The following is a 72,089-nucleotide window of genomic DNA, read 5'->3' as shown; positions in this document are numbered from 1 at the left end:
GACCAATTGCTACTGACACGCTTTGTATCAGCAAATATTTCAGAACCATATGTACAAGAAAGTGTCTTTAGAAAGTAGCAAATATACTCATTACAGAAATCCAAAAAAAGTTCCTCCAGTCGCGTTGTACGTATTTTCCAGGACAAAAAATATTCAGTGCCGACCTGAGAGCAGTTTCTTGTTTCCGGTCGGGCCTATCGAAGACGGAAAAAAAGCTTATTTTGAATTAAACGTGTTCAGCAGACAAGCTTTGTCGAACTTTTACAGAGACATGCATGACATTTGTAACAACGTCTAAGCATTCCTTCACTATGGCCCCCGCTCAGCTTTTCGTTCCTTGCATTTTGCGAAATCTGTACGTCACACATGCGCTCAGCAACGTGAGTTGTTAGGTTCGATCTCAAGGTATGAATAATTTCACAGGAAACATTTAGCTTCGAGAACGTATTGGCTGTTTTTAAGTATCGCTGGTTCCCAACTGTTAAAACGCACTCGCAGTATGTAATTAATGAGTCGTCAGTGCTGAAGCGGTAGAAGAGACGCACCAATCATAATGACGTCTATCTGGCGGATCTACGATATACCTGCCCTTTTAGTAGATAGTAGCAGCTCAACATGGTTTGGGGCCGCTGTCTGCAAAGAAATGACGGAGCTGCTGCGCTCTGCCGAGTCCTATATGCTTACCGCGACATTCGATGTGTTCTACGTGGAAACGTTTCGCGCATATAAAGCTTTTCATGAAGGTTATTTTGTTATAAAATTCATGAATATTGCCCTTTATTTGTACTTGTGCTGCATCTACGTCAGCATCCGTGGCGTAGGCGCTAGCGCTAACGTAGGCGTATAGCACTAATGTTCCCAGACTCACAGCAAAACGGTTTATATATGTTTTGTATGTATATACCTTATATTTGAATGCATATAGAATTCTATGATCTTTTCTGTGTGAAATTAGGGCTATGAGTACTTACATCTGCTGAAGCAATCGCAGTTTTAAGCACTTTCAGTGCAGTCCTGAGGTATCGTGGCAAAGCTACTACAAGAAAGCAAGAATTGCCATCTTGCACAATCATCTTGCAACGTTGTACCAATGTTTCATAAAACGTGCAGGCACAGTTTTACGCTGACTGCCGTTGCTGTCGGCTTTGTGCTCGGATATTACTTCTGTGCGAGTAGAAAATTGCCGTGCCTTAAACTGTCGCGTGAAATTGCTGTAGCCTATTGTTATTGTTCCTCGAAAATGCATTTATCGTCCTGAGAGGCAACGCAGCCATTTAGCCTTGCTTGGAGCGCGGCGCACAACGGGCGTAAAGTGCTGAAATTTTCAGTGGCGGCATGGGTCATAACAATGGACGCAGTGCGTGGACTACGGCATCATCAGCGCATTTGTGTGTGCTACACTCGTGTTGCCTACGAATGCTTAAAATGAACTAGCTATGTGCTATAAAACTTCAGCACAAAAACATGTGCGACCACAACCATATTTGGAAAAATAGCCGAGCGGCAGCATCTAGTAATCGAACCAATTGTGGCGAGCTACTGCAGTGGCCAATGGCCGGCGTGCAAAAGCACCGGACGTCCGCCAGTCATCTTGGTGGCAGCCAGTGTTCAGCGGTTCAGCTGGCAGCAGATACTGTTTGCTGCACGTTCGCTGCATTGAGATATATTGGGTTGCGTCCAACTTCGAGATTCTTCGACATGAGCCATCTGCTCACATCGCATTGTAGGCTACAAAAAAAAGCGTTCATTATAACGAGCAATTTTCCGGATATGCGCCTGGCGATTACGAATGCGTAATGGTGGTCACGTTGATTCCTAGATATCTCACAGATCTTGCGCGCCAGCTAGATATTTGGGTGGGTGTTTTCCCCGGCAGGAAATAGTGTGCGAGCTTTGGAGAGGCGGATGTTAATGGGGTCTTGGGTTGTGGCATGGGCTCGGTTGGTACCCTGAGTCGACGCGGCTTTTCAAGGCAGTTTAGGCGCTCGTTTATGACACTAATACCAACCCCCCCAACCACTTGAAGAAAGTTGTAATATAAAATTGCCCCGCCACGGTGGTCTAGTGGTTATGGCGCTCGACTGCTGACCCGAAGGTCGCGGGATCGAATCCCGGCCGCGGCTGCGTTTTCGATGGAGGCGAAAATGTTTGAGGCCCGTGTACTTAGATTTAGGTGCACGTTAAAGAACCCCAGGTGGTCGAAATTTCCGGAGACCTCCACTACGGCGTCTCTCATAATCATATGGTGGTCTTGGGACGTTAAACCCCAGGTATTATTATTATTAATATAAAATTCACCCTACACAGATGAGCGTGCCTAAAGGATTCCACGGATATGAATCAGTAACTTGGTCCATCACAGATTGCACGTAAGTTCGCACTCATAATACAATTTATTTTATAATACGTGAAAGGTAAACACAGTTCATCTAAGTACAGTGTTCAATCCCACATTTCGTACATAACAGTGTGTACACACAAAGCTGCGTACTTACAGGAATTACACAAAAATAACAATACCATGATTTACAAAATCTCACGCGAACATACACGTGTGATCACTAGGCATGCACATTTGACACAAGACGGAATGATCGAATACATTTATCCTCAACACCGCGAAACAAATTCAAAGTCTGATATGGCACATATAATTCGTCGGTAGTGTCACCCATCTCACGCTTTCGCGCCTGCTTGCAGTATTCGCTCGCTCTATTTTTGCTCCTTTCTTTTCATGCGACGGTGAGCATCTTGCGCGCCGTCCGCTGACACACTGTTGACGCTCTCGAATTATCGCCGCGTTTCTGAGCTTGTCTGTGTTTCGTCTGCTGCGCGCAATCAAAGTCAAGGAGGTGATCATGAGATCACCCAGATGTAGGGGGCTAATTAGATAGATAGATAGATAGATAGATAGATAGATAGATAGATAGATAGATAGATAGATAGATAGATAGATAGATAGATAGATAGGAACGTTTAAAGTGCCAAACGTTCGCTAAGAAAGGCTTCGCATTTAAAACGGAGAATATGAAATAACAATGTTTCTCGAGTACCTTTGCTAACATAGTCAAGATGGCTCCCAGTTAATTGGGGTATTATAGTGGAAAGTCAATTTCGCTATTTTACTTAGTAGTTAGCAGAATTTTCGTTACTGTATACTCCAGGCGCGGCCAGATTATTACATGTTTGTTCTCCACGTCGCCTTAACATAACAGGAAGTTCAAGTGGAATAGGAGTATCTAGCAGTAGCAGAAATGAAGGAGACAGTTAAAAGTAAAAATAAAGCAAAGAACTTTGGCAGAACGGTAAAGACGTATTATTACTGTGAGCAGTCCGAAAAAAATAGAATATACTCGTAGACGCATAGGTAATGTAATGGAAAAGGAGACCTAAGAAAACTTTTGCTATCAATCAAATTATGATTTTACAAATATTCGAATAAAAGAAAAGTGACGTACGCCAAGATCGAGTATGTTAGATGAAGCTTGCTCTCTTAAGCCCAGCATCAATACTGGTGGTGCTACAGCTGTTAGAATCTTCATATGAGTCAATCTAATGACGTGTAAGGCAAACTTACATCCAAGAAATCCTTGAAATTGCGGACTTGTAAAAGGCACGAGACGCAAAGTGACCCCCCCCCCGTATTTTTGCATTCTTCAGCATTCGTAACGAAGCACCAGGCTAGAGAAGCTTCGATCATGACAATAGAGCGGCATCAGAATGTGTGCGAATGACGCCGCACGCACTGGAGTACACGACACAGGACAGTGGCTAAGTGCGAAGTGTAATGGCACTCGCACAACTAAAAAGGAAACAATGAGAAAGCAAAAGTGCCAGTGCACTTGGCGCGCTTGTTTGTCGACACGACGCGACTGCCACCACGTGACTTCGATCTACCAATAGGGGCGCTCAGAGCTCATCGCTTACCCTTGCTGGAATGCTCTGGCGGAAGGATAAAATAATGACACTGCCTTTAGTTTAATTCTGGTGGCAGCAGTATCAGCTTGAGAAGCGGACTTCGCCGAACATTTATTGTTTCCCACGGTAGTTGTGCAAGCGCACTATCTTGTATCTTAAGATACACGATACAATCTTCAATGTATCGGAAATACAGATATTGATACACGTTTTGGGAGACGTATCTCGATACAGATACTAGGTACCCAAATAGTATCTAAGATACAAGTATCTTCGATACTGCTCAGCACTGGCTACACCAACTGTTGCAGGCTTATATTAATTTAATATACTCGCGCTGATGGCGTTGTTAGGCATAAATCGTACCGCTATCAATTTTAGCATGTGAATGGCTGTGGTTTGGATGCCTTCCAAGCAGGATGCGTGTCATCTGGAGCAAAAGGAAGAGTTACATGTGTCCCCATTGAATCGAGTGACCCTTCCAGTATTGCTTCGCAACTCTGCCTTCTTTAATGTCGACTTTCGTGTCCTAATATTAGTTCGGTAAGCTGCCGCGGTGGCTCGGTGGTCATGGTGTTTCGATGCTCGTCCGTATTCTAGTGGCCAGTGTACCCCAAGAAATGGGTGCACGTTACAAGATTCCAAATGGTGGAAATTAACCGGAGCTCACCGCTACAGCATTTTTCGTAGCCGCAGTCGATTTGGGACGTTTAACCCCTTAAAGAAATGATAGTAGTGTGGCTTAGACTTGTCAAAGTATTAAGCTCATAAACATCATACAAAATTATACCTGAAATCACCGTCCTCTTTGCGGCTGGTTGAAGTTACGCACAACGTGCATATGTACCGGCTGTTGAATGTTATATTTATGGTTTTGTTAAAATTCAGCACTGGGAAGAACGTGAAAGCCACTTTTGCAAATATGTTATGTATCTAGGTAGACACAAAGTGAGACAATAGTTGTCACTGCCAGCCGCCCAAATAACTAACATTGAATAATGAACTTTTAATGCGCGCAGCAAGCGGGCATGTTTATATTGAAAAGTGGAAGGCAGCCGCGTTTCTGCGTAGTTCCACTTGTTAAAATTCTTCTAGCATGACTGTGCGCCGAGCTATCCTGTTGCAATGTTTAATTGCGCTTTGCATGATTACGCGTGCAGGACGGTGGGAATCGGCGCAATGTTCCGCCGTGATGTGACGAGCAGTCACTACTTGCTATCGCCAGCCGGTAGCAAAAGGGCAACCGTTATCATTTTTGCCTATGCCTTTGACCCGTTGTCAGATTAAACGCCGCACGCAACTGCAGCGGCACATCGGGGAGGAGCTTTGCACCAGTGCTCGCTGTCTTGCATGCGTAATCATGCAAACCGCAATTAAACTTCCATGTGGAACTGCGTAGAAACGCGACTTCCTCCAACTTTCCGTAGAAACATGCCCGCCTCCTGCACTCCTTGAAAAGTTCATTATTCAATCTTAGTTAATTGGGTGGCTGACAGCGATCATTATTGTATCACACTGTGTCCCCCTGGATACATAACTTATCTGCAAAGGTGGTTTTCACATACGTCCCAGTGTTAAATTTTAAGAAAACCATAACGCATAATTAGGAACACCCAGTATTTCGTGCGTGCGATGCTATTTCAGTTGGCTGAGCCCCGAGTCGTCCCTGGAGGAGGAAAAGAAAGCTCTCATTAAATGGATTAAGCTGCCATCCAGATTATCACTGTTGTTGATTATGGCACTAATGTGATCCTATTTACAAACTGATTCCCACTCAATGTACTGCATTGTCAGCAAAATTGACAATTCGCTCTTTGAAAATTGTGCCACTGGCAAGATGTCACAGCATATTCGAGAAAATTTAGCAAGTACTACGGTGGAGTTTTATGAAACTAAAACGACGATTCGTTATTCATTTGCTACGAGTGCAATACCATAAGTATATTGCCAATATCAGGGCATTGAAACAATACACTGCGACATAAGGCGCCATTGCACATTGTTTTGTCGCCGTGTCTTCTGTAGAGCCGCGTGGTTTCTTTGTGCTCAGCCTGAACATATGCTGTACCAATTAATACTTCAGTCTGTTCATTCGTATGATTGGAACCACATTTGCAAAACGACTTGCCGTTATCGAAAATAAGTATTTGGCTTCTTTCAAATCACTCGCAGTTTCAATTTTCGCGTAAAGAAAATACGGTGAACTTCAACTTCAGTCAGCAGACTTATCATCAAGCCCTCCTGTTTGCCATGTCTCGACGTTTCAGTAGTGGTTGAAGAGCCATAAGAATTCACCACTCTTCAGGTACTCTTCCACGTCAAGGGAACGTTCCTCATTATGAAGTGGCTCTTTTATTGGCAAATGAGCCGCATCATTATTGACAGTGTTTTGGTGCTCGCCACATGCTAAAGTAAAGTAACACCCATTGAATCAACGGACCTGAGCCAACTTATGGTGTCTTGTGGTGTGGCTTCTGTTCGTGGCTTTGAACCACCGCTTTTTTTTATTTTACAGCGCAAGCACTTATGAGATCACAACGGCAGTAGGGTCGTTATCTGCCGCCGTAGCCGCTCCCGCATGCGTCCTTAACCAATATCGCACAAAATGAGAAAATGAACTTAGAAAAAAAAATACCCATGATTGCATGAGACTCAAACCCGGGCCCCCTTGCGTGGCAGTCGAGTATTCTACCACAGAGTCACGCTGGTGCTCGAAAGACATTTGCAAATAGACCCTATACATGCGTCATCTCAGGCAAGGAATTCCCTTAATATGTGTAGTATAGTGCGGCAGAAGATTAAAATAACAACAAGGTGTCACACAATACTGATTGCGCAACAAGGGTATGGTTTAAAACTTCCCACTACAAAATGCTCAACTATAATTCTTTATCATCACCAACCACATGCAGCATCAACAAGGTGCACACAATGCCTTAGAGATGTGTAACGCATTTTAAGACGAAGAATGGAATAGTGAGTGCTTCCCTACTTCACAAAAACAATGATTCACGGCGTAGTTACCTTGCACTTGTACTTGTATTGGCTTCCCCAAGAGAGTTTCGAGCGGGCTCTAGAAAGGCCGCTCTTTCAGCTTTCGCTGTAACTATGCTGCGCCCTCCGCTCAGCTATGGCGTTATTTTGCTTCCAGTACATGAAAAATATTTGTTAGGCTGCGTGTCCTGTTTTTTATCTGTTGTCGCTGCTATACACACGTTCATCGAATACATATGTCTACGTTATAAAGGTACACGATACATATTTCACAGCTTCTTGGGCGTTTGTGCCGACGAGAGTGATGACGACTGTTTCTTGAAGATTTTATTTCTTTGAAGGGCGTTGCGCCGAGATGCTTGGTACGTCTTCAGGACGCTAACAATGGCATCGAGTAACTATTGATCTAAATGCGAGCGTAGAAAAGTACTTTATAGCGGCTATGTTGCACTTTTCATAGTAATTATTGAATTACTGCACCATCAGAACTTATTCTCTGAGGAATCGACTGCCAAAATTTCTGGCCGAATTCATTAACTACGAGTGAATTTACTGGAATCTGTTGCACGATTTCAGTTGTTCACGCACACGAAAGCACGCTGAAAGCTACGCAAGGCGGAAGGACAAAGGGGCAAAAAGGCACCTTAGCGCCTGCTATCATCTTCAGTACTACATTAAATGTAATTCGAGCCCACTACAGCCTGGGGCGGCTGCGGTAACTTTGCAGCATAAGAATGCTAAAATCAACCAATGACCATATCCTTCCCTTTCTTGACGTTGTAGGGCCGTCGATTATATTACTTACCTAGAGCAGAGGTAAGTAACTAATCCCTCTATCTTTGAAACGTCACTGGAAATTTCCTGTCGCTTGCAGTGCGATAAGCACTGGTCCACATATTCACAGGAGCCACGACTACCGATCGATGCATTTTCTGACCGTGTACAATATGTGTGGCGGGGCAACATTGGGAAACGGTTCACGAACGACCAGTTTTGAGTGTCATGCGATTTCTCCTAATTAATGTAATGTTTACACGTTGATTTTCGTCAAGCTTCAACAGATGGTTTGCGATGTAACCATTTCACATTTGTAACTTCATGTTCTTGAGCTACCTGATGCATTTGCATGTCTTTAAATAAAAGACCTTCCAACATTGGGCACGAACCAATGCTTTATGACACAGCGCTTTAACATCTATACGGCAAGTCTTGTAACTTTTTATTACAAATTAGGGTAATGTGATGAGTTTTGCCCAGATTGCTTTCGCTGAAACGTGTTAGCTTCTTTGGAAAATTTGGGTAAATATTGAAGATCACAAATTTTCAAAAATGTATTTTACGAAATGGGGTGGTTCAGCAAGACTTCTGAGGCGAGCATCTTACGCAGACTAGGCGTGCTAGCAAGGGAAAACATATTTTCTACTTTCCACTGCATTCATACCTATACGTGGCTAAAGTATGAACCTATTTGAAATCCATATTTTATAAAGGTGGATAAAAATATAAATACAAGCAGGTTACTTTCTGTTTTAGATTACATTTCCGTAGGTTTCATACAGCATTGAGACGGTTGGTGTTCTTTGAATAATTGCTACTGACCTGCGCTCTATCAGCAAATGTTTCAGAGCCATATTATACAAAAGTGTCTTTACAAAGCAGCAAGTATACTACATAAAAATTTTTTTAAAAATCCTCCAGTCGCGTTGTATATATTTTTCAGGACAAACATTTATTAGAGCCGATCCTGAGAGTAGTTCTGTTTTGGTCAAGCCTATGGAAGACAACAAAATGTTTTTTTTTATTAAATAACGTGTTCAGACAAGCTTCTTCCCGATCTTATATGAAAACATATATGACATTTTTAAAGACATCTAAGAATTCCTTCACTATGGGCCGCGCTCGAGCTTTACGATCCTTATGTTTTGTGAAATCTGTACGTCACACATATGCTCAGCAAGGTCAGATGTTGGGTTAGATCTCAAAGTATGAGTAATTTCCCAGGAAACATTTGGCATCGAGAGAGTATTTTCTCATTTCAAATATCGATGGTTCCAACTGTTAAAACACTCTCGCGGTATGTAATTTATGTGTCGTCAGTGCTGAAGCGGTACAAGTGACGCACCAATCTTAGTGTCGCCTATCTGCCTGATCTACGATATAGCTCTTGTTTTAGTAGATTGTAGCAGCTCGAGACGGTTTAGGGTTGCTGTCTCTAATTAAATGTCGAAGTTGCTGCACTCCGACGAATCCTATATGTTTACTGCAGCTTTCGATGCGTTCTACGTGCACAATGTTTGCGCATATAAAGCTTATTATGAAGGTTATTTTGTTATAAAGTTCTTGACTATTGCCATTTATTCTTACTTGTGTTGAAGATACGTTTCAAGCCCTGGCGTAAGCGCTAACGCTAACGTAGGCCCTAGCGTAGCCTTATAGAACTGATATTTTTCCACTCGCAACAAAATGGTTTTATATACCTTATATTTCAATGCATATAAAATTCTGTCGTCTTGGTAGCGGCGAGTGTTCAGCGGTTCAGCTGGCAGCAGATGCAATTTGCTGCGCGTTTGTTGCATTGGGATATATTGCGTTGGACCCTGCTTCGAGGTTTTTTGACATGAGCCATCTGCTCGAAGCGCGGTGGGGTCTTGCCCGCAATTTCCCGGATAGGCGTCTGGTGACAACCAATGCGTGGTCATGGTCATGCGGATTCCTAGATGTCTGTCAGATCTAGTACGCGAGCAAGATGTGTCGGCGCGCGTTTTCCCCGGCAGGAGATGGTGTACGAGATTTGGAAAGGCAGCCGTTTTTGTGGTATCCGGTAGTGGCACGCGCTCGGTTGGCACCCTGAGTCGACGGGGCTTTTGAAGGCAGTTTAGGCACTTGTTTATGACTAGAGTGCTTTTTGGGCCGGTTGGTACATGGCTAACGAAACGAGAAACAGTGCGAAACAAAGGACTGAGAAAGAGACGCAACAAGCGCTGCTCCGACTATTTCACTCTCCTGTGCTTCGCGCTGTTTCTCGTTTCGTTTTTGACGCTGACCCCCCGACTTGAAGAACGTTGTATGATAAATTCACCTTACACAAATGAGCGTGCTTAAAGGGTTCCACGGATATCAATCTATAAGTCGGTCCACCACACAGAGCACATAACTAGGCCTTCATATTATAATATAATTTTCGCAATACATGAAAGATAAACACAAGTCAACCAAGTACAGTGTTCAATCTCACATTTCATACATCACAGTGTGAACACACAAAGCTGTGTACTTACAGGAATCATACATAAAACAGCAATGCCATGGCTTACAAAATGTCACGGGGACATGCACTAGGGGTCACTAACCATGCACATTTGACACAAGACGCAATTATCAAACACACTTAATCTCAACGCCGCCAAACACATTCCAAGTTGAATTCGACACACATAATTCGTCGGTCGGGTCACTCATCTCATTCTTTCGCGCCTGCTTGCAGTCCTCGCTCGCTCTCTTCTTGCTCTTTTATTTTTCTTCTTGCGAGCCATAAGCGACGGTGGGCATCTTACGCACCATCCGTCGACACACTGTTAATAATCGAGAACTACGGCGTATTCGTGAGGTTGTCTGTGTTTGGTCTGCTGCACCCAATCCATCCGCACGCAATGCAGGTTATAGGTGATGGTACAGAAATATCGCGTAAGTCAGTCCGACAGTTATGCGCGCGAAGGTCTAGCCGGTTACGCAACACCTAGTAACAGTTTCCTGTGTAAGCCTGTTTCCTTCGGATGCTAATTTCTACAATTATTCGACCACGTATTTCTGACCTCGCCGAGACTCGTGTCGCGTTGTGCTTCAAAAAGACTGATCATTAGGTTTCCGCATGTTTTAAAGCGATTGAGCTGTCTGTCTTTCAGATAGAGAGACATGCTTGGGTAGCAGTTGATGAGAATGTGTTCCCTAGGGACAAGCTTTCTAAGCCCATCGAAATCCTGTGCGGTCTCTGAAAGTTGAATCCATCTTTCAAAATAGCGGCACACTGCGTAGCCGTCTGGCCATCAGCTGGCTTTCCTGTCCAAAACTAGTCTCAGCTTTAAGGAATATGTTTCAGCTTCAGGGCATTTGGACATCCGCACATGTTTGTGGACTTAAGCATGTTTAATGCAAGAGTATTTACAGAGTACAATGCAAGATTATTTAATCAATAGTATAAAGTTGTTTGCTTTGTTTCACACACGTCTCTGATCTCTTCACTGTCTCTACTTACGTACGGAACAACCTAACCTGCTGTCATTCCCGTCGCTGACTTCGCGCTGGTGAGGCTAGAGTGGCAGCTTGTAACAGTCGTCATCCCACCGCGGTCAAGCGCACTTGTGGCTGTGACATGTGACGTGCCAAACAACTCTGCCAACATCGCCGAGCAAATTCCGACGCTGCTATTCAGTCATGGATTGTCTCTTGCAAGAGACGCCGTGAACATAAACTTCGGATGCACGCAAGTGCTTGTAATCGCAGACATCTTACGACAGGTATGGTAGTCAAGTACGTGGAAAAGCTCGCTGAGGTGACAGCCTGCTTGACTGTTCAGCAAGATGATTCAACTGACCAGCCGCTAGGACCTCTGACAGTTGATGGTGGCCCGAGTTTGCTGCTTGTGCAGAAGCAAAGCCTCCTGGAGCTAATTATTTAGTTTCAGAATTGTTTCCCTTCGACTTCCAGAGTTTGTCAGGCACCGTTGACGAAACATCGAATTATAACGGACGATACGACGAGACCAATACGCCAAAACCTGTACCGGGTAGCTCCGTGGGAACGAGAAGCCATTGAAATTCAGGTGCGACATATGCTTCAAGATGACGTTATTCAGGTGTCGAAGAGCCCTTAGGCATCGCGGTAGTGTTAGTAAACAAAAAAGACGGCACCTTACTATTCTGTGTAAATTACCGCAAGCTCAATCAGGCCATAAAAAGACGTTTACCCGATACCACGTATTGACGATTCACTCGATCGACTACACCATGAGCGTTAATCTTCTTTTCCATGCACGTCAATTACACGTTCTGCTGGACAAACGCATTAGCCGTAAAATGCACTATGGCTTCGAAGAGCTTCTGTTCTTGGGTCATCTTGTCAGCAGTGAAGGTATGCGGCCTGACCCGGAAATAATAGCTGCCGTTGCTAATTTTCCTGCACCAACAAAACAAAATGCAGTCAGACGGTTTTTATGACTGCGCGCCTACTAGCGACGCCTCATTGCGATCTTCTCACGCATTGCCTCGCCATTGACATGCCTCAATAGAGAAGATGTCGCTTTCGTATGTGATGTTGAGCCGCAAGAAGTGTTCAACGAGCTGCGGCAACGCCTCCAAAAGCTATCGATCCTCGGGAACTTTGGCAAGGACGCCCCGACAACAGTTCACACCGACGCCACCAGTGTTGGCTTAGGAGCTGTACACGTGCAGTGGCAAGTTGGGGCTGAACGAGAAATCGCTTACGCGAGTAGCACCCTTTCCCGCACGGAAGAAATTTATTCCACCACACAAAAAAGAGTACTTTGTGGTGCTGTGGGCGGTTATTAAATTCCGCCCATATTTGTATACTCGTCGTTTTGTTGTCAGTGACCGTCACCCCCTTTGTTTCCCGGCAAATCTAGGGACCCATCAGGACGATTAGCACGTTAGAGCCTTCAGCTTCAAGAATTTGACATGGCTATTGCCATCGCGAAAGCCAGATTCGGATGTCGATTGCCTTTCTCGTACCCCATACGAACCTGCGAATGAAGATGATGACGCAGCCTTTCTCGGAGTTGCAAGCACGACTACAGTCGCAGAGCTGCAACGAGAAGACCCGGAACTGAATCACATCACTACTTTTTTGTGGGGTCGCACTTCAGCTGTGCCGAAACCGTCTGCGAGAGGACTATCATCATTTTGCTTGCCCAACGACGTCCTGTATAACGTGTGGAGATAGGTTTAGCACAAAGCTTACCCTACGAGGCGACCGTGAAGGGATGCGACGTTCTCCACTGCCGCAGCGAACGAAGACGCTATGGCCGGGTTCGTCGACTCCGGCACGGCGCAGAAAAGGCACTCGAGGCAGGATGTCAACAAACAACACGGGTTTATTAACCCAAGATGCAGCACAGTACGACAGTCACGGGCTTGCAGGCCGTAAAGGGAACTCCGCAAGACCGATCGAGCACGCTTGCCAGCGGTGCTACGACTATCACACAAAGGGCAGCAGTCGAGCACGCGAACGAAAAGCCGCTTGCCAGAGCAGCGCGTCAACCTCTCATGCTAGCCTGAGAGCATCTGCCGCGGGCAAGCCCGCGCCAGACAAGGCGAGCTCAAGGGGAAGGGGGTTGTCACTGGCGGCCAATGAGAACAGGCGTTGCGCAGTGACGTAAGCTAGCTTGGCGGCGTGAGAATGTGAGCATGACGAGCCATGCCCGGACGCGTGCCCGCGCGCCGGGAAGCTGACGCATGGCTTGCACCAGACAAAGAGGCCTGGCGCTGCCGCCGCGGTCGCCATACCGCCGATTAACGGCGGTTCCCGGCGCTCGAGCCGCGCGGGGCCCACACACGCGCTAGCTGGGGAACGAGGCGCCAAAGGGGAGGGCGCCCTCGATTCCCACATTCCCCCCTCCTAAAGACCGAGGCCAGCTTGTGAAAGAGGCTGTCCGAGGCCAAGTGGCAAGGTCAGCTCAGCCGCAATGGGGGCTGGCCGACGGGGCAAAGTCCAACAGGGGGGTGTCGTCTTCCCGAAGGTACAAGTCCAAAAGTCGGCCATGGTCGCACCAAACGTCCCACGAAAAGCACCAAAAGTTCCACCACCGGGGAAAGCCCACTGCCGGGAGAAGGTCCGCAGCCCAGGAGGAACGGGGAAGACTGCACAAGGGCGGGCAGGTGGCCCGCTTGAAGTTCACCGGTCAGGAGACGTTGGCAGGCGGGAACGTGGCGTGGCTGCCAGTTGCGTGCGGCAGCCAACCGCCGAAAGTCGCTGGGACGGGGGCCTCACGGGAACGGCAGGCCGGGACAGCAGGCAGCCAGGAAACGGGAGCCGGAGCGACCACGCTCGCGCCTGGGCCAAAGCTTGAGTGGGCGGACGAGCCGCCGAGGGCGGCTGCCGAAGCTGCCAGGTAGGTTAGGCAGGGTGGTGTCTGCAGGCCAGAAGGCAGGAGCCAGGCTTCCGCAGGAAGGACCAGAGGACAGCGGGCCACAGGTTCAGCAACAGGTTGGCGGCACAGTTGAGCCAGGCGCAGGGAGACGACTGGGCGACGCAGGAGTGGACAGTAGTGCCCCCGGCATAGCCGGCTTGCCAAAAAGGGGTACCTGCCTGACAGTGCTGCCCAACCAAGGGGGCGCTTGCCAGGTTATGGCTTGGACAACACGTCAGAGGGTTTGTTCGGCCAAGAGGGCCTTCTACCACTTCCAGACGTGTGCCGCCGCACCTTAGCGGTTATTCTCCGTTCACTGTCATGGTATGGAATAAAGTCCAGCTACCTGTCAGTGGGAAAAGTTTGCTTAAGTGCGTTTCCGCAGATTGTACCGATGGCGTGGCTTGGAGCCCGCCTTCTCACGGTTTTCCTGCGGTTCGGTGACCGCCTCCCCCCCTCCAAAGTCGTTGCTGCGGGCAACGAAAGGTTTGAGGTCAGAGACGTTAACTGGACCGCCGACTTGCCTCCCTTGGGAGTCAGCCAGCTTGTACACCAGAGGCGACACTTTGGTCTGCACTCGGTATGGGCCCAACCACTTGGCCGACAGGGAGGCAGAGATGCCTTTGGCGGCGTAACGCAAGACGTGATTGCGCCTGAGGACGAGATCGCCGACATCGTAGTGCACTTCCCGATGCGACCGGTCGTATTGAGCCTTCTGTCCAGCTCGCGCTTTTGCCAGGTTGGAACGCGCCAGGTCGAGGGCTGCGTCCATCCGTGAGCGCAGTTCCGCCGCGTAGCCAGACGGGCCGGCTTTCGTGGCGGACGCCCCGCTGCCGCCCCGCAGAACACGGTCCATGGGGTTAGGCAGCTCTCTCCCGAAGTTGAGGAAAGCGGGCGTGTACCCGGTTGAACGGTTCACCGTGGACCGCAAGGAGAAGCCTATCTCGTTAAGACAGGCGTCCCAATCCCTGTGTTGCTGCGCAAAGGCTGTCAGCAAGGGCTTGAGGTTTCGGTTTATCCGCTCAGTCGGGTTGGCCTGTGGTTGATACGTGGTTGTTTTGCGGTGCTTAATGCTAAAGGCAGCACACGCATCCACAAACACCTTGGCCGTGAAGTAGGACGCATTGTCCGTGATCAACTCCGCCGGAAAGCCAAAGCGGGTAAAGACCTCGGTCAACTTGTCCCAGATTGCGCGTGCCGTTAGCTTCCGAAGGGGAGACAGCTCGACCCACTTCGTGAAGTGATCAGTGACAGCCAGGAGAAAGACATGGCCTCTCCGGCTTCTTGGGAAAGGTCCCATAATGTCACAGGCCGCGACTTGCCAGGGTTGTTGGCTGTCGGTCGGCTGCATGAGCCCGGGAGGCTTGCCCCCACGAGGCTTCACGCATTGGCACATGCGGCATGAGCGGGCGTAGTGAAGGGCCTCACGCTTCATGCCAGGCCAGGTAGCAGAACGGCACAACTTTTGAAAAGTCTTAAGGCCACTCGCATGTCCGGCCAACCGCGAGTCGTGGAAATAGCCGAGGGTGGCTTTCCTTAAACTGCGGGGTATCACCACCTTGAAAGACTCCTGGGGAGCTTCTTCAGATGGGACATAGAGCAGAAGAACGCCATCAGCATCAAGCAGATAGGAGTCCAACGTGCCCACAGCAATACCAGTCTGCGTCCGGCACTCGGCGACGACAGCAATACCAGCTGTCCGTTTCCGGCCGGCGACTTGACCGCCCCGCTCCTCTTGGGAGCTCAGCTCTTTGAGCCCGTCAACAACTTGCTGAAAAAACGGATAGTCGTGCTGTGCCTTAAGTAGGTCCTCTCTGCTGAAGACGATACCGGCGGACGTTACAGGGTCTACCAGGTATGCGTCCTCACCCGAGGCGGTCGACCCGAAAGCCACTGCGTCGTGGGGGTACGCGCCTTTCGACCCATTGGAGCTAGGGGCCCCCGAGTCTACTTGGTGCGACTTCTCTTGGGAGTGGCGGACACAAGTGTCAGACGCCAGAACGGGGGCACGCGACAAGGCGTCGGCCACGACGTTCGAACTCCCTTTCCGGTAGCGCACAACAAAGTTGTACCGCTGCAAGGTCAACGCCCAGCGCGCGAGGCGGCCCGAGGGCTCACGCAAGCGCTTAAGCCAGAGGAGCGCCATGGGGTCTGTTTCCTCTACCAATGGCACTCCATTGACATAGCAGACAAGCTTCCGGCGAGCGAAATCTCGTGTGGCGTGCCGTACTTAAAGGCAACGTTAGCCACTACGAGGGTTGCAAATGGTTGTAGGGCGCCGAAAGGGACGACCCTGTAGCCACCGCTTGGGAAGTCATTCACGATACCCGTGCCCGCGAGCAAGACGCGACCGAGCATCACGGGCAGCGAAAGACCAGGAAGATGCACAAAGCGCTGCCGGCGCGCGCGATTCTCCCAGCGCACAACCAACCGCGAAGCGCCGCACGAAACAACGGTGCTCCTCGCGAGATGGAAGGCAATGTTTTGCCTGGAGCTGTGCCGCAATTGTGTGCAGCGGCTCCGAGGCAGGCGCCGCCGTTCGAGGGTCGCGCGCCTGTTCTCCGCCATGCACGCCAGACCCAAAGGGGCCAATAAACGGCACGGAGAAGAGTAGGGTTTCCGCACCGACAGACGCATGATGCCTCATGCGACAGGCAAACGAATCGACGACGGAGGGCGGTTACTCACATTTGACGAAAACGTCGCCCAAGCGCGCATGAGGAAAATGATCATCGGAAAGCGCGGCGACGATGTCGCCTAAGCGAGCTGGCTCGCGGACGACACTGTCAACCCTTTACGCTCGTGACAACGATGGGCCAGTGAGCGTAACCATGTGGCCTAGGAAGGGACGCTCTAGTGCGGCGGTTTGGTCACTCAGCTGCGCTGCTAACAAAGGAAGGCCAGCGAGCGGAGACGACGCATTGGAGGGGCCCGAAAGCACGTGCTCCGCGTGTGTCTCGACCAGCTGAGAAAACCCGAAACTGGCTAGGCTAGGACTGTAGTCCACATTCGAGAGGTCATCACCAAAGGAGGCCCCAAAGACGGGATCTCTCCCGGTGGCCGAGAGCCGAGGGCCGCTAAGGCAAGCTTACCTCGTGCTGCCGGCGTCGTCCGTATCGAACGAGAAGTCCGTCGCCACAGGATCGAGCAGGAACGAGCGCCTCGAGGGGGACTGCTCTGATGCCATGCCGAAACCAAGTTGGGCGCCAGTTATGTGGAGATAGGTTTAGCACAAAGCTTACCCTACGAGGCGACCGTGAAGGGACGCGACGTTCTCCACTGCCGCAGCGAACGAAGACGCTACGGCCGGGTTCGTCTACTCCGGCACGGCGCAGAAAAGGCACTCGAGGCAGGATGTCAACAAACAACACGGGTTTATTAACCCAAGATGCAGCACAGTACGACAGTCACGGGCTTGCAGGCCGTAAAGGGAACTCCGCAAGACCGATCGAGTACGTTTGCCAGCGGTGCTACGACTATGACACAAAGGGCAGCAGTCGAGCACGCGAACGAGAAGCCGCCTGCCAGAGCAGCGCGTCAACCTCTCATGCTAGCCTGAGAGCATCTGCCGCGGGCAAGCCCGCGCCAGACAGAAGCGAGCTCAAGGGGGAAGGGGGTTGTCACTGGCGGCTAATGAGAACAGGCGTTGCGCAGTGACGTAAGCTAGCTTGGCGGCGTGAGCATGTGAGCATGGCGGGGCATGCCCGGACGCGTGCCCGCGCGCCGGGAAGCTGACGCATGTCTTGCACCAGACAAAGAGGCCTGGCGCTGCCGCCGCGGTCGCCATACTTCCAATTAACGGCGGTTCCCGGCGCTCGAGCCGCGCGGGGCCCACACACGCGCTAGCTCGGGAACGAGGCGCCAAAGGGGAGGGCGCCCTCGATTCCCACAAACAGAAACTTTACGCCGAACAGAAACGACTGCTTACTCGTCGTTCCAACATCCCTAAGTATAGCAGACATGGCATGATGGACCAACATCCGGCCACGGTTACACGCGAACGCTGTGCAGAGTGAGGCGGAAGTACTACTGGCCAATACTGACGGCAACCGTTCAAAACTACGTTCAGACATGCCTTGATTACCAACGCAGGAAAGTCCACCCGTCAAACCAGCAGGCCTATTATATCCTGTTGATGCCCCTGGTACTTCATTCGCTTAAGTCGGAATGGATCTCCTAGGCCCATTTCCAACCGCGTCGGCGCGTCGCAGATAGATTATAGTTGCCACAAGCTACGCCGAAACCAAGGCTCTGGAGAGGGGCACTGCAAGTGAAGCAGCTCGATTTTTTGTAGAGAATGTGATTCTGAGGCATAGCGCTCCATCAGTCGTAATGACTGGCAGGGGAACTGCTTTTATAGCCGAGCTATTAGAGACAGTTTTAGGACTTAGTAGCACGTCTCACCAGTGAAAAACGGCGTATCATTCGCAAACGAATGGTCTGATGAAGCCCCTGAATAAGACACCTGGGGATATGCTTTGGATGTACGTCGATGTGGAGCATAAAACTGGGACGAGATATTGCCGTTATTTCACGTTCGCATATAACACAGCTCCACAAGAAACAACACGAATGACACCATTCCGTCTTCACCATGGTCGTGAAGTCCCAACAATGCTAGCTGCTATGCTGCCACATAAGTGCGAAGGAGCCGAAACGGATGCTAATTACATCATCCAGCGTGCCGAAGAAGCCTGACAACTTGTGCGCATACGTATTCCTCGACAGCAGGACTACGATTCAAGGCGATATAATCTTCGTCCCCGACCAGTCTCATACGCGCCGGGAGAGAAACTTTGGTCCTTGACTCCAATTCGCCGTCGTGGCCTCTCAGAAAAGCTGTCAAGACAATACTTAGGGCCGTATAAAGTTACCCGTCGTCTCCTGACGTCAACTATGAGGTTGTTCCCGATACTGCTCCTTGCTCAAGGCATCAAATGCCTCCATCAGAAGTCGTGCACGTGGTTCGAATGAAGCCCGATTTGTCCGAATGAGCTCATGCGCTGTCAGTGGGTACAAACACCCCTGTGGTTATAAAGCGGAAGGTTTCCTGCAAGGGAGGCTGATGTCACGACTAAAAGCCGGCACGTTGACAGAGAACAATGAAGTGAGGAGCACAAAGAGCAAGGACCGTTTTCTCTGAGGAAGACAACCTTGAACCGTGTGCTCTTTTGATCTGTCAAGTCAGACTTTGTTTTTCCTTGTCGGACCGTGGTTCTGTGTCCTGTTATTTCCGCGTTACGACAATATGCAGGAGACTCAAGTCGTAACATTACCTGCTGCACGATTTGTGCAAATCGATGACAGACAGGCGGCGTGACACCTGTGAATGCTTTAAATATTCCAACGCTAACATGTGACCAGAACGATTCAAGCACGATTCAAGATGGCGCCAGGAGGAGGGACAACCTGTTTGTTAGCATAGGAACTATAGGAACTACAGATAGGACGTGCGAACGCACGGCCCGTGCCACTTTCACCGGATGGGGTCATGAACTGCATTGAAATGGATATGAGACCAAATTACTTGCCCAAATAATGGAAAGTGCGAAATGCTCGCTACCTCATTATTTTCGGCGGTGTTAGAGGTTATATTTTCACTCTGTTACCGTGCATCAATGATGCTCTACGAAATCCCGTACGCGCTACAGAAAACGTATGAACTGAACGGCACTCCAAGTATACGTACCGTGCCTGCCTGTCGGATTTGCCGTAGTAATAGGCCACCAGCGTGTAACGCCATCGTTGCTGCACAGAACCGCATGTTTAGCGTGACCATTGTTTAAACATGTTGCTCCGTCATCATTACTCATGTGATGAGGAACGCGGAGTGCACAGTTCACTTCTCTCAGATGTTGCACGTTGGACGAGCACCTCGAAACGAATGCACACGTAAGCTTTTCGCAACGTCGAAGGATTTCTGAACAACGAAGGCATTCAGGCGGTAATGGGCAAGTTCATTTGACGACTCAGCGGCGCGGCTTGGGGACGCGATTGCACGTTTTGCTTCCGCTCGTCAAGCTTGTTGGCAGCATGCTGCCACAAAAGTTCTGCTACGTACACCGTATCACAAAAACTATGCTTTTATTTTGATCTCAACACTATCGTACATCAAGCACAGACAAAGTGACTTACGATTGTGAAAAGCTTGCCGTACAGATGGTTAACCAGCAAATCACGTTAAAGAGAATCGCTGCTGCAGCATCTCCATCGACGCTGTCGCTATCGGTGATTTCACAGCCCTCAATGTCCAGTGAAAAATCCTCGTCGTCAAGGTGCACGGTCTCTTTGAACATCACTGTCAAAATCAATCTAAACAATTTCCTCTGATGAGAGGTGCCTTGGCTTGCAGTGTGCTGCCACCTGTCAACAAAGTTACAAACGTGCAGTGCAGCGCTGATTGTGAAAGCAACTCACGGGTAAATTGGGCGACGTTGAGAGCGGGGCTGCCGATCAAATGTCGCCAGCTCTGGTCCACTAACATAGATATATGTGACGTATAAAGGCAGTGATGTCTGGTAGAAGCCGAGAAGGAAGAAGTGCGCGGGCTATGGAATAAAAGTATGGCGTCTGATTCACAGCATGTCTCCCATTCATAGCGTCACACAAGTTGACAGGATGAAGATCTGGCAGCCACTTCATCAGCCGCACATCATCGACGAGCAGTAATACGACGTCCTGACCACACATGGACTGGCGAAGCAGGTCCTAGCTGCACAAAATGACCACCACCATGGCAGCATCATTGACAGACCTTGCCATCCCACAGTACGCCGGATCAGCGGACGATGGAGCCGTAGAGGACTGGTTCAACCTCTTCGAACGCCACGCTACGGCTGCATCATGGACAGAACGGGACATGGTCGCCACTTTCAACAACTACGTCACGGGTGAGGCTTTCAAGTTTTACCTCACACACATATTTGAAAACGACGAGTCATGGAAAAAATCAAAGAGGATATGATCATCCTTAAGAAATACGATGAAGACTTGTCCATAATCCACCACCTAGAGAACTTTCCACTCAGCCATCACAGTCCACATGCTTTTCCGACGAAAAGACGTAACCGTCCATCAGGTTTCCCTTCTGCACGAAAATTGGCATCTTGTACCTTTTCACTGCACCAAAGGACACGATGCACAATTGCACAACCCGATGCAGCCGATTCGTCATTTCGCAAACATGACGCACCACCTGGCTTTTCATCAAGTAGCTCTTCTGTTATTCGTAAGGACTGCCACATACATCAGGTCACTACGTACACGACAGATGAGCTGACGCGCCGGGAATGTAATCGACCAAGCCATGACCTTTCTCTTCACTTGAAAGCATCAGAAGTGTTTATCTCTGTTATTCTGCATAGGGACGAAGATTCGGATTTGGGTCAAGCCATGTCTGTTGCGGTAACTTCCAGCACTCAACTACCGGAATGTTGAAGCTATGAGGATTCACCATAGAGCGCCAGTTCCAACAATGAAAACAAAAGCGCAGGTGTGACTTCAGATGACACAAGCTCCTTTCAGACAACTACCTTCGGTGAACGGTTTAATATTACTGAAGCCCAAGATCCACTTGACATCTCGTGTCGCATGCATGGCCGACAATCGGGTTTGGCATCACCTCACATCAATATTACCGATAAACCTGACGACACACGTCAAAAGATGCCTACACTCACTCTCAACAAGCTGGTAAACCTGCACAAAGCCGGACCACACCACGACTTTTCAGAGCAGGGTTTTTGCGTCGGATGTTCTCACATCCATAGCTCCGCAAAGTGACACGCATTCAGAATTGACCAAGCCTTCCATACTTGACAAGCAACACAACAGCCCACCGTGCGCCAGCTACCCAGTGGACATCACATCAACTTGCGAAGAAAATCAGAGTCGTGTTCCTCAAGGACTGCCTCATCAGCTAGACGAGCACAAGAAATTCGACGAAATCAAGCGACTACAACGCACACTTCAACATGTGCAATGACGAAAGATAACGTCATCGAAACCTCGCTCACAGCTTGAAGAAGATAGTCTGAAAAGAAGCCCGAAGAGAAGACACCGCCGAAAGCACCATCGTCATGGACCCCTTCTGCACCAAAGATCAAGATTGCGCCTTCGATCAAAACAACTGGGACATCACCACATAAAACGCCAAAAAAAGACACGAAAGTACCCCTTGCACTCTGCAGGAAGAGAGGCAGCGCCCAGTCAGCCTCAATCAACAGGCCCGCAAACTGCATGCACGGGTTCTGTCCACTCACAACGAAGAATACGACGCCTACAAAATCCGAGCTGTCGATCCTGCAGAGACTTCGAAACTCGTCCATTGCTCACTCAAATACCAGCTATGTCATCACTAGTGTCCATGGTCAAGGTATGCCTATGTTGTCCCAAACGCAACAGCCAGCCTCGCCCACCAGAGCTCTACTTGATGTACCGGACGGCTGGCCTCCCCTGTGAAGCTTTTTGTGCTAGTTTCACGGAACTCCCTTGTGACATGGAACTACTCCGCGTTTTGACATTTTAGCTTTAACACTCTGCTAGCTCATGTTTTGTTGTTAAACTCGCGCATTTTTTCAGGGGAAGGGGGAATCCTGTGACGTGTAAAGGCAGTGATGTCTGGTAGAAGCCGAGAAGGAAGAAGTGCGCGGGCTATGGAATAAAAGTATGGCGTCTGAGCCACATCATGTCTCCCATTCATAGCGTCACATATACACATAGTCCATCAATCAATCACGTTTATTCTCCGCCGGATTGCGTCAGCTGAGGGCAAGACTGAGCCCGCAACGCGGCCGGTGCTTGGTCGTAGTTCACGATAGCCGTGGAGCGAGCGTAGCCTCGAATGACTGAATGGTCGCTCGCAAGATCCGTACACTTCTTTTCTGACAATATCTAAGGCGCTTGACTTCAGTGTATCACCTATTCATTACGAAGGCCCTGATATTATTCAGTTACAGAAGAGGACATCGCGAGCTCATGCGACACTCCGCGTAAAATGTTATGTCATCGACAGGCCGCGTCTACAAAAACACCGACGGATATTCTATACAAGCGAAATAGCGCGAGTTTCAACATAAAGAAACATACACTAACATTTAACTAGCCTGCGTGGCCATAGAAAACTTTGCGGAGCTCAAATGTGTACGCTGTGTGCCAACATTGGCAGCACGACTTGCCCAGGTTGCTTCACCACGCATTTTCACGAAAGCTTCGCGTCTGGCATAAAAGAATCAAACTTATCTTGTTACGGACGGCCCGGTTTGTTCACGGATTGGCGAAACTTGTAAAGTCGTAGTGTTTCGTTCCAACCAACGCGTTGGCAATCGGGCTAGCACAGCTGAACTAGGGAGCGGCTGCCAGTTTATTGTCTGCTAACCCTCGTCCTGGTATCCGCTTGGTCGCGTGACAGTCTATGGGCATTGCGAATAGAAATTTAGGAGAAAGGGGTGCAAAGAAGCCGAGACGCTACGAAAATTTCAGTAATACCCCACATGCAAGGCTTTTCATATAAACTTAAGAAGGTGACAGTTAGGCATGGTGCTGCTGTAGTTTTTCTCGGCAAAAAACAAACTAGGAGTGTTTACCCTGCTGTAAATAAACTTTTACAAGCCTAATGGTGTCGCTAAGAAGTGCTCGAAGCGTCCTGATCACCAGGTTGTGGATTGCGAAAGAAGCATAGTTTACCAGATCCCGTTCAAATGTGGGCATTGCTACGTTGGTCAGACCGGCCGATATTTAAATCTAAGGTCAAACGAACACTTGGCTATCCTGAAGGGAAGCCTGACACGCACTTAACATTCAATTTTGCGAGTTGTTCATTGAAGTCTTGTAGTACATTGTACAATCAAACTGCTGTTTTGTATGTTCACCCTAATCAGACAACAAGAGAGTTTGTTGAAGCTTGGCATATCTCCAGACTTAAAGACGCATGTGTTAGTCATCCGTTCATCGCATTGAATGAAGATGAAATTAACTTGCTACACAAGGTATGAGAGTGCATTGGTTTTCGTAATGTGTTTTTTCGTTTTTTGTAAATGAATATACGGTACTCCATGTTGCTCATGCGCAGATATTATGAGGTGTTTCCGGTAATGTATATATGTGCTTTCTTATGGAATAAAGGTGAGTGCGGTGGTCCTTGCGAACTTCTTTCGTTGTGTCTTTGTTTGGTGTGCGCAAGTTTTCCGCAATCGAGCCAAACCAACTAGCCCGCATTTCCGTCTTATTGCTTGTTGAGCTGTTTGTGCATACGGGTGGAGTTCATCGTTATCACAATTCTTTTGCTTAATGTTACTAACAGCGCAAAAAAAGGACGAAGGACCAGGAAGAAACACAGACAAGCGCTTGTCTGTGTTTCTTCCTGGTCCTTCGTCCTTTTTTTGCGCTGTTAGTAACATTATGGATCACCAACTTGCCCAACGAATCGCTCTCTTTTGCTTCGTGTAATCGAGCGATTCCGCGTGCGACACAAATTTTGTGGTCTATCAGCAGGTGTCGATCACCCATTGTACTACGGGCGTCACTGCGGGGACCATAACATCCTGGCGACGGCGAAGGAGACATACGGCGAGGTTTCCATTCAGTGTCGGCCAAGTAATCGGCGATGTCGCGCGGCCGCTCACCATGCTGTGGACGCATTGCGTTGACAGCGAAGCCGAGTAGTCCCATCTGGCGGTACTGTCGGCAGCGGCAGGTATGCGTGACTTCCGCGCAGTGGTAGGAGAGCTGAGGTTGTCAGGGGCGAGCCAAACGCCGGCTTTTCTCGGCGCGTAGCCCTGGCCAACACACGCATGGTATGGCTCTTGGTGGCAGTGGCGATGTCTGGTGACGGTACTGTGGCGGTTCACCGTCTTTGCGTGGACGTGGAGGAGGAGCATGACGATGGACTGCAGCAGCTTAGCTCATGGCTTGCGACTATTGCTCTGCTGGCTGAGGGACACCCAGTAATTGCCGGATCCATTGGCGCACGACCTCATCAATAGAATCCCACGTCAAGCTGCGATGAAAGTAAGAATTTTCACAGCTCTTCCTGCACATTCACTTTTATGGTCTCACGTAGTTCTTCGGCTCTTAGCGCTTGAACATTCCCATAGCTTGTAGTAGGAATCTGGAGGTCGTACTGCCTAGTGCGGATTTCTAGCATCTTTTTGATTGTCGTTGCCTCAGAAGGGGATTCTGAGACCATGTTATACGGGTTGCGCACAATTCTGCGAAAAGTTCTTCCTTCACTCCAGCGTCAGGAAGCGTACCTTTTTTGTTCGTACCGAGTTTGCCCCAGAATGAACTCTACTGCACGCATAGCGCGCTCAAGCTGATAAGCTCGAGAGCGTGTCTAAATTAATCTGAAAGTTTCCCGGAGCTTCGGGCGTGGTTTGCCTAGGGCAGTGATTATACGCGTAACGGACCGGCTACATAAAAATGCAAAAACAAGCGCGTTTAGTAATATTTCCCTTGCTCATGCTTTCTATGCTCTGGTTTACTCTTTCCTCTCCTCCTGTCCCTCCTCCTCACACTCGCTTCCATTTCCAACCTTCTTGCTATACTATAGTGTTGAGATCTGCTAGCGTGCCTGTTTGCCAGTTGTTACGACTCTCGCCTTCGAATGGTGGGTCCAAATCCCACCTCGGCTTCTCCATGAAATTTGCTGTTTCTCATTCTTCCTGCGCCTTTCGTTGTCTCTTTCTTTCTTTTTATCTATGTACTAGTTCTTGAGTCCATGCGAGTTGTGTGTAAGCACATCAGACAAATGGTTGCTCATAGTTTGGGAGCGAAGCCGTAGATGAAGAGGACGAAGAGAGCGCGTGCCGAACAAATCGGTGCGCATGTTCTGAGACAGAAGCAAAAGATGCAGAAGAACGAGCGAAAAAAGAGAGCCCATGCCGATTCTTGACGATGATGATTTCGACCCGCCAATCACGGACCACTGCTCGGAACAAACAGCTCCGCGGTGAAAAGCTGTTTTACAGCGAAAGCTGTTATGAGATCATTTCAGCGGCCGTTTTCGGCGTCGTAGTTGTCCGCCGCCGCCGCCACCGCCACCGGTGTCCGTAACCACTATCTCTCGAAATAAAAAAAAAAACGAAATAAGAAAAAATTCCAGGATGGATTGAGGTTCGAACCTGGGCCCTCTGCGTGGGAGCTCAGTATTCAACCTCTGAGCCATGCTGGCGCTTGAAAATGCTTTGCAAAAAGGTCCCATACGGCCTTCATGTCGGGAAGGAACCACATTAACATATGCAATATAGCGTGGTAGAAGAGTAAAATAAGCACCAAGCGTCGCACAACACGAGTTCGGTAACCAGGCGTCACACAATACGAATTGCGCAACGAGTAGGTTGATAAATGCATCTATCTAACCATTGCATCTATCTGCTGTAGAAAAATAACATCCGCATCTAAGTACATAGCAGTATCGAAAAAAAGCGCCAGGCCTGTGCTGAAGCCGCAGCACAGTCACAGCGAAAGCTGGAACAGCGGCGTTTCTAGAGCCCGTTGTAAGCTCTCTTGGGGCTACAATACAAGTACACTAGAAAGGTACCCACTACGCCATAAATCACAATTTTTGTGAAGTTTGGAAGCACCTTCTAAGCCATTATTTGTCATTCTGCGGAGAAGCGAAGCACCAGCTACACGCCTGTAAGGCATTATGTGAACTTTGTTGACGCGACGACTGATGACGATGAAGAATTATGGCTCAGCTCTTTGTAATGGATTGGAAGCTTTAAACCACCCACCAGTTTTGTAATTTGCATTAAGTGACACCCGGTCGGTATTTCCCTCTCCCGTCATGCTGTATAACATACGTTGTCATGGGAGAGAGACGGGGGGGGTGGCGGGGGTGAAGAACTTTACTGAGACCCCGAGGAAGTGGATCATGTGCTTATGGGCTTCCTTGGCAACCAATACAAGTGCACTTGCGAGGAACCCACTACGCTATAAATCATTGTAATTTTTGAGAAGTAGGGCAGCAGCATCTGTGCCATTTTTGGTCATTCCACGGAGAGCGTTGGTACCTGCTAAACGCATGTAAGGCAATATGCGCACTTTATTGATGCTGTGCCTGATGACGATGAAGAATTATGGCAGAGCCCTTTGTAATGGGTTGGAAGCATTCAACAACCTACTCGTCGCGCAATCAATCGCATTGTATGACGCCTGGTTACGGAATTCGCGTTGTGCGACGCTTGGTGCTTATTTTACTCTTCTACCACGCTATATTCCATATGCTAATGTGGCTCCTTCCCGACATGAAGTCTGCATATGACCTTTTTGCAGAACAGTTTCAAGCACCGGCATGGCTCAGAGGTTGAATACTGGGCTCCCACGCAGACGGCCCAGGTTCGAACCTCGTTCCATCCTGAAATTTTTTCTTATTTCATTTTCTTTTATTTCGAGCGATACTGGTTACGGACACCGGCGGCGGCGGACAACTACGGCGCCAAAAACGGCCGGTGAAATGATCTCATAACAGCTTTCGCTGTAAAAACTACAGCGCAGCGGTCTACAGGTCCCTTCAAAAACCCTCTTGGTTGAGGTAAGGCAAATTGTTATTGTCCATGTAGTTCATATATTGCCGGATATATTGCGGGTTCACGATTGATTTGGGTATGACTAATATATGACTACCAATAGCGTTCCCATGACTATTATATACAGATATACAGAAAGACATGTTTATGATTATAAATGACAGCATATTTATTCCACAAAATTTTGTTCATGTCCATGTCCGTAGTAAGGATGGTAGCCTTTTGATTGGAAGGGGTGTTTTTTCCAGCATTGAATAGAGAGACCTGAGGGTTCACAAGTGCACTTATTATTGCAGATGCCTAGTAGACAAATGTATTTCACGTCTTGCACCATCTTCTCAGCCGCTTTCATGCTGGTGTTCTGAAATTAAAATTAAAGGCGGCTCAGGGTAGTGCTGTTGGAACCGAACTATAGTGGCGTATCCGACGAAAGTTTGGTACGGAATTTCAATGCGAAAATTGTGTTCAACATATGTCTATGCATTGCAAAGAGGGATACCTGTAACTAATATTTGTACAGCGTAAAATGCCTCCAGCATCGGGGACGCCATCTGTTTGTTATAAAAAATCTATTGTGCGATACATTTTACTCGAAATAATGATAGTCTGTTCTGTTGTTTTTCTAACTTTTAGACGTAACATTGGCGGCAGTGGGCGTAGGGGAAGAAAGCAGCAAAATGTGCGCTCACATTTAAAAGCAGCAGTGGTAGTGCTTATTTCGCAACAGTTTCGACCAGCGGAGGAGGCTTCATAAGGATTTAAGAGGATGTGCGACGCTGCATGAACAACACTATCATGGTTGTCAGTGCACGGAAAAGAACGATTAAAAATACAGCTGTAGAGCAATCCTCCCGAAAGCAAACACTGTGGCAGATTTCGTGCACTGTGGGAATCGATGTAATGCAAACCAGTCTGCGAGAATCTGCACGCGTGCCATACTTTGTTTATTAAGCATTCATGTCATGACACATCGTCCGAACACACCACATCGTCAGCACGGAAAGCTTTCCTTTCTGAGAATTCAATGTGTATTTCCTAGGTGGCTTGTGCTAAAAAATGGTGGTTGTCAATAATCTCTTTCAAGGCCGTCGAGTGTAAACCATGCCGTAAGTGGCATGAATGGAATGATTTTCATGCTATTACCTGTAATTTATATTCGCCCTACAGTAATGATATGCCATACCAGTCTTGGTATATATCCAGGTAATGAAATGACCACGAGATGCAGCCATATAGATAGATAGATAGATAGATAGATAGATAGATAGATAGATAGATAGATAGATAGATAGATAGATAGATAGATAGATAGATAGATAGATAGATAGATAGATAGATAGATAGATAGATAGATAGATAGACAGACTCAAAATGGCATAAGGTTGCTAAGAAATGTTTTGCATTTATTAGTGCTGACAATGACTTATTTCTATGGTCTTTCAGGCTCAGACACTTGGTACGAATGGGGCAGTGAAAAACCGCTTATTCCGGGTAGTTGACTCGGATCATGAATGGGAGCGACCGCATTAGTAGTGAAGGAGAGAGCAAAGATGAGCAGAGACTTGGCCAGAGACCGTAGAGAAGGTGGCTCGGGTGGGACGCAGCACATGCGGCATTTCTGTTTTGGGGGCTCTAACTGTTGAATGCGCATTCCGTATTTGCTCGGGAACTGAGGAAAACACAAGTAATAAAGGACGATGAAATGACAGGAATTTGTAGCGAGAAAGACAAACCGGCCGAGAACGCGCACTTGCAGGCACGCTCTTATCGGATACATGAGCGGTCTGTCGCGACGAGAAAGAGCAAACGGGAAAACATCCGCGAGGAACACAATGTTAGAACGGATTCTTTCGGCGCAGATAGCTCTCAGAAATGATGTTGTTATGCAGGAAAAAGCGGTCTCCTAAAATTAAGGGATTTGCGGGTCTCGTTTTAACGCATTTGACACAATGTCAGCGAGCATGCATTCGTGTATGGGGCCGTGTGCCACCCGGAAGTCCGCTTTTGTGCAGAAATACTATTTTGCAGCGTTTGCTGTACTGGCCTAGCCGAGCCAGTTTCGCGCGCCTCCTCAAGAACCGTGCTGCGCATGCGCGAGGATCTGTGATGTCACGCAGCTGGTGTACCGGAGCCGGCACCCCCGCGCACTCCGCCTTCGCCGCGCGCGACTCGCCGCCGCCGGTCTGTGCATTCCAGAGAAGTGACGTCGTAGCCAACCGTAGCCGTGGCAGACGCACTGGCGCCTTTGCGCGCTCAGCTATTCGCCTTCGCTGTGCAGTCGCCGTATGACATTGCGCTGGGGCCGCTTGATAGCCCCTCTGACTGGCGTTTGCCATTGTGGTACAGCCATGGAGAAGGTGAGCGCAAATGCTGCCAAACGGCGCGGAAGAGCGGAGAAGCTTACCTCATGGGATCTCAAACTCGTAGCCTGGCAATTAGCGGTTGAGCGTAGGAAGAATGAACAGAAGAAGGCTAAACGTGCTGCGGAGACACGAAAAGCTAAGAATAATCAGCTGAACATTTGCTAACGCTACGTATAACCTGGCGTAGCCGAGCTAAGCCACTGCAACATTTTTTTTACTATTGTTCGCTAAAGCACAGGTGATTGAAATAGGCAATGAGATAGCGCGGCTGAAAAAAAAGTTAGAGCAGCTTCGCCCTGGTGGTACCAAGCCTGATGGAACAGCGGTTTTGGGCGGCCTTTCTTAGCATACCAGCCAAGCCAAGAGATAACCAATGAGGCCTAAATATAGCGACATGAGCATATAGAGGGACAACTAAGCCCACGAAAGCCTAGTTGAGTCTACGAAAGCCATGTTGAGAATCTCTCTCTATTTATTTCCCGATCTATGTTTCATTCTTTTCATTTCTTTCAGTCTCTTTCTGTCCCCTCTCTATTTCCTTCTCTTTCTTTCTCTCTCTATTTCTCTCTGTTTCTTTCTCTGTTTTTTTCTTCCGTTCACTTTCTATCTGTCTTTTTCTCGTGCTCTGACCATAGTAGCGCAATCATATTGTTCCTATAAACGCTTCATTTGCAAGCGTGCCTGGATAGCCGACAGGTTACGGCACTCGGCTTCAGACCGTGCATACCTGGCTTCAAATTCCTCCTCGCTAAGAAATGTTATTCCTTTCTTTCTATCTCTCTCTCTCTCTGGTTCTATTTGTTTCTTTCCCTGTCGCTATTCTTTTCTCGTTCTCTCACCCATAGCAAAGAAACAATGTTGTTCCTATAAACGCTTCTTCAGCTAGCGTCCCTCGATAGACGATTTGTGACGACGCATGTCCTCAGCATGTTTTATAATTTTAATAAATGATTATTAATTTTATTATTGTGGTAGCAATTATGTGGGCACTCTCGACGGGTCCCGTATAAAGCCCAATTTGATCAAATTCCTCCGCGCATCGTATGTCCTACCGCGGGGTAAAGCACGCGAGTGGGGGCTACAAACGCGGCTGAAGCGATAAAACGAACTGCTCTTTAATTCGTTCATTGTCTGGCGAACCACAATACTGCACTCGAAACCCGCGATAACTAAATTCCGAGATAACGAAATTCTCACCGCAACGAAATATTTTCGGAGCACCGGCGAACGCCCATAGGAGTCAATGCATTTCGTGACTCGCGACTGCGAAATATATTCGTACCGCAGTCCCTCTTTAACGAAATTCTCACCGCAACGAAATATTTTCGGAGCACCGGCGAACGCCCATAGGAGTCAATGCATTTCGTGACTCGCGACTGCGAAATATATTCGTACCGCAGTCCCTCTTTAACGAAATTTTTGTAACACGAGTGCGCAAATAATGTACTCTCGCAACACTAAATAGACTCGAAAACTGCTGAAATGCATTCATGCTACACTTACATTGTGCAAAACACTCGCTACAGCGCACTTGATAAGCAGCCGCCATCATTATTTACAAAAAAAAAAAACACGAAGCTGGCGACAAAGATGATGATGATGATGGCTTGCCGAAACACCTGCTCGTTATCGCGGACTAAGTAGCCAAATCCACATTACTCATTGAGTTTTGTTGGTTGGGTTGGCTCTGTGCTTGGCTTTGTCGGCTTTGCGCGCACATGGTCGCGTGTGTGGAGCCATTTGTGGAGCGTTTGCTTTGTCGCTTGGTGCAACGTGAACTGTGTGTTGCGATTGCTTCGTCCGGTTTCGCTGCCTGCGAAGATGCCGCCTACAACGAAAAAGCGGAAGTTCAACACGCTGGAAGATAAGCTGCAATCTTCAGTGAGGTGGAAAAGGGCAGGAAAAAAATTAACATCGCCTAAAAATTCGGCGTTGCGTGCAGCTCGCTGTCCACGATCCTGTGCTGATCCACGCTGATTCAGCGGAGCCGGAAGAAGGTTCGCCTGTAGGCGCACTTGATGACGGTACTAGTGACAGCCCAGTCACTAGTACCGTCACACGAGATTCCCGATCGAGAGTCATGACACTGCTGCATGGTAAGGCCTGCCAAAGCAAACTTACTGACTTTTGGAAATGAAATGTGTTTTTTGTAAGTTCCATGCCTTTTCTGCCGTATTCTCGCGCCAACAAAATTCCCGCAAGAGCGAAATTTTGTGCTTTCCCGGCCGATTTCGTTATTGCGGGTTTCAACTGTATCATCATCATAAAGCGGTATGTGCCACAGGAACTTGGTAAATCTCCACACTCACCACTGGTCCACCAAAGCTGAACAAGACGGCAACAGTTATCGCAAGAAATGGCTGCGAACCGATGGCGGCCCCGAAGCGATAGAAGGCCTACGCCAATAACGACGTGCCCGTAGATCTTTGAGAGGTGGGAACGCTTGCTTTCAGCGCTAGGTTCTGTCTCTGCAGCTTGGGCATGCGTGTCGTGTCTGTGACTATCGGGTTTAACTCGAACCACTCTGCGCTGAGAATCACCGTAGAACAACGGAGAATTACCTAGCTAAAGCCTAGCAAGGACCAAGAAGCAGCCTAGAAACAACCTGCATCTCCTATAGCGGCATCGAGAAGACCCCGAACTGATGAAAAGCCTACGCCAACGACAGCGTGCCCGTAGATCTATGAGAGGTGCGAAGGCCTCGTTTCAGCGCGGGGTTCTGTCTCTGCAGTTTGGACAACCATGTCGTGTCTATGACTGTATGTGGTTTAACTTGAATCTCTTTGCGCTGATAATCAACATTGAAACAACCTAGCATCTCCTAGCTAAGGCCTAGAAACAAACGAGAGGCAAGCAGACTTGTCTTCAGAATCGTCCAGTTTCGTTGTTTCAAGCCTTGCGCGGTTCAGTGCAAGCTTCACCAAATCTTTTCGTTTTATTTATTTCTTCTCCTTTCCTTCCTCCAACGGGTTCTTAAGCGACACACGGTGACATGGTCGTTCTTCGAATTTTTGCGAACACCACCGGACTAAGCTCGAGCTAAAGCTCGGTAAAAAAACTACACCATCTCCCGCTAAAGGGGACATGAGGCGATGCGAAGCCGGAGCACTTGCACGATCGCGTTCCGTTGGCGCTCGCCGGGCATGCTACCGACCTCGCGTCGTGGAACGCAAAGAGGAACACTACGCGCGTAGTGTCTTCCCTCTAGCCTGGCCGTTAATTCTCACAGGGCTTGCGGGGAACGCGGTCGACAGGCGCGTGCGAGAGAGGCAGCGCAGGAGAGCAGAGAGAGGGGGAGGAGACGCGCATGGGCTGACCCTTATCGCGGCGCTGCACAGGAGAGAATTTCGGCATGTCGAGACCACATTTCAGAGGAGCCAACCGAGGCAAGCGCTGGACTGAACGCGCGCAGTGCTCTACCACTTGAAGGAGGGGATACTAGAGGAGGAGAGTAGCGTATGCACCGCGAACGTAGGAGAAGCGCAAGCAGGTACTGGTAGAGAAGTGGACAGAGTAACGCGAAGCTGTTGGAGAGAAGGAAGGAGGAGAGTCGCGCATGCGTAGTGTGAGTGCGGACTACGACGCCGCGTGCGGATTACCACGCCGCGTTGCATACCCCCGAGCAAGATCTACTTCGCATCTAAAAAAGAAAAAGTAGTAGAAAGTACTGCTGAGGGGTGACACGCGAGTGGAGACAAATTGGTTCTGATGGTGCGAATAACGCAGAATATTTTACATATTTTCTGGATGTCCTTATCGGAAATATCTTCGTGAGGAATCAGAATAGACCTAGTGTGTGGTCATAATGCTGCCGTTTTTAGAAGGCGAGGAAAAAACAAACGGAACGAAGTTGCACGGGGTATTGTCAGCTGGCACGTAATGTTTTTAGTTGTGACTGTTAATAGGCAAACACTGCTGCTAAAAATATATACTTTCAATTGTCCAGTCCTTGCTACCAGTACAGTGCCGTGAGGTGTTTGCTCGCATGATAGCAATTGTGGGAAATGAGGTAACTTCATTTTTCCCCTGAGCGGGAAGAACTCTTTTCTCGAACCAACCGGTTTGTAACCACGGAAATCCGCGTGTTCATTGTGCATAGCGACGGGCGTCGCGGCAACTGGACGCGCGAAAGCGACCGGTGGACAGAGTTTTCGGGACTGCTATGAAGAAGGTATTCGGGAAGCAGCATCCGACACCTTAGCTCCGCTTCTTGCTTACCTAACTTATTTTCTTTTCTGTTCGCCGATGAGGTGCCAAGAGCAACCTTGGCAACGTCAACGTTTTCGCAAGGCTCAAGGAAAGCTGCGCTTAATTTGTTACTTCGCCCTGTGTGTTTGTGTGGTGTTCTAAGGCGGTCGAGCACCAAGGTACAGGTGTGCTAGTCAGTGTTCGTATTTTTATTCTTATTTATTTCTCATTTATTCTCGTTGTTCTCATTTATTCTGTTTTCCATGATGTTTAATCAGTAATGTGAGGTATGACGCGTCTGGTTTACGTTTGCGGTTTTATTCAAATCATGTTTGAAAGAATTATACCAATATTTTCTTGAGTGAGTAGCCCAGAGGGCTTAGCGGTTTCAATAGAGGTGCGCTTCGGCATGAGTTTGAGCGATTTGCTTGATTTTTAAAAGTCTTTTTAATGGCGTTTCGACTAAGCCTATACTTGGCATATCACACATCATTCACACATGCAAATAAGTCACACTTAAATTATTCCACTACATGTTCTCTCTTATTTTTTCTTTAACACTTGGATTGAGTGCTGCAGCGCTGCTTGTCTGTTTGAATTGCTGCAAAATAAGAGACCTGTCGCAGAAAAAATATATCTAAAAAAGGACGTTGAAGGGATCCTAAAATGTAGTTGGCACAATACATTAGGGAGCATCAAAAATGTCAAACCTATGATATGCCGGATTTGTACATAAACGTGCTTGCCCTTTTCTTTTCAAACGAGTTTTCACCTTTGCGCTACCAGAAATAAGCATATATTAAGACAGTATTATTTCGCAGTATTGGAAATTTTGATGATATATATGTAACATGGCCGATATGTATAAACCATGATGTCTACAGACATATAAAAACCCACTGGATATGCTAAATATAATACAATTGCCGAAAATATACTTACGACGCATTGTGTACCTGCTGCCACCATTGCGCCACCTTCATTAGTGCTACAGTAAAACGTGCAGCCGATTCCAATCTGGTGGAAAACAAACACATTGACAAACCCTGTCTTCGGAGTACTTCACTTAGAAGAATATACTAGGAATATTCCTCGGTTGCGTTAAACTATATTTCAAAATAAGTACATAAAATTCAGTCCGCAGCTTTTAATGTACTGCAAAGTCTTGAAAGTAACTCGTAGGACTAAATGTACGAGCACTGGCCATGTTGTACTACATTTCCTAGTATTCATGCTTGAAAATTTTCCCTGTTTGATGGTCGTGAAACGCATAAGACATGCTTTATTGATCCCTTTTATTGCGATAAATCATATATGAACAGCTCACGCATATTAGATTCCGTAGAAAGACCAAGCCGATAATATCGTCACGTGCGTCGTATTTCTACGTGCCTTGAGTGAATACATGCGTGGGCGGAGAGGGAGCGCAAGCGGAGAGGAAGCCCGCCGGCGGACTTTCATTTCGCTAAAGGCTTATGTGGGAATGGGAGGGGTGTCACGAAGGGGACCTGTGTCGATCCGACAGCAGCTTCATAGTGTGATCGGCCGGGCGCGGTCGCCGGTTGTTCTCTTGATGGAGTTCAGGAGGCGGCTCATACATTCGTGTTTGTTGTGTTCCCATCTCTTAAATAGGATGGCAAACTGGGTGAGTTCTTCAAGGCTCATTTGAACGTAAACCGCAAGTGCACAAGGACGGAACAAGTAAAGGGTATGAGCGCCTACGCGTAACTAAAAAAGTCTTACACATGAAGTTTTGCTGGTTGCTCGTGTCAGGTTACGAGCACACAGTACAACGAGCGATTACAGTTGAGAGAAGATCGAACACTAAATGATCACGTATAATGATAAATTTCGCGCAAGCAACACCAACACAGAAACGAAAAGTTCACAATGGCCAGTGCAGTTCTTTTTTGATAAATTATGATGTAGTGGCCAAAGACTGCCCTCAGGAAATATAACTCACAACTTGGTAAAGTCACTGACACGGCTTACACACGCGTCCTTGTTATGCTAAATGTGAACGCCTCAACATTTTCTCGAGCTATTTGAGAAGCAGGTGGGAAACGAATCTTGGTGTCTCCTAGTCTAATCCAGATTCTAGCACGAGAAATTGTTCAGGTATTTCATATAGAACATAAGGACACGAATGTAAATTATGTGTCAGTCGCTTGGCACAATTGTGAGCTTTACTTTTTCGGAGTTTTTTTTAACATTATACATGGTCCTCAAGGTGCGTCCCGCGTAACCCAGAAGTTCTGTGAAGTACATCGTGAAGGATCCGCGAGGGGCCAGAACGAATGCGCCCCGCTCTCATGTTACCCTCATTAACCACAAATCAGCTAATTTGCATTGCACTGTGCATTTAACGAATCCATCGCACGCCGCCACCGCACATCGGATGTCTGCATGTAGCGAAAGGCCCACGTTGTGAAGCATTAAATACTCGTTGCCTAGTGAGTGCCATGAAACTTTCACGACGTGCAAACCCGTGGCGACAGAACGCGCGGATTTCTCGTAATTCAGGGTCATGACCGTTAAAACCACTGCAAAAGATAATAACGGGCACCTCGGCACTTTATTCATGGCTCATGGCGCTTCAGTGTTCATGTGGCACAGTTTTCATACATGGTGATCTTACGCTGCTTTACGTCGGTTTTTTGGTCGACGGCCGTTTCGCTGTGCGACTGACATGCCTCCTTTATTGTTTTGCAAAAAAATAAAACACGCCTCTGTACGCCGGGTGGTTAGTTTGCGTGAAGCAATTGCTTACGCTGCGCGGTTCCTGAGGCATGCATTTTATGGTCGGCGGGCATCTTACGCGACTCGCGGAGCGGCGCGTGGGGGGTCGGGCAATCGCAAGTGTATGTATAGAGCTCTACATGGTCTTCTACATCAACAGCGACAGCCTTTGATATTAAAAAAAAGAAGAGAACAGGCCAACGCGGGCAGCATTAATACTGTGTTTGCGCGCATCAAGAAGCGTTGTCACCTATACCCTTCCTCCCGCTTTCCGTTGTATTCATGCGCAAGAGAAATGTAAGGGTTCCACAGCACACCGGGAAAGCCGTAGGCATTTCCCAAGGCCAGAAAATTTGAGAATCCCTGCTCCACTAGATGGTATCATTCTGCCTTCTCTTAACGGTAACCACACATCCTGTTTTCAACTGCTCACCTGGCATACGCAAACTGCGAAATTCTATGTATTAGCATGGATGGATGCAAAAGTTTTATTGCGACAGCAATTATATGGACAGTCTCGGCTGGATTTTGCCGTCGCCGTCGCCGCCGTCATGCACCGTATATGTATAAGTATGTATATATATATATATATATATATATATATATATATAAGCCCTAAAGAAAAATGATTCAGAAAAAATGCTTCTGAAGCGCGGAATCGAACCAGGGACCTCTTGCTCCGCAGCGAGTGGCGCTATCCACTACGCCACGAAACGCAGATCCTCGACGTAGCTAACGGCGAGCGTTTTATCACACCCTTTACCGCTGGATGGACTCGGAGATCGCTGCGCTTATAAGCGTTTCTTCATTACCAGCGAGATGGCGTTAGGAGCCCGACGGGCGCATTTAAAAGTCGTCGGCGAGCTCGCTCGCTTCTTCTTATATTTGCGCATGGGAGAAGCTTGCCCTTCCGCTGTCTGCTCGCGCGGTTTTCTCGTGGTGAGGGGAAGAGGGATGTTTCACGCTTTCACCGTGATGTCCGCGCTCATGTTACGGAGCGTACGAAAGTCACTCGATCTCAAGGGACGCCGCTAAACGAACAAACAGAAGATGAGCGCGAACTATCAAGTGTCACAGCTCGACACTTGAAGCACGCCAGTTTCCTTCGCTGCTTCGGCCGCCTTTGCAACAAGAGCGATGTTCAAACTGAGAGTATCCATTGGCGAGCCTCACTTCGTATAGCATTAGTTCCTTGCTATCGCATTCATTGCTTCGCCCTTGCGGCGAAACTGTGACTTTTTTTTTAATGTCGTTAGGTGCACGAGTCAGCGTGCAGCGGGCCGCTTCTACGTTGGGACTGTCAGGCCAAGCCCGACCACCGCATCTTGGGCCCTGTGGACAGCCCATAGTTAAGCCCAGGCATTGCGGCTCTTGGTAGCGGAGAGCCACTTGTCTTCGTTGATTTGGTCCATGCCTCTTGACAAGAGACAACGCGAGAGCTTGTGCTCTAGCTTAGCGAATTCGTTGAAATGATTGGAGGAGCTACTGGGATAAGTGCCGGGACAAATCTCATGTAAGAAAGCCGGGCAGGGGCACGAACCCGTCTGCAATATTCTGACAGCCAGTGCCTGTGCTCTAGTTAGCGTATTGTGGGGAAGGGGAAATCCGCCATGTATTAGCCTAAGCATTTTAGGCATTTTTGTTACCAGTGAGCGCTTGTCTTGTTCACTTGTTCCGCCGTTGTCCGCTCGCGTAACCGTTAGGTACCAGCATGACCGAATGGTCACGCATATTCCCAGGAAGCGTTTCAAGTTATGCAGGTCTAAACCACGACAGAATCACGGCAACAATCTTTTCCTTAGCTTAGGGTACCCCTTACTGACACCAGGAGGCAAACGTTTTTCGTAGGGGCCACACATGCTTCGCAAGTACCAGCGTCATCGAACGGTCGCGCATATACCCAATAAGCGTTTCATGTCATGCATGTGCAAATAACCGCGCCATAGTCACGTCACCATTCGTTTCGTTAGCATGGGGTACGCCTTACTGACACCAGGTGGCAGAGGTTCATCGAAATTGTCACAAACGCTTCGAAGGTGCCAGCGTGTCCGAATGGTCACGCATATACCCCTAAAGCGTTTGAAGTTATGCAGGTTTTATTAACTGTGCCAGAATTACCGCAGCATGGCGTTCGCCAGTTTAGGGTGTCCCTTATTGACACCAGGTGGCAGAAGTTCTCGATGTTTATCTGAGAGCCGCCAAAAAGGCGCAACATAGTAGTTTTGCCTTTAGCCGCGTCGACATGAAACGCTCCCGCGGGTAAGGGGACTTCTTTAAAATATTCTTTTTTGCAATAGCATGATATACATGTCCCTGTCGAGTACTTGCAGAAAACGGTCACGGTGAGAAGTTGGGATAGATAAATTGATGAATTCTTTGCGAAAGAGCGTGTTATTTTACGTGTTGCCATATGGTCACGCTAAGCCTTTAGGCTCCGTATTTTTCTTAATTTCGTTACATTGTTTTACGCTCATTGTAGGGTAATCTAGCGCCACTCATGAGTCAATCTATTGTCTCTCCAGGTTGACTTTAGAAGAAATAGCCAGAATACTCGAAGAGGACTATGCAGACGTGTCGGCTATCTACACTGAGCCGCCAGGGGCAGCATTCTACCCTCACAAAGATCAGCATTCCGGTGGTCTCATAAACAATCCAGAAGTAGGCAGCTTAGAGCAGGTGCTGAAACCGTTCTTGCCGACGGCCTTCGTATTGGTGGATGCGATTCTTATGATGATGAAGCAGAGTACGAACAACTAGGCGATAAACCACCAGACATCTCCTCAGGCGTAGGAGATAAAAGGGCTGACACTAATTAGCCTACTTTCAAGTACCAAGTGGAACAATAGTCGCCTTGAGAAACGTTCCACAATATTTCTACACCCAAACTTTGCCGCTTACAGGGACATTTTGCCTCCAAATTGTTTGAGGTCTTTTTTGGTGCAAGCGTCATAGAAATCTATATAGAGCAAGGAAAATTGATACGTTATTTTTTTATTATGCTGCACCCTGCGGTCATAAAAGAGGAGATGAAGTGTTTTCTTTCCGTGCTGGTTCTTCCCGGTTACAACCACTCGCCGGGAGAGAACGGCTATTGAGACAGTTGAACCGACATGCGTAATGAAATGGTGTGCAACGACGTGCGAAGAAACCGTTTCGTGCAGATCATGTGGTTTCTTCACTCTGCCGAGAATACGAGCCTTACCCTGGCAGACAAACAGACAAAGTTCTGCCACCTGATGAAACTTTTCTGGGCAAAGTTCCTGTAGCCCATGAGCGGGTACGTATTTTAGTTATGACGAAAGCATGTTCGAAAATTATGGCCTTCATGGCTGCAAGCATTCCATACGCGGAAAACCAATTCGCTTCAAGTACAGAGTGTGGTGCTTGAATACGAAAAATGGCTACGTTGGAAACGTTCAAGTATATCAAGGCAACGAAAAAGACACTGCAGCAAGCACGCCGTCTTAAGATCACTTCGGAAAAGCAGCTGCACCTCTCCTTCAAATGGTGCAAAAATTTCCGGTCGAAGTTCGACATCTGCCATTTCACTTTTTTTTCGGCAATTTTCGGCAATTTTGGGCAACTTCACCTTGAAAGATTTCTGCCCACTTTCGACTAATATTCACGGTAATATTCACACTCACGCAAGTTGTCTAGGCCTCGGCGCTGTGGTAGTCCAAATTAGGGATTTGATTTAAAGGGTTATAATGCGTGCTAGCTGGTCGCAGTTGAAGACAAAAGCATAACAGTCTACGACAGAAGGAGATCCTCCTTCGACATTGTTGTGATATAAGGTCCGGGCGAAAGCAGTCTGAGGCCGACCCTCAGTCCAGCGCACCTGCTGCCACGTGACCACCTGTGAAACACAATTTTCAGCATCACCGAACTACAGCGAACTGATCTGAAGCTTGCAAAAAACTTGCAATGGAAGAACACCAGTCTTTCTAAAATATTTGGGCTTGGATTGATATACTTTCGATTACAAAATGGCGTTTCCCACAAGAAAAACTCTGTCCCAGTTCGAGCCAAATTCCTTCTGCATTACGTTTTGGACTGCCACCACTAGCTTTGCAGACCGTGGATGATAAACCGACGTTTGGGTACCCCTGTTTTTCATGCCCACCAGCGAGGATACACGAAATGTATCAAATGGCCCGTCTTACCGATACCAAAACTGGTAAATGGGTATTATTCGCAGTTCCATTCCTAGAAGACACAAAAATCTCTAGATTTTGCGTAGATAGATTTTTACGTTCCACACATAATTTTTTGGAATATATAACCCCAGTCCGCACAACATGTGCGTCAAATACTGGAAGCTCTACATCTTACAGAGCTGGATTTACAAAAAATAAATATTGCTTGGTGAACATCACGTGACCAGCACCCAACAATCGCGAAAGATTTGTTAGTTTATCGCATAAATGATGAAGTGTGGAAACGCAGAAACATATATGCAGGAGTGTTGTGAATCTTTGATAACAGCACCCGCTTACTAAAATAGGGTTGTTTACACAAGTTCGCTAATATTGTGGTTAATACTGTGGTGTCTGTCTGACAAAGAGGTGATATTAGATTACGAGAATGATGTTGTGCGAGCGATCATTAGGACACGCTGGTTATTCACATGAACTTCCAAAGTTATGCTTCTACCTTGATAATGAAATGAGGTAGCGTTGCCAGATCCCATTTGCATCACATTGTTCTTATGCTTCGATTCTCGGTGGACACCCACACGATGCTGTGAGTAAAGAATTATGTCTGAGCGTGGCATTAATCGCTGTATAACTCTTGAGACGCGTACTGCATGCAGAGCTGCAAAGCACCACCTGCGCATTGATTCACTAATTTTCCAAGCAACGACGCATTCACCGCGCGTATTCAGTGCAATTGGTGCAGCTACTTAGCTACACACTTTGTTCGGGCTGTGGCTCATAATGATGATACAGACAAATCGAGGGTGACCTCAGTTTAATGGGTGGGTAGCTTTACCCACTTGCTGCGCAATTCAAGTGGTGGGGCAAAGGTTGCGAATATGCACTTCTGCCACGCAATTATATGTACTCATTCCTTGACATCAAGAAAAACATTAGGGCGTTTATACAAAGCAGTTCCGAGCGCTAGCGCGGCTCTGTGATAGCATAATTGGTCACCATGCAGAATACCTGGGCTCGGTAAAGGCTTGAAGCATGAACTTTAGTATGTGTAGCCAATTCGATTTTTCGCTCACGGATAAGGCCGCCGACATCGATACCGGATTTTCTGTCACATGAGCTGCTTAGCGCGATGACGTAACTACATGTTTCATTTGTTAAAATGAGCGAGTGTACTTTTACAGTATATAGATCTTCGCTAGAGAGAGATGTAATATAAATGTTCTATTTTAATAGAACCTTTATAATACGTCAGTTTCATTATCGCACTTTCTCACTGCGGATGTCAATTACTGCCCACAAGGCTTTAAATGCCACTTTCGCCATATTTCACAGTGAAACTGTTCAGCAAATCGTTCCTTGCGAGTTGATCGCAGAAAACTATCATCTTAACGGGTATGTGCCCCTGTTCGGCTACCTGAGAACAAGTTTACGGAGAGAGAGTTTCAGAGAAAGAAATACAGAGATAAACAAATAGACAGACGGAAAGAAAGATGTAAAGAAAGACAAAGATAAAGCTTCTTGCTTAGAACAGGTTCTTCACGAGGCGGCATTCGAACCAGCGTACCCTCGATTCGAAGGCGAGCGTCCTAACCACTCGACTATCTAGGCGCGCTAGCCGCGCGTGGCATTGCCTTGTATAGTATACAGTAGCAAGGGGGTGGACAAGGGAATTGAGCATGAGGAGAGATGTTATGGTGAAGAGGAGGAAAAGGAGGAGGGGAGGGGGTAAAGCGTAGCACAGAAAAAATGAGAAACAGAGAAAAACATGCAAATAGAGAAAGAGAGGCAGAAAGAACATCAACGAAAAACAGAGAAAGACGTAGAGAGAGGAAAAAACACAGGAAGGAAAAGGAAGCAAGTATCGGCTTGTCTAGCGACCAGATACCACACCACTTGGCCAAGCCGCGCATGCGCTGTAGCAAAGCCATGCCCACCAACTGAGATATAGTGCGCAACCTCCGCTCTATCGTGCACAGTGTGTTGCGTAATGCCGAGGAGGAAGCCGCACATCTCGAAGCAAAACGTGTCGGTCGACAAGGAGTACGAGCTGCGACGCGTGCGTGCTTCGCTGTGCTAAGCTTCGCGCGACTTAGTGCAATATGCCAGCAATTTTTTTAAATGCAATGCATTTCTTAGTTGGGGGCTGTCCTGCGTCCCTGGCCGGCGTGCGCACAGGTGTTATCTCTCCGCGTGCGCTCCTCCTCGCCTCTAGCAACAGCTGCGCCGCGCCTAGCCACCTGAGCAGGTGGTGAGCGGCGGAGGGTAGGGGAGAGGAGGAGCGCGCGGGCGTGTGATGGCGCTCACATCGCGGAGCAGTGGAGGGTAAGGGAGAGGAGGAGTGTACCCGGTGAGGGCGCTCGCATCGCGGAGCTCGCTCGGCTGAGAGAGAGCTCGGGCGCTCCTCCTCTCCGCACTCGGACGTATATATATCATGCAGGGAGCGCGCGCTTTGGTGTCTTGATAGCGATGGAAGTCGGTGAAGTCGAATCTCTCGCAGCAGCGATAACACTAGAACGAAGTGTAACACAATGCAACTCGAGCATTACGCCTCTACGTGCACACTCTCGTCTCTCTTCATTAATTAATCGCACACTCATCGGGTGCACCCAAATGCTTTCGCATTTGCTCACGATCCCCTTCGGGGAGTTGCGGCTTTTTTTGTTACAGCTTTACGCATCGATGTTTTTATCCTCCAGCATGCTTATATTTTATTCAATTTTAACATAAATGACCTGTGGATCTTCAAACTTGGTTTTCCCTTTCTGGCGTGCGTGGTTGTCTGGTTTTTGTCGTAGGATATTCAACCAACCAAATCAAGTAACTTCCTTCTTTGTATTGGATACCTGTTTAGTATCGTTGCTAAAGGTAGGAAAGTTCGTTATGAAGGCGGTTGCTGACAACGACTTCTTGGCTTCAAGGAAACTCTATATTGAAATCATTAGTTCGGTGGCTGGGGGATGATGTTGCAATATGTGTTTTCCCTGCAATAATCATTACTTTAACACGTCCTTACTTTATACTCATTCTCATCGTGTTTGGAGGCCGCCCGATTTGTGATAGTGTAAAATTCGTGACCAGGTGGTTTTCTAATGCTGATAGCGTGTACACAACAATGTGTACACGCCATCTGGGCTATTTAAGCGCAACTATAAAATCGAACAAATAAAGTAACAGCGCGAATGAAACAAGGACGACAAAGGAACGAAGACCACGGGACAGCGCTTGTCCCGTGGTCTTCGTTCCTTTGTCGTCCTTGTTTCATTCGCGCTGTTACTTTATTTGTTCAAATTATCAACCAACTAGCCCACATCAAGTTGCTACTATAAAATCGAATGCAGTAAATATTTGCTTAGGTTGTTCTAAACGTTGTTCATAACTAGTACGCACTGATTGTTATGTAAGTCATTCTTGAATATTTAAAGCACATTTGGTATAATTATTTGTACCTATTGCGTAATCGTTTTTGCTCAAATGAGGGTGGCTGCATCCAAACGTGTGCAATGCTATTACATTCAGAATAAGATGTTGCACTCTAGATTGCAATGTGATGAGAACAATATTATAAAAGAAGGAGAAAGGAGGAGGATAGACAGGGGAGAAGTACAAACCTCTCCCGCTGAAGTCTTCAGGAAAAATCGTCTGCATCTGTTCACATATTCTACTGCAAAGAAAGTACACAGCCTTTTATTATCCCTGATATATAGACATACCTAATTTCCACGCGTAGGCATGACACAGATAAATGTTTAGAATCGGACAACATCCTATATCAATTCTGAAACATGCAAAATGCTGGTAAAATGTCGGAAAATCAGTACTTCACATTCAATCCATAATTAATTTATGGACACCATAAATTAGCGCTAAGTATTGGTCGAAGAAGACAGAGCTCCACTAATCAATTCACTAGTGGTGCACAGCTGAGCGCAAGATATTTTCTTGACCTTTAGAATCTAATTATGTCTTATGTCCCACAGGTTCATGTGTTTTAGAAACATTTTATGGTACAATGGCCTAATGTATTTTAGCACAGCTGAGTGAACATTTATGTGAAAGTAGCACTTCAGTGACAAGACGAACCGATACATTTCATTTTACTAATTTTTCAGTAGTTCATTGAGGTAATTCTGTTTATTGATTTATTTATGATATACAATTCAATAAATAATATACGAAAGTTGAGCGCGTAAGGTTTCTTCGACAAAAACTTAAAATATGAATCGGCGCTTTTCTTTCCTGTTATTTCTCCTCCTTTGTTATGTGTGCTATCTGTAGCTGTTAACGTAAACCCGGTGTACTGATGGGCCATGTTCGTACGCGTGGTGCAGGCAAGCTAAATCCTCCGATATACATCGTTTACTACAGTACCTACACGTATTTGTTCAGAATCACTGCACTACTTGGAATCACGATTACTTCCTTCAGTTTAGGCCTTATTTCATTATAAAGATTAGGATCTGTCATTCACATGTATCGAAATTGCAAAATGGCGTTTACAAATATTGCATGCCGTGCTGTCTGAAGCAGGTAACCCATCGATGTAGTAACATTGTTATTATGTGTTACGCAGTGGTAAACGTACGTGTAACCTTTCATGAAAGTTGTAGCTTTTTGAACTTCTTGTGTAGTGCGCCATGACTCAGAGGGTAATACCTTCGGACCGTGTGCACCCGGGTGCAAATCCCGCCTGGGCAAGAAATTTTTTTCCTTCTCCTTCTCCTCTACACTTCTGGTATCCTCTCCCACTCTTATCCTTCTTCCTCTCCACTTCGCGGAAGACAGTGAAGGCGAACAGTGAGCAGCCCGCGATTTCTATCTTAAACGAGTTGTCCAGCGTTTTTTGAAACCGGCCCACATTGACAAAGCCTGTCTCAAGACGTGCTAGAGAGCTAGCTGAAGAAACAAGTGTGCCACTGCTGAAATATTGCCGTATGCCCCATGATATACACGCCGCGCCGTGGCATTGGCAGCTGATGGACTGTGACACGACGTGGCAGCGGCAGTGCATCTTCAGAGTATTAGAAGTGGCCGACTGGCAAACTATTGCACATGCAGCTACTGCACATGCAAGAAAGGATGACCCGCTTTGCTGTCTAAAAAGTGCTGCACCCGTTTATTTGCTTAACAGATCAAGGTGCGTGTGTGGAAGTATGTTGGAAAGACCGTTAAAAATATGGTTGATGCCTCCGTCATAGGAATCGGTGTAACACAAAAGTGAAACGCGTCCTTACAGAAGTGGTTGAATGATTGTTCTACATTTTATATAAGAGAGTTTGCACGATGTATATAGATGTCAAGCAGCTGTAGCAGCATTTAACGTCGATGCACCCGCCTTGACGCTTAGTGGTTCATCTCCATCCCGACGACTAACGTACACGTTCATTCATTAAAGAAACTCTTGTGGTAGCTGTGGTAGTTAACGGTGAAAGCGTAATCAGAGAACGAGGTGTGATAGCCAGAAGAGCGCCGCATATTGGACGCAGAACTTGGTCGCCATCCCGCGGCATATTAAAATGAAATTGAACACCACGGCCGGACCGTGGGCCGGCCTAGAGGCAAACGCAAAGCGCGTCGCGCTGCCCCTCTAGCCCGGCCGCGATTTTTCTCGGGGCGAGCGTAAGCGGGCAACGCGGTGCTACAGCAGCAGGTGAGGCAGGCGCTCGTCGCCGAGGTATTTTTGGTTTGGATTAGCGTGATGCTGTGAGCGAGACCGATGCTTTTACGACGCTTGGGCAAAGATCGCCACTTCGCGGTGCATTAAGGCATTGAGAAAATTGCACTTCTATTGAAAACGCGCCGAATGGAACGGACGTGTTACGGGTGCTAATCGCGGAGGCCATAGTAATGATGAAATACTTTACTTTACCGCTCCTAGAGGACAACACCACCACGTCGACCGAGAGCACTGTGAGAGGAGAGTGAGAGATATAAAAGCGCGTTTGTAAAGCGCCTAGAGTCTGTGACTGTGGCGCAGTGGATAGCGCGCGCGGCATATCTTCTTGCGGACCGAGCCGTCGTGGGTTCGATGCCCGTTGATGGAACTTTTTTCTTTGCCATCTGATTGCGTACATTTTTTCAACATCATTTCCGTGACGGAAATACGTCACTGAAGTCTTGGTGGACCCCGGCATAAACCACTTTCGTGTTAAAAATAACAGACATAACAGAATGTGTTCATAGAGCTCAAATGTCAAAAGTAAGTACTGTCGAACCGCAAAAAACAATCATGTCCCATCCAGAAAGATGATTCCAATAGGACTGAGAGCTGCTGAAGGGAAGTGGACGGAAGCACTACTCAGTTTTCTGACGTGATAAGCTAAACTTATTTCGCGCGTATGCTGAAATTGATTTCTCGACAATACATTCGCACTTGTGAAAATGGGCATGCAGCCTCAATCCCTGCAATGCACACCCAATTGCTTATGTTGAATATGGATATCAGTCTGCTCCTCATTTGACGTGCACCACGCGCGATATTCATTGAAGCTGATCACATCAGATAGCTAAGTAGTGCTTGCATCAGCTCCGTAGCTTTTACACCTAGTGAAATTATATTTATGGAAGGGTCATGATTGTATAATGAAGGAACGAAGACAATGACTGGGGTTCAACCATCATCATCACGAACGAAGGCACCACGAGATCTGCGTTCTGGCACCACCATCTTCTTCGCCCTGTGTTCTTTTCCCATCTTCTGCCTCTTTCTTAGGCCTGCCCAATAAACCACATTACATTTGGCGGATCGTGCCGGCTACCCGCATCACCTACGTCCTGGAACTCCGATCCCGCACATTGCCGTCGATCATGCTAGCTCACGCTGCCCAACAGACGCCACCTCTCACAGTCGCTGTTTGCCCCGGGCTGGTTCACCAGCAAGACTTCCAGGTATTTGTGGGCACAGAAGACCAGGACGTCGAGGACTGGCTGTCGTGTTAGGAAAAAGCGAGTGGACCAAAACGGTGGGATGGCGCTGCGAAGTTGAGCACTGTGAAATTTACCTCGCCAACGTGGCGAAGCTGTGGTACACGAACCACCAGTCTGAGTTCGAGAACTGGGCCGCTTTCAAGGAGGCAATATCAGCTGTTTTTGGTCGCCCTGACGTAGGAAGCTACGTGCGGAACAACGCTTACGCACACGGGCACAGGAACCAGGTGAAACGTGCAGCGCCTTTTTCGAGGGCATCATCGACCTCTGCAGGCGCGTCGATGCCTCAATGAGCGAAAGTGCCAAGATACAGCACACCATGAAGGGTGTCGATGACGGTGTTTTCCGGATGCCCATCGCGAAGTCTCCTAGCACTGTTTCCGAAGAGGTAACTCTGTGCCAGAGCTATGACGAATTGAGGAGGCAACGAGCTCTTAGGCGACGTTCATCCCAGGCGATCCAACCAGTCACTGCACTGGACGTCATGCCTCACCAGTCCTACCTTCTCGCACAAATGAAGGACTTCGTGCGTGAGGAAGTGGCTCGTCACCTTTCTCTCCTGCCTTTTGCTCAGCGCCAAGAGCTCTCACAGCGGCAGCGGCTGCGGCACCGAACTCCATTGGCTCCCGTACTCCAACATGTACTTCAGGGACAAATTTCCGAAGCCATGCCGGTGCCCTTTCCGCAGCACCCTGTCGCAGCGCCTCAGGGCTTAAAGTCAGGGGGGGGGGCAGGGGGCGGCCCCTCCGTCCAATTTTTAAGGAGCCCCCGTCCCCCCCTCAGCACTCCGATGGTGGCACTGTGGCAGCCATTTGACAAGTGCTGAAGTTGGAATTTTTCGGCAGTAGTGCTTTGTGCGGAGACATGATACGCTGAAATTTTCCGAATAATGATTTAATCGCGAGTGTTTGATTAACGGGGTGTCAACAAAACAGAAGAAAACAGGTGTCGTCGTCCTGCTGAATGCCATTCACTGAGACACTGAACACCACGGGGAACGCCTCCTGAACCCACAGGTCACCACCCTGTTCGACAGAGCGTCTTGGCCCATCATATTGTATCACGAGTCACCTGAGCGTGAAGCTACGTGCTCGTGAATCAGTAATGGTTCACCTAGGTTTGTTTCGATTGCGACTCAATTTTCATTATTTTAGTTGTGCATCACAAATCTGCAGTAATGCCAAAGACGCATGTATTTTGCCAACTTTATTAGGCAAACGGTAGTGACAATAAAATATACCATTGTCGTACCTGAGGATCCGAATCTAGTGAGTAAACTAATGTTACTTACTTTGAGTTCACATACCTTTAAGTCTTTACATCCCTAGTTGCTTTTGGAGAATTGTTGCAAAAAAATTTGGCAGATCTCACGTGTTGTGGGAATCGGTTTCATGCGAAGCAGTCAGCGAGTACATCTATGCTGTATTTTATAGCTTTACGCCAAGCGTTACGACGTGGATCGACGTGTTTTTGTGTGCAGTAGCTTTGTGCAGATCGTGGGTTTACAAGGCACGCCAACAACACTGGCGTTCACAGGGTAACGTACGGTGCGACGTAACTTGTGCCCTCACTTCAGAGTACATACGTGAGTATTATCGAAACTAAGTGCATTTGACGGTGCAGTTATAGGAATATCATACTTCACTTCCTTTAATGCATTCGTCGGGGGACGAGCAATGCTTCAATATAGCTTGCTGAACCATAGGAGTAAAATGTAATGTTTATTAGACTGCAATAAAAGCGGAGCCAGCACTGGGACCGCAGACGTTAATCTTATATGACGCTTGTATCGTAGGAGTACATGTGTAGATTTCATTGATTAAATGTAACATTCGATAGCCAGTACCACAATCACAATTGACGTTGCACCGGCATTACGCCTGCATAGGCTCTTTTTTGCAAACCAGTTTGTAGACCTGGCGCGGCTCTGTGGTACAATACCTGATTGCCACGCAGAATGCTTGGGTTCGAATCCTGCTAGGATCCTAATTTTATTATTTTAATTCGTCGGGCCAACGCTGCCGATCTCGGTTTTTCTTAACGCTCTCGCATTTAAATTACCAACGTCTGTTCTCACCGATCCTGGGTAGATATGAACACGTGTGACGCACACCTGTACACCGCGGCCCGTGGTAAATGGGTATGTGCCACACAGTCTGGAGGAAAGGGTTTGACGACGTGCGCGACAGGATTTTCACGTTATTCATGTCATTACTAGACAGTCATAGTCGTCAAATCCTCTGACCCTCCCATGCCAATCTTGGTCTGCACCACGTTAAGGAGGCGATCATGAGGGCACCCAGACCTAGGCGGCTAGATAGATAGCAACGCTCAAAGTGCCAAAGGTTCGCTATGAAATGCTTGGCATTTAATAATTTCATGTAATGCTTGATTGGATTGACACGTTGAATCACTGCCCGAAATGCAGTCGGAATAATGTATGTATCTAAAGCATTTCATAAGCATTTGTTCAGTTCTAGAGACATGGCTTCGCTGTGCTATGATCATCGCAAACATCTCTCTTAATAATGTATTATATATATATATATATATATATATATATATATATATATATATATACATATATATATATATGTATATATATATATATATATATATATATATATATATATATATATATATATATATATATATATATACCGTGGAACGTCGTTGGTACGATTCTGCATGATACGTTTTCTTCAGCCTAATACGTTTTTGTTTTTATTCCCGGCCAACATTCGTTGGAAATTATGCAATTCCATGTGTTTATACGATCACATTTTTGCCCAAAATTGGATAATACGAGCGCGAAAGTGGATCTTGACCGCTCTATCTAGAAATCCTGCGTTTATTCTTCGGTATGCCAGCTCGCACCGCGTTCAACAAACCACGATCAGCGCTTGTAGAGCCGCTGAAGCCTTAGCAGCATCGCTTTTGCGGCAAAAAGGTCGCTGCTAGGCGGTCTTTTCTTTGAGATTATATATATATATATATATATATATATATATATATATATATATATATATATATATATATATATATATATATAATGTGTGTGTGTCTGTGTGTGTGTGTGTGTATTGCTGCTTTATGGGGGCCCCCCTCCAATGAAGGGAGACTTTATGCCCTGCCGCGCCTCTTACTTACGCTGAGGCAGTAAAGCGGCGGCAGCTACACCAGCCCTCGCCGTTACATGGTGTGTCGCATAACTCAGTTCCGACGCAGCCACCTGCCACATGAGCTGCTCCCATCACTGTAAATTGCTGGCGAACGCTCGATAACCGGCACATCTGTTTCGCATGCGGTGGCCCTGGCCATATCGCCCAATACTGCCGTCGTCGCGTGAAAGGATACACCGACGTACATTCACAGAACAACTCATTGAACCGTCCTTTATCTCGTTACGAAAGTCCCGATCCTCAATAAAGCACGTTTTCATGCGACTACCCGCGACCTCCGTCGCGTCGCTCACCGTCATCCCGTCGCGGCTCCTTGTCACCAATGTGTCGTTGGCCAGCCCCAGAAAATGAGGGAAACTAGCCGCCGCAGTTCAGGAAGCAAAACCGCGCTGTCGAAATGCTCAAGTCCTCGAAGTTTGCGTCGAATATTTTCGAAGTTTTTGTAGAAGGCGCTCATGCATATGCGCTTGTCGATACCAGTGCTGTAGTTTTCGTTATAGACGCCAAACATTGCCGCAAGCTTCCAAAAGTGACCACGCCTCTTGATAAGATGTCCTTACGAACAGCGAATGGAGAACCTGTTCGGCCTATAGCCGCCTGCACTGCGCGACTGATCATCGCGAAGGACCACTACATTGTTTAGTTTATCGTCATTTCGTCCTGCTCGCACGACGTCATGTTAGGTTGGGATTTTTTATGGAGTCATCATGCTGTTATCAATTGTGTCAGGTCTGAACTTGAACTCTTCCTCTTCTACGACGAGCCCTACAACCACATTCATCAATCTGCACAAAAACTAGTCGTGAAAGAAGACACTGACATTCCCCCGACAGCAGCGCTTTTGCTCCCCCTGTTGTGCGCCGGCATTAGTTATGAAGCTGCCTTCTCTTAACCTTCAAGCCTCATGCTCAGTAGGGAATCACTTATTCTGCATTATTCACCCCCCCCCCCCTTCAGTTCTCAAGCAAACAGCGCTCTCTGCGTCCCCAATACCTTTCCGTGTCCCATCCAGTTGTTTAATGCTGAATCTCTTGGACGTGTGCAGGCTATTCACAAAGGAAAAACAAATTTACCATGCTGCAAGATTCATCTGGTATCGACCTCGACGCTGTCGGTGCCCGTGACCCTTCTGATGTACAACCTTCCGACTTATCCACTTTGACGATCGCAGAAGGACTATCGCCATCTGAACGCTCTGATCTTCTGCAGCTGCTATACCAGTTCCGCGAATCTTTCGACGTTGCTCAACCTGCCCTGGGACGAACGTCTACCATGCTTCACTACATCGCCACAGGCTCCAACGCGCCAGTGCGACAGCGACCATACCGTGTTTCCGCCGCTGAGCGTCAAGATATTACCGAACAGTTTCATGATACGCTGAAAAGCGACGTCATTCGACCTTCACAAAGTCCGTGCGCATTAGCTGTGGTTCTAGTTAAAGAGAAGGATGGTTCGATTCGCTTCTGTGTGGATTACCGGCGCTTAAATAGGGTCACTCGGAAAGACGTGTACCCTTTGCCCAGGATTAATGTCACCCTCGATTGTTTAAAAGGTGCCGAGTTTTTGTCATCGTTAGATTTGCGTTCAGGGTACTGGCAAATGCCCTTAGCAGATGCCGATCGCCCAAAGACAGCCGTCGTCACACCTGACGGTCTATATGAAATCAATGTCATGTCCTGCGGCCTCTGCAATGCGCTCGCCACCGTCGTGCGCATGATATATTCGGTTACCTCGATGATATTATTGTCTTTTCGCCAGACTTCGCAACATATTTTATACGCCTGAAACATGTCCTGACGTGTCTGAAGAATACTCAGCTTCATGTGAATCTCAAGAAATGCCGCTTCGATGCGTGGAAACTCGTGATTCTCGGTCACGTCGTATCCAAGGACGGCATACTTCCAGACCCTGCTAAATTACGCGCTGTCGCCGACTTCCCAAAACCGATGAGTGTAAAGCAGTTGCGGAGCTTCATAGGACTATGCTCCTACTTTCGCCGGTTTGTGCGCAACTTCGCCTCTATAATTGCGCCTTTGACCCAACTCTTTAAGCAGCGCCACCGATTCTCTTCTTGGTCTTCCGAGTGTGATAAATCGTTGTCTACTGTTAGGCGTATCCTGTCATCACCACCTATATTGCGCCACTACGACCCTATGGCTGCAACTGAGGTGCACATAGACGCCAGCGGTGTCGGCCTCGGTGCGGTTCTCGCACAACGAAAGCTTTGGTTCCCTGAGTATGTAGTCGTACACGCCAGCAGAACTCTCACCAATGCTGAGTCAAGCTACAGCGTTACAGAGATGGAATGCTTGGCCATAATTTCGGCACTTGTAAAGTTCCGCCCGTACCTATATGGCCGCACGTTTGATGTGGTTACGGACCACCATGCATTATGTTGGTTGTCTTCGCTCAAGGATCTGTCAGGTCGCCTTGCCCGTTGGGCTCTCCGACTTCAAGAGTATGACATCCGCGTCGTATACCGTTCCGACCGCAAGCACGCCGATGCTGATGCGCTCTCGCGGTCACCACTATCCAGTGAGACTGCATCGATATCCTCTTTTGATCACACGGTGTCAGATCTTGACATCGACAACGTCTCCTCTGCCCAGCGTAACGATCCATGGACAGCTTCTCTCCTTGACGTGTTATCTGAGCCACCCACACTTCCAGCCACTCGAGCTCTGAGACGGCAGGCTTCACACTTCAGCATTCGGGATGGCCTCTTGTACCGGCGCAGGTATTCACAAGATGACAGGAAGTGGTTGCTCGTTATTCCCCGAACGCTGCGTTCAACAATCTACGCGCCCTTTTACTCCCACCGGCAATGTGCTCACGCCGATGTATTCAAGACTTATGAGCTCTTAAGGAAATGGCGTTACTGGCGCGGATTGTTTAGCTATGCTCGTCAATTCATTCGTGGGTGCCACGAGTGTCAGCGACGGAAAAAACCATCGCATCCCGCAGCAGGTTTTGTACAGCCGCTTCCGTGCCCAGACCAGCCATTCGACCGCGTCGGTATGGACCTTTATGAACCATTGCCATTGACCATGGCGGGTAACTGAGGACACTGATGGTTTGGGTCAGTCTGTCTCTGAGCTGCTGTTAATCCGAGATATATATATATATATAATCTGAATTTTTGATGTTCCGGCAATAAAAGTGTCACACGCGCGTTTTAAATTGAGACCTTGAGCTGAGCTCACGCTCAAAGCAGGTACGAGAATTGGTGAGCGAAAGCACCCACAGGCTGTCCTCGTTGTCGATGGCGAAATATAATACTGCAATTGTCGAGGTAAAGAATAAAGACGTCGTCAGCCCACATTGCATTAATCAGTTGATGCACTTATATGGCTCGCATTTTGCACTTGTTGGGCATTGTTTTTAACAAAGTAACACAAAACCATATCAAGCGTGACTATTGAATAATTGTAAATTTGAACAGTTTGGAAGGTTTCTATAGAATTTTACATCTGAAGGGCAATTTGATCAGTATGACGTTTGAATATCGTTGTGGTAGAATCACAGGATATCAACTTGGTCAACAACATAGCGTTCTCTTCTTCATAACTCACTCGTAAAACCTCATGTGAAAGAATTAGCAGCAACTCACCGTTTTTGTACCCAGATGCGAAACACGAGGCTGTAATGGAGTAATGCACAATGTGAAGATTACCATACATTTCTCAAGTTTGCATAAACATTTTCAGCAGTCTCCATATAGCTTCCAACCTACCTCCCGATGTATTATTGACCACAGGGTATGCGATCACATATGTACAGGCTCGACAGCACTGTGCAAGATATATATATATATATATATATATATATATATATATATATATATATATATATATATATATATACATTGCACATTGCTGGCTTGCGATTTTCCATTTCCACATTTAATTTATGAATTTATTTTGCGGATCTGTGCTTCATGCCGCGGAGTTCCTTTGTGTTAAGTTACAAAAAACACAACTTATATATACGTCTACGTTAATGTACTACTCACTTTCCTTTATTTCCATACTTTTGCAAAGTGCCTTGACTAGTGATGCAGAACTATCGATGGTACTATTGATAGCTGAGTCACTATCGAACTATCAATGGTAAAAAATACTGTCGATAGTAAGAAATTCGACGGTATTATCGATAGTATAAAATCAACAGCACGAACTCATTGCAGAATGAACTTCGTTCCCTGGGCGCGTGGTACGTGGTGGAGCCGGAGGAACAGGATAAAGGGCAAGAAATATAATAATATGTGGGGTTTAACGTCGCAAAACCACCATATGATTATGAGAAACGCCATAGTGGAGGGCTACGGAAATTTCAACCATCTGGTGTTCCTAACGTGCACCTAAATCTAAGTACACGGGCCTCTACCATTTCGCATCCATCGAAATGCGACCGCCGCGGCCGGGATCGAACCCGTGACCTTCGGGTCAGCAGCCGAGCACCGTAACCGCTATACCACCGCGGCGGACTAAAGAGCAAGAAAGTTTACATGCTTTGCGTTCTTTACCAGAGTGCTTTGCTGACACATCACCATAAAGTCAGTGTTCATTTGTAGCGGATAGGAATCCTTTACATGTGGTGGAACTTCGCGGCTGCAAAACAATACTGCATTTCGTGATTTAAAAAAGAACATCTTTTTTAATTGTAAGGTGTAACTGGTTGTTTTTAGATGTGAATTTATTGATGGACCTATTCCGCCATTTTCACTGCAGAAATAATTTCTTTCTTTCGCCAAACATTGCTCATAAATTACCCGAAGCTGATAGCAGGCTATCGCAAGTATTTTGGCCATATAGCCGACCAGCAACAAGAACATTATTCCCACCACTATCAACAGTATTGTCATGTGGTTGTGACGGTGAACAATGCTGGAGCAAGACTGGGAAATGCGGAGCTCTTTATTTGGTCGAACTTGTGGCCAGAATGTCAAAACTCAAAATACAAGCGATACATGCTGCGCACTGATAGCGGCAACAACGGTCATCGATCGTCGAGTATTCACAATCGGTGGAACGCGTCGTCTTTTATACATCAGTCATCGAGCCTTCCTTAGTTATCGCTGGTGCTCGCGAAGGCTCTCGAATAAACTTGACTATTCACGCCCGGTGCGTAATCTTAACAGAATGATGTCAAACAATCATGAAGCTTCTCAAACATTACGGCGCTGTCAAACGTTGCTAACAGTCTTTGTGGGTGAAACCCTAATACATCAAAACAAAGCAATAAACACGGGTGGTTGTAATATTGCTAGTAATAACAACGATGGTACTACCGATTGCACTATCGATAGTTTGTCGATAGTAGTACTGTCGATAGTTTGTTTACACTATCGACAGTTTCAAGAAATTACGCCATCTCCCGCTAAAGGGGACCATGAGGCGATGCGAAGCCGGAGCACTTGCACGATCGCGTTCCGTTGGCGTTCGTTGGGCATGCTACCGACCTCGCGTCGTGGAACGCGAAGAGGGACGCTACGCGCGTCGTATCTTCCATCTAGCCTGACCGTTAATTCTCACAGGGCGAGCGGGGAACGCGGTCGACAGGCGGGCGAGAGGGGGGCAGCGTAGGTGAGGAGAGAGAAGGGGGGGGGACGCGCATGCGCTCGAGCTCATCGTGGCGTTGCGCAGGAGAGAATTTCGGCATGTCTAGCCCGCGTTTGAGAGGAAGAGTGGAAAAAGGGAGGGGAGAGGGAAAGTGGAGAGGGAATGTGGAGAGGGAAAGTGGAGAGGGAATGTGGGGAGGGGAAGGGGAGAGGGAAAGTAGAGAGGGGAAGGGGAGAGGGTGAGTGGAGAAGAGGTGTGTGGAGAGGGTTGCGCATGCGCAGTAAGGGTGGTCACGCCGCACACCACCACCACCACCACCGCCGGATTGAGCTCGACCTTAAGATACTTCGCATCTAAAAACTATCGATACTATCGATAGTCAATTTACCGACAGCTCTGCATCACTAGCCTTGACTAATGCTAACATGCCATGCCCCTATAGTCAATGCTACACACTGTCGAACTATAACACAGGGCACAGGGTTTAGTCAACCTGCAGCTTTTTCCCGTCACTCCGTTTATCCTTGCTGAGATGAAATGACGTTTCATTTTATTTGATTCGATTGGATTTGAACTATTTTAAATGCGAAGCATTTCTTAGCGAACCTCAGGCACTTTGGCCGTTTCTATCTAAGTATTCATCTATCTAGCCGCCTACGTCTGGGCGCTCTTCTGGTCGTCTCTATAGTCTGTAATATACCGAAATTGGCATAGCAGGAGAGCAGTGTATGACGAACACGATTCGCTGGTCATGACATAAATAACACACAATACCAGTCGCGTAAGTCATGAAACCCTTTCTTTCAGTCACGTGTGGCACATACCCATATATCACAGTTTATGTCATGCTGGTATGTTCCACAGCTACGTGATACAGGGTCTCAACCAACAAAGTAATGGTGAGCACACACAATGACACGCAAGAAAAGTGATAATAATATTATTATTAGTAGTGTCGGGGTGTTATGTCCCAAACTATGATATAATTATGATACGTGACATAGCGAATGCCTCCGGAAATTTAGACCATGTGATATTCTTTAACATGCACTGGGATCGCACAGTACACGGGCCTCCAGCATTTTGCCGCCATCGAAATGCGACAGCCGCGGCCGAGATTGAACCCGCCACCTTTGGGCCAGTAGCCGAGCACCGTAACCGCTTCACCACCATGGCGGACGCTAGCAAAGTGACGGAGCTGAAGACAGAACACTCCGGGAAGACGCTCAGCTACCATCCACTCATCCACGTGGTCATGAAAAAAAAAAACCGGGGTTCGTTCTTCCCTACAATAAATATACAGATAGAACCAGGCCTCTCATCATTACCGGTGACTTCAACATTGACTTATCAAGACCCAACAACGCTTGATCCTCATACTGGGTGAATGACGGCTTGGATGTGGACGCGCTATCTAAAGACCTCGCTGCCAATTCCACGACAGGAGGCACCATAGATCATGTCACCTGTTGTACTATACCTCGCTCTTCGCTACACTTTGGCCCTTCGTAGCATGCTTCGTAGCCGCAATCATGAACGAATTAGGCAACACGTCTGGTCCAGCTGCTGGTGCTCACTGAACACGTTGATGATTACCTTGTTCAAGAACTGCCAAGAACCCCTTCTACACATGCATACAGGTTCGTGAAACGCGCGTGCGTTCTCCGTCAAAACGGACAAGTATAAGCAAAACAACTGTAACGCAACTGTAACAGCTGCAACTGTGAGTGTAACGCACGTGCAGTGCGCCTGCGCGTGCCACTCGGCTGCGTAGCATATATCAAGGGAAACTTTCCTGAATGAAGCTTAGTTGCGATTAACGCCTGTCCTGTGCATGTGTTCCTTCTTTGTCGTGTTCGGATTCGGGCTATCCAGCACTGAAGAATATAAGCGCTACATATCAGCTTACCGCGTCTCGTGTTGGTAACACCCATGTTGCTGTTGGCGTCGTTACGCAGCTGTAAACAACTGGTTATATAATACATATGCGACTCCTCAATATATGAGTGTGCGTATACCACTTCCACATTTTTCTAGCGTCATTCCGTAACGCTTTGCTCAATGTGAAAAATTACGCCACAGTCAACATCCCGCGTATGCTTCGCATAACATCGATTCCCACGGTACGTGAGACCTGCCAAACTTTTGAGAGTTCGCAAGGCACAAAGAAACAATACTACTCTTCACAAGCCTTGAGTGGCATTCTCCAAATGGGACTAAGGATTCTGTAATGCCCAGCACTGAAAAGGCTGTGGCTGCGCTCCAGGGGGGCGATCGGAGATCTGTTCGTTCCGCTTGTTCGTTCTCCTGGGGAAGAACAAGCGCGCTGATTGGCTGAAGCGGGAGATGCCACTCAAGGCCGGGGGTGTCGCCATTTATTTTTTTTGCTTGATCTTTTCTTTTTTGGTTATGTCATATCGCGTCATAACGAGTAGGGTGATCGGAGATCTCTGTTCTGCGCCGTTCGTTCTGCACCCATTTCTGCGGCGCACGCGATTAGACGAAGCCGGAAAAAACCACATCTCTGAGGGGCGTAGCCATTTTTTTTTGCTTGATCTTTTATTTTTTGGTGACGTCATACCGCGTCATAACGAGCATGTCGTCTGCTACAAACGAACGGATCGCGAGGCCGTTCGCACGCGTTCTCTCGAGCGAACAAACGGCTTCGCACGGCATATGCGGCGGTTGCGGCTGCCGCAACAGCTGATTTTCAGAAAATGGCGCTTGCGACGTGTGCTTCTCTTGCGGTTGGAGGTGCGAGATGCGTTTGAAGCCATGAGCGAGTGCGGCGTCGCTTTCAGTTCTCGAAACGAACAGTGCGAACGAAATGAACGGGCCTGCCACTGGGCTGTGGTCTTACGCGCAGGGACTTCTTAGTTCAAAAGCGCTACCAGCTCTTGCCACGTGTCGTCCCGGTCCTCACTCGTGTACGACGGCCCCAGCGGGCGCGACGGCGTAGCTATCTGTGGGTGCTCTTTTACAAAAGCCAGCAGAAACTCCCTTTGACGATCCGACACCCGGGAGCGAAGCCAGACATTCCGGTGGGACGACATTTTGAAAAACTGCGCCAACGGCTACTTTTCTTTTTTTTTTCGCGTGCGCGACTTAACATAGCAAGCACGTTAGAAAAACTAACACCAATAAATATCAGCAGTCAAAGCTATTGCTGTTTCAGAAACTGCTTGAGCTTGAAGAGAAAAACAATATCTTTTCGTACAACTGTATTTATTAGAAGGCGAGAAACACTTCGTTTTGAAATATTCGGTCCCTTTGCCGAGGACAAACGATGCGCGTCTACTTCCAGAAAGCTCGCCGCTCACCGCTTGACGATTGGCTGTCCTCTTCCTCTCGGCGGAAGGGAGCTGCGGACCGCCCACTTTTGTGACGTAACACCGCCAGAACGAACGCGGAACGAACAGAGATCTCCGATCCCCCCCCCCCCCCAGATTTCAAATCAGCGAGTGTCATTGGAAAAGAGAGAAATAAGTTTAACGTGAAATTTTGAAGCTTTCTAGATCAAAAAGAAAGCCAAACGTCATGTGTAAGTCATGCCCCAGTTTGTCTCAGAGATAAAGAATTCGCAATTGTATATACCTGGTTCACGTTACGTTGATTTTTGGTGTTTCATGGCAATGTGCTGTTTGTACCACATTTACACGTTTCATGCTTTGACACGACTCAGATGGCTTTTTCCGCTTGCGCTGATGGTTCATGCGTGTGGTTGTGTAGAATTCTTCAATAAAAAAATTGAGTTGTAAGTCCAGGGCTGGTCCTGCCTGGTTGTTTTCCTTCGCTGTCTCCGTGTTTATTTCGCCTGTTTCCTCTTCCGATTACTATATGTTCAAAAGCGCCAGTTCACAAAATATCGCATAAATATGGGCAATGAAAAATACATGCAGAAGTCGACTGTTTCTTTACTGTTTGGATTTTTTCGCTTCGTTGTGGAAGCTTCAACCTTGATTTCCGACGTTTAAGATGTGCCAGTGAACGAAATGTGATTTGGGAGCAGTAATTTATTTCGTTTGGTTTCATTACTACAGTGTATAATATGTTCACTCAAGTGAACCGTGGCGGAGTACTTTCCTTTCGCTGAGAGTATCGCTGAGAAAGAACATGGTATTGTTAGGGGAAGGGCACAAGATCTTGGCGAATGAACAAAACGCAGATGTCCTTGCTTCAATAAGCATTCAGGTATAGCATAAAGTTTCTGAGATGCCCTTTTGTCAAGTAGCACAAGTCGGTTCACTGGGGTGTATCTTTTGAAGTGGCGTACAGAAATCACATTGTGAATACAAATGAAAAAAAAAGAAACTAAGATAATTAGGGTAATATTACCACTATTGTTCTACAGCCAATAAATTAGCGAACATATTGCCAAACACTAATGAATGAACAATGTATTCAGCAAGGCATATCCACTTGTAAGGCGTATTTATATTAGAACCACTTGTGAGACAAGGGTACTTTCACATCAAGTAGAATGTGCTGTTTTCCTTGGTTTAGGAGTGGTTTTAGGAGTGGTCCCTGGATTTAGGAGTGGTTAAAATCGAGAATACTGTGAAAATGCTTATAGTTGCGTCCTTTCAAATAATGTACCGCTATACGAGGCTAATCTGGCTGAAAAAAAGGCATTATTATGCAGCATTGCCCGGTCTAACATCAACATTACGATTGCGAGAAACAATGTATTATAGTTTATATAGAAAGAGACTAAATGTGCGTCTTTCTAACGCATAAATTCAAATCCGTAATATCCACATATATATAAGAGATGAGGGCAGTATGTTTCGAGAAAAGTTTCGTTTATGGTTCCAAACCTCCTTGCGCTTTGCAGGCAAATTTCAAATCTTTGTCATCAGCATGTATGCATTATAAATTATATTATAAAACACTAATATCCATAGGGCTGCTGTTTTGCAGCAGCGAAATAATCTGACTTGCTGCTTCCCTTCTAAATGAACTACAAGAATAAACGTAATCTTTGCTTCTAACGAAAACTGTGTGAGAAAGCCCGTAACTTACCGCCCGTGAAGACATACAGAAGAAAGAAGCCCGATGATCTCATCCTTGGTTCTGCGTGTTCTATTCAGAATAAAGTGAAATCACAGGGCGTGCCGCGATATTTATGGCACCGTGCCACATAACATATAGCGACTTTCTTGTGTAGGTTTTGCTCCTCTTGAACTTTCTTAATGCTGTCATAATGCCACGCGCTTAATAGCAGCGACAAAGAGACAGACGAAGACGCAGTAGTCCTCGCGCCATTACATACTAGCGCAGTTACATTGCGACCGTCGATAAGCACAGGTATTGCCATTGAAAAGTCGCCACGCTGGGATACATGCGTCGTCGAATTTGTGTCGGTCCGAAGTCGCGTCGATGGGAGGTCGAGGTCTTCATCACGTCGATAATCAACGGCCTCGCCTCGAAAGCTCGCTGGCGTCCGTTTTCCAGCTGAGGGCTCGGAGATCGTTCTTGCGGCATCCGACTCCTTTTGTCCGAATAACGTGGTGACCGTGGTGACGGTGAACACGACTAAAATGTTAATCAGGGTCACTTATGTCCTACTTATTACGTTGCATGCCTCGCTTGTTTCTTCAGCGAATTGGTTACGAACCTGAATAACATATATGACCTAACTCCGGCTCCGAGCCGTGGCAGCCGCAAAGCATGAGCCAGTATGGTAGCTGTGCTATATTGCAGTACTGCGCGCTTCACTTAACTACGGTGATAGTTGTAAACTTGTCGAGGTATTGGGTTGTACACCCAATGTATATTTGAGCAAACTTGAAAAGATTCCATGAATGTAGGTGCATTTTGAAGCGAGTCCAGCACGGCCAATAAACAGGATAATTTTGGTGCTATTTTCATCTGCACTATATCTTGCATGCTCCAATTCTTGTCAAAATGTTTATTGCCCAAAGATTGCAGCTATCACGAAAATAAAAACATGCTTCTGTGTCGTATATTTGTAAGCTGTGGGGGCGGTTCGTGTGGATTGCGCATGTGTGAAACCTTTGTTCGTGAAACAATAGACAGCTATAGTTTAGAGGGCTTAGCAGCATAGCGGGATCGAAATGCGCATGCGCAATACGCTAAACGACCCGCAGCGTTTACCGCACACACGCTATTGTTCAGATTTAGCGTTACCGTCTTCGCGTGGTTAACGTAATATACGTGAGACATGGCGGATGTTTTCGATGCCCACTTCGAACTGAATTTAGTGTTGATGTAGGCGGCTGCACTTCCTTCGTAGCAAACGACTGTGCGAAATGTCTTCGCTTGCCTTCAGGTAGCTTCGACGACAGAGTATTGCGGATAACTTGTTTTTCAGACCGCTTCCCATTTCGCGCATCCCTAGGCCTAAGTAAAATATCTGTTGCAGACTAGACTAACTTGTCTGCAACAAGAAAATTTGCGTTTTTGGTACGTAGTTCATACTTATTTACAGTTATCGTCACTGAAAAAAGTTGTAATATTGCTGCGTGGGGGAATAGACGCGAGCATTTTTAGTTTTGCCTTTTATTTTTTCTTAACGCATTCCCCCTTCGCTAGGTGGCGCCGCCGTCCCTGCTTGTGCACGTATCCGCTATCCCGCTAAACTAAAACAGGCTTTCCGAAAGCCAATGTTTGCAGCACAATATCACTATTGCCTTAACCCTCGCTCTCACGTTAACGCTAAACTATAACTATCTAATATACCTAATAATAATAATATCTGGCGTTTACCGTCCCAAAAGGTCTAATGTGCCTACAGCCAAGCAACGGAGCCTTTATGAAGTCGTGCAAACGGATGTTGCTCTTCACTTGCAGCGTGGAGTGATATAATAAGGCGAAATTTTAGATGTCTCATGAAACGCGAGAATTGACCGTCGGTGTAGGCCTCCAGCGCCAGCGGAGTCGGCGTCCCGTGGCGTCGGGCACAGCACGAGTGATGCAAAAAGTCATCATCACGTGATAACATCACTATATGACGTCATCTGACATCACAGATCGCTACAGTTTGTGACTTCATCATGACGTCACAAATTCAGGAGTGACGTCAAGTGGCGCAACGTAACATGATGCCGTCATCACATGAAATGGAAGCTTGGTCAAACGTGGGCCGATCACTGGGGCAGTGCAAAACCACGCGAGGGGCCTCCGATCCTGGTGGCTGTGCCACGTTATGTGCACGAAGTTTTCGGAGGGTGGCGGGGCAGGCTCAATACATCGAGTGAGGAAAAAAAAACAAGATGACTTTGCCTTGGAGTCGTCTTAGCTGCATGAACGAGGAACCCTGCGATTTTTGTAGCGTTAGCTACATTTGCCTAGGCGGAGCCGATTTCACGTGGAGCGTCATGGGCCATGTTGCGCATGCGCGACGATCAGTGATGTCACACAGCTGGGTCACCGGAGCTGGCATCTCACGCGCTCTCCGACAACGCCGCGCGCGGCTCGCCGCTGATGGTCTGCACTGCATTCGAGAGGCGCGACGTCGTAACCACAGTGGCGCCAGCGCGCGCGCAGCTATTCGCCTACGCTGTGTAGTCACTGTCTGACACGGCGCTGGGGCCGCTTGATACCACCTCTGACTGGCGTTTGCAGGTGGGTAACGCCATGGAGAAGGAGAGCGCAAATGCTGCTCGACGGCGCGGAAGAGCCGAGAAGCTTATGTTATCGGATCCCGAAGTAGTTGCCTGGTCGGTCAGCGCACGATGACTCAACAGAAGAAGGATAACAATCTTAGACAATCTGGAAAGCTAAGAATAATCAACTGAACCTTCACTAACGGTACGTATATCCTGGCATAGCCGAGCTAAGCCACTGGAATTTGTTTAGTTATTTTACTGGTATATCTGAAACTACGACCGGAGAAATAACAATTTTTTATGTTGCTGTCTAATTTGCATTTCTGCCATGATCACCTTCTGATACCGCTTCTCTGGTGGACCGATCATGGAGGCACGTGAGGTGCCGAAAGCTTTCGGGGGGCAAGAGCAATAATACAATCGACTGATGAGAAAAACACAAACGTGGTTTTCGCCTCCGCGTTATCTTAGACGATTTCATATGGAAACCACTGAGTTTTGAATATGACGTTGTAGTAGGAGACTATTACGGCCAAGTGAAAACGATACCGAAGAAGACGACGGAGTGCACGCGAGAGAGGCCAACGTGTAGCGCGTGAGCTTCAGAACGGCGACGGGCAGAGCGTGCGTGGTCAGCGAACAAGACGCAGCACGCTTGATCTGCGAGCTGGGGCCATCAGACCAGCCGGCAGGAGACTGGTGTTTCCTGTGGCGAACGGGTGTCCCACACCAGGCCTTATAGCGTGTTCCTGCGGTGGACGTGCGAGCTGGCCAGGCCAAGCTACTGATCATGTGCCAGATGGTGTGTCCGAGACCAACCAGCTACCGAGTCGGGCCATGGTGCTGAGGCTGCTGGGGTTCGGTATAACCAACTGTTGAGGGCGTGGTCCTGGTACAACGCATATTCCGGTCCTGCACTACCGACTGATCAGTGGACTCGGTGCTACTCTGGGTGCATCGTGGTCCCATGCGGGCCTGAGCGCGCAGCTCAGGATCTGGTTCCGCCACTTCGACGGCTCATCGTGCCTCTCCTGCTGCGAGTGTGCGTCAACAACGCGGTCGTCGGTATCGTGAATGACGTCTACAGAACCATAGACTCTGCATTATTCAGGACGCGCGGGTACTCCTGTAGGCGTGCATGACTGCAAAGACTGAGGCTTAGAGGAGGAGTAATGGCGTATACTAGTGTCCAGCAAGTGTATGTGTGTGTATATTTGCTTTTGATGAGTGTTGTCTATAAATGTTTTCTTGTCCCTGACACTGTCTGTGTCTGAGGGCCCACGAACCCAATGAAATTGGCGAGCCTACAAGGATGGCTTATTAAAATGTGAAGCCATTACTCAGATACAGCCAGTGTCATGGAGAAGGAAAAGTTTATTGCACTTGGCCGACAGCTAGGGTTAGAGAATGAGGAGCCCAGAGAGTTGTTTGATCGAGACTGTGTTGAAGCTCAAGCTGAGCGTACTAAGGAATGTGAGATCGCGAAAGAAAACGCAGAACGGCAACAGAAGCTGTTAGAGCAGTAGCAGGAAGTGCAGGAACAAGAGCTAAAAATTTTGGAGCTGAAGCTTCGACTTCAGGAAAGCGCGGAGAGACAGCCGAGGCTGGTGAACCAGGGGGATCTGACACGAGCACTACACGTGCACCGGATGTGTGTAGCCCTCATAAACTGATACCGCCCTTTAACGAAGCACGGGGCGATCTTGACGCGTACCTATAGCGGTTCTAGCTGGTTGCGACGTGTCAAGGGTGGCCGCTTGAAAAGTGGGCTCTTTCGCTTAGCCTATGTATGACCAGCGAAGTACTAACCGCCATAGGCGGGTTAGAGACAACAGCCGCGCTGGATTATGATCAGCTAAGAGCAGGGGCTTCTTCAGAGGTTCCGCTATACGACGGACGGCTACGGAGAAAAAATCCGTAAAGCCAAGCCCGAAGAGAATAAGACTGATCTGCAGTATGCTGCAAGACTCTCCGGCTACTTTGACCGTTGGCTGGAGATGGGCAAAACGGAGGCAACCTTTGCTAGCTTCAGAGAACTAATGATTTGTGAGCAAGTCATGAAGGGTTGTTGTCTGGCACTCAGGCTCTTTATGAAGGGAAGAAGTTGCAAGGCACTGAGTTCGCTGAGCGAGACTGCGGACAACTTCATGGAAGCGCAGGTGCTCACAAACTTAGGAAAAGAATGTATTTCCAAGGGACCAGGACCGTCGGTGTCGAAGTCGGAGTCTGCGGAGAAGATGGAGAAGCTCACAGGTCGCTGTTTCCTGTTTGACAAGGCAGGCCATTGCGCAGCCGACTGCAGGTCCCGAACGAAAGGGAATACTGCCAGCAGATGTGGAGTATGTGAAAAAAGTGGTCGCAGCAGCGACAGATGCCTCAGTAGGAAATTTGACAAAGACCAGACATCATGTATGCTGTCGGTGAAACGGGAAGCTTTGGCACTTGAACAGAACAAGAGTGGCTACGTTGTTCTTCAAGACGGCGAAACAATACCCATCGTCAATGCCACATCAAGTCGACGATGCGAGACCGTTGGAGTCGCTGACATGCCTGTTGTGGAGGGGTTCTTAGAGAGCAGACCAGTGTATGTACTTCGAGACACCGGCTGCAACACGGCCGTTGTGTGTCAATCCTTGGTTTCGAAGGAGTACACTGGAACAACAAGCTCCGTGTACTTATTAGATCGTACTGTGCTATACCTCCCAGAGGCAAGAGTCATTTGCAATGTACATTGATTACTGGAGAGGTACTCAATAAATGCATGGAGGACCCTTTATACGACGTCGTTTTGGGAAATGTCAAGGGTGAGGCATTGCCGGATACGTTTCCTTCGAATCAGTCAGCATCACATTATGACCATGGCCATGCGGAAACAAGGCATGCACCGTGCACATACTCTAGCAAACAAAATGCTCTCGATGATGCGCTGAATGTATATGCCGATTTGCCCGCATCTCAACCAAGATCGAATGCCGAGAAAGCGTACGAACTCTCACATGAACACATAGAAAAGCGGCCCCAACCTGAAGAAGTCCTCTTTGGAAAACCAGGAGAAACTAAGAAGCATACTTCCTTACCTGCGACGACGCTGCCTGCCTTCCAGTCAGTTGCTACCGTCATAGCAACTGACTACCTCACCCGCTACGCCGAGACAAAGGCCTTGCCCAAAGGCAGTGCCGCCGAGGTAGCGAAGTTCTTCTTGGAGAACATCGTCTTGCGTCATGGCGCCCCAGCGGTCCTCATCACACTCAGAGGTACCACCTTCACTGCGGATCTAACTCAGGCGATCTTCAAATACAGCGAGACGAGCCACCGCCGCACCACCGCCTACCACCCTAAGACCAATGGCCTCACCGAGCGTCTAAATAAGACAATCGCCGACATACTGACCATGTACGTCGACGTTGAGCACAAGACGTGGGATGCCGTCCTTCCGTGCGTGAGCGTCGCTTACAACACGGCCGTCCAAGAAACGACGGAGATGACGCCGTACAAGTTGGTCTACAGAAGGAGCCCGGCAACGAAGCTCGACGCCATAATACCCAACGTCACTGACGAAGAAAATCTCGACGCCACCGCTTACTTACAACGTACCGAAGAAGCTCGACAGCTCACCCGCCTGCGCATCAATACCCAGCAGCACACCGACAGCCGCCGCTACAATCTTCGACGACGCTTCGTGGAGTACCAGCCCCGCGACCGTGTCTGGGTCTGGACGCCAGTACGACGACGCGGGCTGGTCGAGAAGCTTCTTCGACGATACTTCGGACCGTACAGGGTACTTTCACGTGTCGGCGCACTCGACTACGCGGTTGTCCCTGACGGCATCGTGAACTCTCACAGGCGCCGAGCTCGACCCGAGGTCGTGCATGTGGTGCGCCTCAAACCGTACTATGATCGTTAACGCACCTGAGGACTGTAATGTTTGCTTGCTTTGTTAGTTTTCTTTATAATTGCATGTATTCATGTTCTGTTTATAAGCATTGGGACGATGCTTTTTCAGAGGGGGCATTGTCACGCGTCTTATTTTTCACGAGCTGAAGCTTCACCCACAAAGCCTGTGCTGTCACAGCAGTCAGCCTCACGTGCTTACTGCTACCTTCGTCGACGTCACGACCACGTGAAAATGTCAGTCGTGCGGCTTTTACTGAGCAGTGATTTATTACCGTTGTACACACACTTCTTATCATGTATTGTGATCATAATGCAATAGTCTTGTCCTTGAGATTATTCTTGTGCTCTCGCAGCCAATCATTGAAGGAGTCCTGACACAAAAATCTTCGCCCTGCGTTTTTTTGCTGCAATGTGTTGCTGGGGGCCTGTTAGTCATAATACGGCACATCGTTTGCTTCAGCGCGCGACAGATAATTAATTACAAGCTCTTCATTACCGACACAGCCTCAGTTTCGGTTTGACAGAGCTCCAAAAACGACAAGCCGCCGGCTGCAACTGTCACCACCTAGCGAGTGAAACGGTCGGTCACGTGAGCACACAGAACAGTGACGCATTTCCGCGCGGTCTGTCGTCGCCGGGCTCATCGTCGTCTGATGGCGACGATTTTCCTGCGGCGGGGATGGAAGGAATTTTCGACGTGGCGAATCACTTCAGGTTTGACCCGCTGGCGAGGGGCGATTCGTCGGGAAGCGCGTCATAACAGAAATGGCGGCTACGACGTCATCATAACTTGTACCGGCTGCAACGGTTACGTTGGGGAAGTAGGGGGGTCACCTCGGGTCACCTCCGAGGGTGTCAATGCACCAGGTGCGGCCTATAATGCTGCATCGCGCTCGCGAACTTCAAAATTCATATAAAATACATTCCAAGCTTTATTCGCTGCCGATATTTTGGAGATGGTACACGCACGTACATGGGAATCGATCCAGCAGGCTATCTCGGCCGCGAAATTTTGTCAGTACCCCTTTAACGCAACGCCCTGTTTGCCCAACGTAGCGGCCACCGCAGGACGTTGGTATCTCACAGACGACCCGTCATGCAGGGCACAAACCGCGTCGCATGCTGCTTCTTGCAAATGGAAGGATTTGGGCGAGGGGCGTTCACTTTTGTGCACAGTGATCGTAGTTTCATTGGTGCCGAGAACACCACCCTTACGCTGGCACGTGTGGCAGCTTTCCTGATCTTGTGCGAAGCACCGTGCAGATAGGGCATGACCGCCACTCTTGCTCTGTCATCTACAGCCCGAGGCTTCGCCGGCTTACGTATCTGTACCTGTATCTGTACAATGTGGCGCTTACAAGCCTGTATGCCATTGTAATATTGCTGAGCACTAAAAGACATTAATGCCAAGGAAAGTATAGGGGAGGTTATTAGTGGTAAATGAAAGGTAAATGTGAAGAAAGAAAAGTGGAAGAAAAGATAACTTGCCGTGGGGAGGGACCGAACCTGCGACCATCGAATAATGCGTCCGACGCTCTACCAACTGAGCTACCGCGGCGGTATATATATATATATATATATATATATATATATATATATATATATATATATATATATATATATATATATATATATATATATATATATATATATATATATATATATATATATATATATATGCCACAAGGGCAAATGAATCAGAAACAACTTTCTGAAACTCCCGACCAGAGATTGGAGCCTGTGACTCCTCGCTCCGAAGCTCGCCCCGTTAGATAACTGTGCCACGAGCCATACGTCATCTAGCAAGCTAAAGGAGAGCTAGTTATATGCACCATTTGCCGCTGACGGCCCAGGCACATAGAGGTCAGAGGTACGTCAGCGTGCTCACTATCACCCGGGAGAGGGCGCAAAGAGTGCGCTTAAGGGTCGTCGCCACGGTCGTTTTGACCTGGTCGTGCTGCCCCGGTCTAGAAAGACCAATGACGTTGTTTTCGTATTGTTACCATGCTCCACTACTTTCTGAAATGTCATGAAATACAAACTCCTCTCTTTTGTCAAAGCGTCATCAAGGGTGGTATTTATGGCTTATGATGGGGCACGCATTTTATTCAACTAAATATCTCTTGAAAGCAACTGCTATCGCGCCATTGCTGTGTCCCCATTTGAAGTCATTTAAGGTCCTATTGACCCATCTTAAGGAGCACTGGCTGCTCTTTAGGTGCTCGGAAATGTAGAGCACGGACTAAATCAGAAGAAAAAAAAACGCCAGGCCGGCGCGGAGAGTGCAGCACAGCCACAGCGAAAGCTGGAAGAGCGGCATTTCTAGAGCTCGTTAGAAACTCTCTTGTGGCTATTAATACAAGTAAGCTGGCAACGTACTCAATACACCAGAAATCGTAATTTTTTTGAAGTTGGGAAGCACCCACCACGACATTATTCGTTATTCTGCGGAGAAACGAGCTACCGTATGTACGGCATTACATGCAGTTTGTTAATGCGACGGTTGATGACGACGAAGAATTATGGCTGAGCCATTTGTAATGAGATGGAAGCTATAAACGACCCACTAGTACGTAATTCGCATCGTGTGACGCCCAGTCGTTATTGCCCTCTCCCATCACACTATATAACATAGGTCAACGTGAGAAAAAGAGAGACAGGGAAAGAACGTTATTGAGACCCTGAGGAAATGCAACATCGCAGCATTATGGGCTTCCTTGGCAACCTATAGAGGTACACTTGCGAGGAACCCACTACGCCATAAATTATCATAATTTTTTGAAGTAGGGGGCAGCCACTATTTCATTTTCCGTCATTCTGCTGAGAATCGTGGTACCCGCTAAACACCTTTAAGGCATTATGTGCACTTTGTTGATGCTGGCTTATGACGATGAAGAATTATGGGAGATCCCTACATAATGGGTTGGAAGCATTCAACAGCCCACTCGTTGCGCAATTCGCGTTGTGTGACGCTTGGGTCTTATTTTACTCTTCTACCACGCTACATTGCATGTGTTAATGTGGTTCCTTCGTGACATGAAGCCTGTGTAGGGTCTTTTTGCAACGCGGTTTCAAGCACCGGCATGGCTCTGAGGTAGAACACTGGGCTCCCGCGCAGTGGGCCCAGGTTCGAACCTCGTACCATCGTGTAAATTCCTTCTTATTTCGTTCTTTTTTTCATATTTCGAGCGATAGTGCTTACGGACACCGGCGGCGGTGGCGGCGGATAACTACGGCACCAGAAACAGCTCTTGTTGTGATCTCATAACAGCTTTCGCTGTAAACAATTCGTAGCGCGAGACCGGAGATTCGAGCCTTCGATCCCTCCCTCCACAGCGCTCCGCGTTAGATAACTCTGCCCCACACCATAAGGTAAAGGCGAGCTATTTATATACATCATTTACCGCTGGCTGTACAAACAGCTTGGAGGTACGTCAGCGTGTTCACTATCACCCGCGGGATGGTGCGAAGAGTGCGCTTAAAGGTCGTCGCCCCGGCCCTGTTTCGCAGGAGATGAGTTGCGTGCCTCTGACCTGAGCTTTCCCCGAAACGTTGTGGTGGGCTATGCTCACACGCTTATCTCGGGAAAGGGGGAGGTTCGTACGTTTGTATAGTTACCTCAAAGTTTTCGTTGAATCTATAGGCCGCAGGAACGTCACTTCGCTCGCTGCAGCGGACGCGTTTTCGAAAGGAGTGAGCTGCTAGCTAGAAGAGCCACAGTAGAGGCTAGTTTGTTGTTCAGTCGACACATGCAGGGCTGCTCAAGCACAAAGTGTGTGTGTATATTTGTGCGTTCTCTTCCTGCATCCTTTCTTTTTGCTTGAGGAGCGCGCCGCAAGTGTGGAGCTCTCACAGTTCTTAGTTGGCGCTTCTCCTGTGTGTACTTCTGGTGTGTCATTTGTGCATGATTAGCACGCTGTAAGTTTTG

At 47.8% G+C, this 72,089-nt stretch overlaps 1 long non-coding RNA gene across 1 annotated transcript; it reads right to left on the bottom strand.

Annotated features, from left to right (window-relative positions):
* Positions 1-27,750: 27,750 nt before the first annotated feature.
* Positions 27,751-44,724, bottom strand: LOC119400740 (uncharacterized). The gene is made up of 3 exons (XR_007416729.1): positions 44,638-44,724; positions 35,076-35,150; positions 27,751-27,943 (listed from the first exon to the last, which is right to left on the bottom strand). It is a non-coding gene; the product is annotated as an uncharacterized LOC119400740 (long non-coding RNA).
* Positions 44,725-72,089: the final 27,365 nt, after the last annotated feature.

Source organism: Rhipicephalus sanguineus, chromosome 7 (assembly GCF_013339695.2).
Source record: "Rhipicephalus sanguineus isolate Rsan-2018 chromosome 7, BIME_Rsan_1.4, whole genome shotgun sequence".
NCBI lineage: Eukaryota > Metazoa > Arthropoda > Arachnida > Ixodida > Ixodidae > Rhipicephalus > Rhipicephalus sanguineus.
This window is presented reverse-complemented; position numbering and strand designations above follow the sequence as displayed.